General features: G+C 47.8%; 1 protein-coding gene across 1 annotated transcript; it reads left to right on the top strand.

Moving 5' to 3' along the window:
- The first annotated feature begins 14,983 nt into the window (after positions 1–14,983).
- Positions 14,984–51,937, top strand: MARCO (macrophage receptor with collagenous structure). Its single transcript, XM_026510128.4, has 16 exons — positions 14,984–15,185; positions 28,304–28,405; positions 29,274–29,495; positions 30,646–30,681; positions 35,451–35,495; positions 35,788–35,832; positions 36,082–36,189; positions 39,634–39,732; positions 39,829–39,864; positions 40,335–40,433; positions 40,526–40,588; positions 47,602–47,646; positions 48,654–48,752; positions 49,282–49,326; positions 49,896–50,078; positions 51,674–51,937. Exons 1-16 carry the CDS (start codon positions 15,077–15,079, stop codon positions 51,802–51,804), a joined length of 1,467 nt encoding a protein of 488 aa, XP_026365913.1. The 5' UTR covers positions 14,984–15,076; the 3' UTR covers positions 51,805–51,937.
- Positions 51,938–71,339: the final 19,402 nt, after the last annotated feature.

The raw sequence follows: 71,339 nt of genomic DNA, 5'->3' as shown, positions 1-71,339 counted from the left end.
GCCTCCCCAATGTCTCCTTGCTGACTGCCTCTTGCACTAGGCAGGTGGCACCCTGCAGTCCTTCCTTATATGTCATTTTATTGTCTTTTACTCTGGGGCCTATCCCCCCAACTTTGGTCTCGGAAATTGAAAAATCCAGTTCGGGGAGTTTAGAGAAGTCCCTTTTCTATTTCAGGAGATGGTAAACCTTTGAGATCCTGGCTTCGCTCTGATCCTTGTTAAGGTCCAGGAATCAAAGCCAAAAAATGACTTCTGTGCTCTAGGCTGCACCAACCTTCCCTACCTGGAGGCAGTGCGAGCGCCCCTCCCAAGCCTGGGCCTCCAGGTCTCACCTTCACCGCCCAGGCACAGACGAGGAAAACAGAAGAAGAAAAAAAAATTAGCAAGCAGGAAAATAAATACACTGGGTGATATTTCAAAATCATTAGTGTGCTACAGTAGGGTTCCACTGTATGAAGGGATCATAATTTATTTAACTGGCTCCCAATGAGGGACGTTCAGGTTGTTTTCAGTCTGTTGCTTACAAACACTGTTTCTGTGAATATCCTTGTGCAAGAGTATCTGTAAAACAAGCCTCTGTAAAACAAATACTTAGAAGTGGAATCACTGAGTCAAAACAGAGGTGACTTGACAAACTGGCAATTTGTTCCTCAGAGAAGGTGCAACGATTTACACTCCCATTTTGCATGAGAGTGACAATTATGACAATACTTTGACAATAATGTGTTGTCAGATTTATTGATATTTTCCAATCTGACATTAAAAAAATGGAACCATGACTCGCATTATCATTTATGACTCATTTTGCACCCTACGAAGTGCTTGTTCACGTGCTTTGTCCGTTCGCCTCCCGGTATTTTTTTTTTTTTAATATTTTATTTATTTAACAGAGAGAGACAGCCAGCGAGAGAGGGAACACAAGCAGGGGGAGTGGGAGAGGAAGAAGCAGGCTCACAGCGGAGGAGCCTGATGTGGGGCTTGATCCCATAACGCCGGGATCACGCCCTGAGCCGAAGGCAGACGCTTAATGACTGAGCCACCCAGGCGCCCCGCCTCCTGGTATTTTTTGTTTGTTGATTCTTTACCTATTCAGGAAATTAGCTCTTTGTGAAATGTGTCTTAAATATTTTTTCTTGACTTTTATCCTTTTAAAATGATTTTTTTTTTTTTACAGTATTTTCTCCCCCTATAGCTGGTTGTAACTTTGACGGGGTGAAATTTATAGTCCCCGTGGTTTGCCTTTGCTTGGGAAGTTCTTCTCTATCCTAAGAATGTTCAAAATAGACTGAAACAGATCAGGGTGCCTTCTGGGACTGCCAGTTTTCAGAATATTTTTTATACTTACATCTTTCATTTATCAGCATTTAATTTTTTGGTAAGGAGTTGCTAACTGGTTGCCTCAACATAACTTGTCAAATAGCCCACCTTTTTTTCTGATATGAAAGATACTCCTTTTTTATGCCCTGAATTTCAAGGTCTATTTTCAATATTTGTGGACTCTCTTTTTTCTTCCACAGCTATTGCTTAGTCATAGGGAGACAAGGACAAACTCAATTATTGCACCTTTATAATATTTTGTGACAAAGATGAGTCTTCCCTTGTAACTCTTAATTTTCATTTTTCTGGCTACTTTTGCCTATTTATTTTCCACATAAACTTTAGAAAGAACTTGTCTTAATTTCCCACGCTTAAAAAAATCCTGTTAGTAAAATTTTTATTGAGCTTGCATTAGATTTTTAGATTCATTTAGGGACAATTGGCATTGCTATAACATTGAATCTTCTTATCCAAGACATTTATTCAAGTCTCTTAAAAATGTACTTCAGTAGAATTTGAAAGTGTTTTTCACATACAGCCTTAACATTTTAAAAAAATATTTATTCCAAGGCATTTCATCCCCTTGTTTGCCATATGTATGAGGTATTTTCTTATATCATGTTTGTTATATTTTCTAATAATAGTAGTTTATATAAGGGAAGCTATGGTTGCATGTTAATTTTGCCATCAGCCATGTTACTGGATTTTCTTAATGTTTTCATTATTTTGTTTCATTGTTTTGAGTTTTCCAGGTATATAATCACAAATCTGCAAATAATAGTAATTTCTATGGAAATTTTTAATTTTTTCAGATATAGGGCATCACCCAAACTGTTTTGTCCCCTGCCCCCAAATCCATCTGTAATGGACACTGAGGCTGTTTCTTCAACATCCATTCCTTCTTCTAAATGTTACCTCAATTTCTCCTTCACCATGCCTGCACAGTCCATGTGCTTTTAGAGAAGTGGTTGTCCCTTGTCTCTGGTGGTGAGGCATGCCGCTCACACTTAGAATAATCATGATAATCCCATCCTTACTGCTGGCTACCTCTCTACACTCAGAGCTACACACGTAGTCTGATTTGGGACGAGATGGGGGCGTCCAGCCAGCAGTCCCCCTTTCTCGCTGAGCTCTGAGGAGGTGTAGGCAACCTTCCTGTGAGCCAAAAGGACTCAAATCAGGAAGCAGCTGACAGTGGAGAAACTGAACTTGGTGGCATCATCGAGCAGCTGAACTAAACCGAACCTGTAGCCCACCCTCACTTTAAACTCGCAGTTGATGAGCCAGTCATCACTCTTATTGTTTAAGCCAATTTAAGAAGTTATTCTGATACTTGCAACTACTGAACACATCGCAGTTTACACATGACTATCAACAATCACTCAAGCTCATTGAGCTTAAAGATTGTCTTGGCTGTGAGGTCAGGATCCCTTGAAAAGGCCTTGGGTTTCTCAGTTTCTCCAAATGGATTATAGACTTTTATTCAAGATCTTAAAGCTATAAAACTTTTAGAAGAAAACATAGGAGAAAATCTTTGTGACCTTAGGTTTGGCAAAAATGTCTTAGATATGATGCCACAAGGACTGTCTATAAAAGAAAAAAATGTATAAATTGGCCTTTGTCAAAACTAAACTTTGTGCTAATCAAAAGACATTCTCAAGAAAATGAAAAGATAAGTTGTAGACTAGGGAAAAAAATTCGGACATCAAGTATCTGATAAAGGGCTTGTATCCAGGGTATAAAAGAACTCTCAAAACTCAATAATAAAATAAGCAAAAGATTTGAAAAAAGCATTTCGTTAAATTGCAAACCCAGTGCTGTCTTGATTGCTGTAACTTTCAGATTAAGATGAGTCAAAGTCAGGGGTGCCTGGGTGGCACAGCGGTTAACCTTCGGCTCAGTGCGTGATCCCGGCGTTATGGGATCGAGCCCCACATCAGGCTTCTCTGCTGGGAGCCTGCTTCTCCCTCTCCCACTCCCCCTGCTTGTGTTCCCTCTCTCACTGGCTGTCTCTATCTCTGTCGAATAAATAAATAAAATCTTTAAAAGTAAAAAAAAAGATGAGTCAAAGTCAGATAGTATAAATCCTCCAACTCCATTTTTCTTCTCCAGTATTTTTGGCTAATTTAGGTCCTTCACATTTTCATATGCATTTCAGAATCAGCCTATCAATTTTGATTGAGATTGCACAGAATCTGTAGATCAAATTTAAGAAGTTAAGCAGAAATTTCTTCAAATTTAGGAAGATATAATATCTTAACTATGAGTTTTCTGACACATGGCCATCCTGTATCTTTCTACTTACTTAGGTCTTATTTAATTTCTCTCAACAATATTTAAAGGTTTTAATCTGTAGGTCTTCTACATCTGTCAGATAGGATGCTATTACCCATTGTATAATTTTAAAAATTTTAGTTACTGATTGTTTATTTCCAGCATACAGAAGTTTAATTGCATATTTATCTTGTAATCTGCACCCTTGCTAAATTCATTTTTTAGTTCTAATAATATTTATGTAGATACTATTGGGTTTTCTATATAAATGATCATGTTGCTTGTGAATAAAGACAGTATTACTTTTTCCTTTCCGATCGAGATTCCTTTTAACTTTTTTCTTGTCTTATTAATTGGCTAGACCCTCCAGTACAGTGTTAGATGGGAGCAGCGAGGATAGACACACATGCCTTGTTCCTGGTGTTAGGAGGAAAGCACTCAGTATAAAATCCTAAATGTAATATTCTTTCCATCAGGTTAAAAAAGTTCCCTTACATTCCAAATTGGTTGGGGGGGTTATCAGTAATTGATGTTGGATTGTTTGAAATGCTTTTTTTTTCCCATCTGAGAAAACCATGTGGCTTTTCTTTTATAGTTTTCCTTTTTTTTAACTCTTGAAAGAATGAAAAACAAGCCAAGTCTGGGAGAAAATCTTTGCAAACCAGTTATCTGATAAATAACTTGTGGTAGTAAAATATAAAGAACTCTCAAAACTCAACAGTAAGAAAACAACCGCTCAATTTAAACTGTACAAAAGTTCTAACAGACTTTTTTTTAAAGATTTTATTTATTTATTAGAGAGAGAGAGAGAGTGTGTGTGTGCATGAGTGGGGGAAGGGGCAGAGGGAGAAGCAGACTCCCTGCTGAGCCGGGGGGACTCCAGGATCAAGACCTGAGCTGAAGGCAGCCATGTAACTGACTGAGCCACCCAGGTGCCCCTGAACGGACTCTTTACAGAAGATCTCTGGATAGTGTATAAGCACTTAAAAAGATACTCAATATTATTAATCATTAGGGAATGGACATTTATTTTTATTAATTTATTTGTTTTTAAAGATTTTATTTATTCATTTGAGACAGAGAGACAGAGAGAGAAAGAGAGAGAGAGCACAAGCAGGGTGAGCGGCAGAAGGAGAGGGAGAAGCAGACTCCCCACTGAGCCAGGAGCCTGACTCGGAGCTTGATCCCAGGACCCAGAGATCATGACCTGAGCTGAAGGCAGTTGCCTAACCATCTGAGCCACTCAAGTGCCCCAGGAAATTCAAATTTATACTACAATGAAATATTATTATATACCTATGAGAATGGCTAAAATTAATGAATGACCATAACAAGTATGTTGGTGTATTAGTTAGGGTTCCCCAGAGAAACAGGACCAATGGGCTATATATATTACATATGTGAGGATATTTATTATAGGAATTGGCTCGTGCAGTTCTGGAAGCTGGAAAGTTCCACAATCTGCCATCTGCAAGCTGGAGAAGGAGGAAAGTCTGTGGTCTAATTCAGTCCAAGTCCAAAGGCCAGAGAACCAGGAATTCCGACATCCAAGGGCTCTGTTATGAAATACTACTCAGCCATTAGAAAGAATGATTACCCAACATTTGCAGCAACATGGATGGGACTGGAGAAGATTATGCTAACTGAAATAAGTCAAGCAGAGAAAGACAATTATCATATGGTTTCACTCATTTATGGAACATAAGAAATAGCAGGAAGATTGGTAGGAGAAGGAAGGAAAGAATGAAGGGGGGTAAACAGAAGGGGGAATGAACCATGAGAGACTATGGACTCTGGGAAACAAATTGAGGGCTTCCGAGGGGAGGTGTGTGGGGGACTGGGATAGGCCGGTGATGGGTATTAAGGAGGGTACATATTGCATGACACTGGGTGTTATACGCAAGTAATGAATCATGGAACATTACATCAAAAACTAAGGATATACTGTATGATGACTAGCATAACATAACGAAAAATTATTATTTAAAAAAAAAAGATGCATGTCCCAGCTCACGAAGAGAGAGGGAATTTGCCCTTCCTTCGCCTTTTGTCCATCCCCATCCTCAGTGGATTGGAAGATGCCTGTCCACTTCGGTGAGGTGAGGGCAGATCTTCTTTACTCGGTCTAGAATCAAATACTACTCTCTTCTGGAAACACCCTCACAGACACACCCAGAACTAATTTTTACCAGCTATCTGGGCAACTCTTAGCCCCGTCAGGTCGACACCAAATTAGCCATCACAGTTGGCAAGGACATGGAGGAACTGAAACTCTCGTACATTGCTGATGGGAACATAGAGTGGTATGATTATTTTCGAACACAGTTTGGCGTTTTTTAAACAAGTTAAACATGCACCTACCCTACGATCCAGCCTCTCCACTCCTAGGTATTTACCCAGAGAAAAGGAAAGTGTGTTCATACTGAGACTCGCATCCAATGTTTCTAACAGCTTTATTTGTAATAGCCCCAAACTGAAAACAACCCGAATGACTGTCAGAAGGTGAACAGATAAACAAATTGTGGTATATCTATACAACGGAAAACTATGAAGAAAAAAAAAGAATAAATTTCTGATACATGCAACAATGTGGATGAGTTTCAGAGTAGTTATGCTAAATGAAAGAAGTAAAACACATGGAGGACATGCTCTATGATTCCATTTATAGAAACTCTAGAAAATACAAACTAATCTATAGCGATAGAAAATAGATCAGTGGTTGTTTGGAGATGTGGTCTAAGAAGACAGGCCGATGTCTCAAAGGGGCCCAAGGAGACTTTCTGGGCTAACGGACATCTTGACTGTGGTCATTGTTTCACAGATGTATACATAATATGCCAAATGGCTCAGATTGCATACTTTATATATCACATGCCCATTACACCTCAATAAAATGGCTTTAAACCCTCACTGAGTATTTTTAATGCAGTAGAAGCACGTGATAAAAAAATTCAAACAGTGTAGAAAATTATTTGATTAGAAACTTCAGGGGAGAGTTCTCTCAGAAAAATGGAATTCATAGAATATCAAATATATTTGATTGCTTGAAAACTGATAATTATTGCTTTTAAACAGATCTCATAGGACATTTAGAAAAATTTAAGAATGGATTCATAGGCAATTTAGTTAAGGAAAAAAAAATAAGCCAACTATTAACTTGAAAAAGACCAAAAAAAAAAAAAAAAAGAGAAGGCAATTTCTAGCTGATGACTTGGCTAACTCGTATACCTTCACACGTGACCATGGAGACTCAAGCATTGACTATAGAGTCATTTAAATCTGGGGAAAGCAGGACTGCGGGAAGTAAGGAATAGCAGTAGAAGAGATCTAAGTCCTTATCTTCCATAACATGAAGTCAATAGATTATTCTAGAGTTGGTACCTCAAAAATAGCAGCATACACATATAAAAATAGGGAGATAATAATCAAAAGAGATAGCTAGAAAAAATTGAACGTTTTGCCCCTGAAGAGGTCATGTGGGTCAGTGGACTGCTTCTTCTCAGATATTAACCATTTATCAATATTTCCTTCGTAATTTATGTGTCTCTATTACACTATTCTGGAAGGCTGTGTAGTGCAGTGGTTATAAGCCTAAACTCTGGAAGCTGACTGCCTGAGCTCAAACCCCTACTCTGTCAGTTAACAGCTAGGAGGCTTTAGGCAGGTTACTTAACTTCTCTGGACTCGATTTCCCTAGGTACAGAATAGACCTCGTGATACCGATTTCATTGCGATATTATCATGTGGATCAAGTACATTAAAAGACACGAAAAGCTTAGGACCGTGCAAGGATGATATAATGCTAGCATAAATGTTAAGAATTTTTATTATGAAATGGTGACTAACAATAATTTTAAAAATCATAGCCCTCCCACTTCCAGTCCCTTATCACAAAGAGCCGCTGCTGAAAGCTCTCTGTGCACTATGCTACCTCTAAAAACTTTTGTGAATGACCCATCATGTCGTGTGCCCATGCATACGCTTTTTAATTTGTATCCCTGGAATCAAACTGTTCATTGGTTCCGCCCCCTTTTTTCCCTCCTTAATAACAGCTCTTGAAATTCTCTCCTCATCCAGGCAATCCGATCTATGTTGTTCTTGTCGATGGCTGCATAATATTCTCGTGTCCCCTGCTGAGGACCATTCAGACGACTTCTGGCTCTTTGCTGTGACAGACTGCAGTGAGCGTGTCCTTAGGGTGAGTTTCAGCTGAGAACACAGTCTCTTTTAGAGGGACCGCCAGGACCTCAAGCCCGGGAAATGGCCTCCTGCCCGATTTTCCTGTGGGCTCCCCCAGCTTTCGATTCCTTGTGTTGTTTGCAGTGAATGGCATCAACTCCACCGGCTCAGGCAAAAATCCTCTTATGAATGCCTCATTTAAATGACTCTGGCCCCCTTCAGTGCGCTGGGAGTCCTGGATTCAGGGGTTGAGTAGTGGCCGCTTTGGGCTCTGGAGTCTGACGGATCTGGTTGTGTGACCTTTAGTACACACTTTTCTCGGTCCTGGGCCTCAGTTTCTTCATCTGCAGAAAAAGAAAAATGACATTTATACTGAAAAAGGATGGTTGTGAAGAATGAGCCTATGTAAACGCCTAGCTGTGCCAGGCCCGGAGTGGGAACTCACATGTAAACTTTCTGGGTACACCCTGGGGAAGTGATTCTATGAAATCGACCATTCTGGAAGTGAGTTGACGGAAATGCAATCGATGCAGCTCCTGTCCACCCAGCCCTTAAAACCTCTGCATCAGGACTTTGCTTCCCTTCCTATTTGTACCCCGTTTGTACAATCACCCCTAGTTAACTTCTTTTGGTAATCAGAAATGACACGAGAGAAGTAATGCTAGCTTGGGAATTTTGTAACCGAATAGTGAACTCCTTGCCTTTGTGTTTTAGATGGTTTCACCATACCCAGTAGAGCGCTTAGACTCCAAGTACCCAGATGGCAGCTTCTTCTAAGGGAAAGGGCAGAGTCAGACCAAATGATGATGGAGTCAGCATTGTGTTGCTTATTGCCAATCTTCCCAGTAAAAAAATGGTTAAAAGGAGGTAGGGGCAGAATTTGGCTAAAAATGCCCTTGTGTGTACACTTTGTTTCCCGACCAGGGTGGGGCAGAGAGGAGGGACAGCCTCAGCAAAAGCCCTCAGCTCCACTCTCCCCTCTGCAGAAATTTAGCCCATTGATAGTGTAGGTCCCTCGTTAAGGCGTCCCATGCTGGGGAAGATGAACATCCAGGTCAGTCGTTAACATCTAGGGGCTGAGGTTAAGGACCCTGAAGAATAAATCTTAGATGGGATTGGCCATAAAGTTTCTTACAGTCTTTGCAAGATAAGCTTTGTGCCAGCTTAAAACAGCCATTGATCCCCACCAAGCCTTTCCCCATCACCATCCTTTGAGATCCGATGGAACAAAGTCCACGAGAAAAGAAGAGGGGCTCTGGTCTGCTCTTTTCTCCCCTTTTCCCACAAACGCTGTGTGGGGGTTGCTCCTCAACGTCTGGATACTTCTCAAGCATCCTTTCACTTCTTTATTCCTGCTTGAACTGAGGTTCAAGCAATGTAATGTGTGGTTCCTGCTCTTGGGGAACTCGGCGTGGGTGGAGGGGGGAGACCAATAAAAAGGACGAGCGGCAGGGTTATTGTCTATTGAGGAATCTCTGTGCAGAATATGCATTGAAAAGGTGGGTTGGGAGGGTGAGGGGTCCGTTCTACTTGGCAGTGGGATTCATAGAAAAGGTGCCCTTAGGGTGAGTGGTTGTCATTCACCAGAAGGGATCTGGGAGTGGGAACATCTCTTTAAACTGAAGGAACAGCCTTGATAACCTGTAGTAATTCAAGATGACCAGAGAAAGATGGGGGGTGGCAGAGAGGGCAGGAAGAGCTGGGGGGGGGTGGCATTGGCACAATCACAGAGGCTCTTATTTGCCAAGCAATAAGGCACTTGGACTTGATTACTTTCCAAAAATCTTCACACTTGGGCCTCCTGAAGGTCTGGATTGCCAATCCCATCTTTTGCTCTCTGTACCAGTCTGCAGTATCCATGGCAAGCAACCGAAGTGAAAATCTGACGGCTTTAAGCTGAGAAGGAAATCACTGGAAGGCTACTGGGAGCTCCCAGAATTCCTGATGAGACTGTAGAATCAGTCCCGGGCAAAGGTCAGGTACAGGGATACCAGGCCATAGCCCAAATCATGCCATAGAACCCATCCCGGGAGGACCCACCAGTTGCTGCCACCCTCCAGCTGCCTCTGCTGGTCTCTTGGCATTGCTGGAGCTGCTGCCCCTTCCCTGCTGGGCAGGGATCCCGGCTTCTCCTTTGAAGGGGTGTGGAAGGATGTCTGGTTGGCCACATGCCTACGCCTGGCTGCAAGCAAGCCTGGGAATGCGACTCTGCGTCCTCCCTAGTGGACATGGTTTCTCCCATTAAATCTCCAAAGGTGGGCAGGACCTCAGACATTGAAAGGGGCTCACACGCAGGTCAGTCATAACAAAATGCCTCAGAAAATGCTTCATCCAGACCTCGATGAAGCCTTAACTCGATACCAAGTCGTGAGCTACGAGAGGGAGAACTCACTGCCAGTTGATTGTTTCTGGGTTGTTGTTGTTCAAAAAAATCTGTTATTTTGCTTTTGAAAATGCTGTTTCTTCCAGAAATAGGTAATTGAGAACTGCCAAAAAAGGATCTATACTTATTGGATTTAAATCTGAACATAGTGGGGGCGGAGGCGGGGGGAAGAGAGGCAAACCAGAAAACAGACTCTTAACTTTAGAGAACACACTGCTGGTTACCAGAGGGGAGGGGTGAGGGGAGGGGGGAAATGGGTGTTGGGGATTCCTAAGGAGGGCACCTGTGATGAGCACGGGTGCTGTATGGAAGCGTTGAATCACTATGTTGTACACCTGAGACTAATATAACACTGTATGTTAACGAAGTGGAATTTAAATAAAAACTTGAAAAAAGAAAGAAAAAATCAGGGAGTGAATTAGGTTACTGGGGAATGAATCACCCGCCTCATTTCTGAAAGCTGCGAGGCTACCCTCCCCTTGGATTGAGTTCGAGCTAGTTGGGCCCCACAAAGCTCAGGCTGATAAAGGAGGTACCCTCCCCAAGGCAGTGGGAATCCAGAACCACAGGGCACACAGACCTGACAGGCAAGCAGAAAGAGGGTCAGAAGAAGGCCCTGGAAATCCTTTGTGCAGAGCTGGGGGAGTCTGGGTTCTTTAGCTCTCTGCAGTAGGAACCAAATCTAGCCCACTTGGCAAGAGGAAATTTAGCGGAAGAATGTAGAGGACTTCGAGATTGGACAGGAGGAACTGGGTTTAGAAAAGAGAGAAACCAACGTAGTTTGGGGGGCAGGGTAGGAAACAGGGCAGGGCTAAGATCGGGTAGCAGGAAATGAGCTGTTCAGGACAACACTGCTAGGAAGGAGCGAAGCCTCAACTATTTTTAGGCTATTTTCTCTCTGCCTAGGATTTAAATACCAGTAAGGGATCACGCATTGACTTAGCTCTGTTTGCTTGCCTCCCCCTGGCAGATTTGCTGCGGGTTCCTGATTTTAACTGCAGTGGACTGAATGACAATAGGGAAGAGGTAGTATTGAGAAAGGACGTTGGGGTGCTCTAGGAGATTTGCTTGTGTTTTTCTTATGACTGATTAATATCTCATTGAATGAATGTACCGCCATTTATTTATCTATTCACCTGCCTATGGTCATTGGTATTGATGGGGCTTTTTCATTTTTAAAATTAACCAGCAGTTGTTAAGTTTCACTGGCTTGCCTGCTCGCTGTGGGGTTCTGTTGATTTGTTTTGAACACTTGAGTTTGTGCTGGTGATTTTTACATCGTGCATTACTGCAGTTGCCCCAGTGTTCAGCTGGAACGGGGCTGCTCAGGAATTCTTGATCTACCAGGTGGCCCATTGACTAAACTAGATTGGGGTCCAGTGGTTCAGAGAAAGCCCAGCTCTACTGAGACCATCAGGCTTGGGGTCGCCTCTGCCTGGGACCCCAGCCCCATTCCCCCTGTCTAAAAGAGCACCGTGAGCCACTTGGTTGTCCCTCGGAGGACAATGGAACTTGATGTAACTACATCAGAGCCACTCTGAACACACATTTAAATTCTCCAACCCAGTGATAGGCACTTTGCTAGAAAAATAAAGCCAAACCCTGCATTTCTTGAACAGCATGATCCCAAAGGCAAGTTGACCACTTCATCTGGTGCTCGAGAGAAGAAACATCTAGATCCTTATTCCTGGAGATAAAAGTGTCTGAGTGGAAGACACTTAGGAAGAGACTGTACAATATTCCCCCAAATTGTGTGTTTTGTACTTAATGGGAGATTTAAGGGATTTTTAAGGGTGATATTGCCAATGCAGGAGTTTCATGTTATGCGTCACCTTGATGGAAGTTGTCATTCTACCGAGAGCCCTTTCATTTATAAACACGCTTATGCTTTTATTATTTTGTTTGACCCTCACACCCACCCTATGCGCAAACAGGTCAACTACTGGTATTCCATTTTGCAAGTGGGGTTGCTGAAACAGGGAGTAAAGAGCAGGGCCAGGATGGGGGAGAGCAAGAGACGGGTCACTCCAAGTGCACTGTGGGATCCTGTCTTTTTTTGAGATGTTGAGATTTTGTTCATCATGGGCTTTTGGCATTAACTTTGATTTTTAAAATATTGTGTTAAAATGTTACCTACCTTGATTACTGAATCTTTTGCACCCAAAGCTAGTGCCTTAATTGTCTTATTCTAGTCCCAGCCCTCTAGGCTAGACGTATTAGCCTGGATCCTATGAAGTATCCATTCACTGCATGTCAAGAAGGGATGAATATCAGTAATTGCGTATAGTTCAACCTGATGGATCCTTCCAGAAGGGAGTCCTGAGGGCTTGCACGGGTCTCTGCACTACATGTGACTGCCTCATTCTTCTGTGCAGAGGTCCTCAGCCGGGTTGCACATTTTAAAACCAGCCTTGGGGCTTTTATGAAAGCCAGAATTTCGGGCTGGGGGTGGAGAAATGGTATGTGTGTTTTCAAAAAACTCCTCCAGTGAGAACCTCTGGATTACAGCCTCTGGATCAAACGAGGTTTAAACCAGGCTGGAGAGGCAGAGTATCCCGGATTCAAATTCTGCCGGCATCACTTTTTAACCACAAGTTCTGAGGCTGGTTACACGTTGTTGCGAGTGGTGAGTAATGTATGTAAGTGACCAGCACAGTGCTTGAGACCTACTAAATCCTGGATACTGGGTAATGGTTCTACGAGCTATTACTTTGTCCTGACGCCCCGAGAGTAAGACACCCCAGGTCACCCAGCAAGTTCCTGCAAGAGTTGGGTTTGTGCCCCAGGTCTGTCTGGCCCGATATCTAGAGCCAAAACAACCACATTTGATGTCCACTAAACGCTCCCTCGAAGGCCGGCAGCCCTTGGTCATTAGCCCACAACGTTTCCAATGAGCCCTCTGTCCCCGCCGTCATGGATGAGGTTTGCCCTTGGCCAGAGCCAGCCGAGCTGCCCAGGCGGAGAGTGGAGGCACTGCGGGGAGATTCCCCGCCCACAGGGGAAGCCCCCGGCCGCCTCTATTACCTTGAATGTCCCACACTTCCGACTGGAGCTGCCAGCTGCTTTCATTTCCTCAGCTCCAGTTCCTTTAACCTTTTCTGTGCTGCCTTCTGCTCCTGGCACCTCAGCCCACCGCAGGGACTTCCCGAATGTTGAAACTGCGGGCATCACAGGGGACCTCTCCCTTGGGGACACAGCCAGTCATTCATTTTCCTGAGTTTCTCGCCCTTTTTGCTTTCTGCCCCGCCACAGGCCAACCAAAGTGAGTGAGTGGGGCTCAGCCTCTTCTCTGGCCACCTCTCCTCCTCCCCTCTCAGGTTCCAAACAGCCCCAAAGTCTCGTGGCTTCTGCACCCTGAAGGTGTCCTGCCTGGGAGGCTGCACTAGCCACCTTTCCTGCCTCAAAGGCCCCCCCATCACACTCTCCAGGCGAACCCCCTGGTCCTCCCTTGAACCCAGAGCTGATCAGCAGGCTTTCTGGGGGTGTTCCCACCTCTGGCACCGCTGCCTCCAGGTCACTTCCAGCCTCTTAGGTGACAGCAAGTTTCTAGAATTCAGTTGTATCCACTTCCAGCCCACATACCAGACTGTGAGCTCCTTTAAGGCAAAAGCCCTTGCCTTCCTCTCCCCGGAAACCCGGATGCTCACAACATCTCTAGTGATAGTAGCCACGTGACCTCAGTGCCCGCAGCCCACCAGGCGCCATCCTAACCACCATGGGAGGTGATCTAATTCATTCGGCCAATGCAACAAATAACCCCATCTCCCTTATTTGACAAACGAGGAAACTGAGGCACCCAGAGCTCGCGTGATGTTTCCACGGTCATACAGCTGCTATGTGGAGCAGGTGGAATTTGAACCCAAGCATCTGAGCTTGTAGGGTCTGCGTGACCCCAGCATGCTATGCGTCCTTTCTGGTAGGGAATGCCTGACAAGAAGGAGCTAGGGAGGGGCGCCTGGGTGGCACAGCGGTTATAAGCGTCCGCCTTCGGCTCAGGGCGTGATCCCGGCGTTACGGGATCAAGCCCCACATCAGGCTCCTCCACTATGAGCCTGCTTCTTCCTCTCCCACTCCCCCTGCTGTGTTCCCTCTCTCGCTGGCTATCTCTATCTCTGTCAAATAAATAAATAAAAATCTTAAAAAAAAAAAAAAAAGAAGGAGCTAGGGAGGGGGTTTGTCCTCTCATGGAGCTCAGGTCTTGCTGGGGCCAGAGCAAGCACGCATGTGCCCCCACACGCGGAGCATGGGAAGATACACACGCAAGGGTAATAGATGCTACCATGCGTGGTATAGGGCAGTGCTTCTCCATCGCATACATTCATCGCTTGGAAAGCTAGTTAAACTGTAGATATGGATTCACGTGGGATGGGACCCGAGACTCTGCATTTCTAACAAGATCTCCGGTGATGCAGGTGCTGCTGTCCAAGGTCCACACTTTCAGGAGAAAAGATGAACCCTAAGGCCAAAGTAGGTCAAAGGAGGGAGATTTCAGTGTGAACTGCAAAGGTCCTGGGATAGTGCCCTGGGACTGGGATGAGAGCGGCCCTGGGATGGGCAGAGGGCAGGGAGAGAAACACCCTCCCTGGGGTCACCCAACTCCCTGCTCTCAGGGGCCTGGGAGTGAGGGGTGGTTCCAAGGACCAGGGACTTTTGCTCCAAAGCCACCTCAAACCCCACTCCCCTTAACAAGCAGCGGTGCCGAATAGGAGCTCCACATGTGAATGGCCTGTATTTGCGACATGCCCATTTCTGATCATGTCAGGAAACATTTTGCAAATTCAGAAGTCAGAGCCAAAGGGAAGTGCTGTGTGGTCTACAGCTAGCTGCAGTAGTTAAATAAGAACAATCTTTCCCCAAGTGGTTCCTCTTGAGGACAGCATTTCTGCTGGCTCCAGGACTTTTGGCCATCTATAAAGCTTCACAATGGAAAATAAGGAAATTCTCAAGGAGGAAGAGTTCTTGGCTAGCACTGGAGAAGGAACAGCCATCAACCAAACCATGTTCCCTGCAATGGAGGTCTTTGAAATCAATGGTAAAGTACCGCTTCCCAGTAATGACTTTGCTTGGTGATGTACTTTTTCGGTTGGCAACATAAGAATAGACAAGGCGATAGGAAGCCTAGGTTTGTGCCATAGACGCTCACTAATACCTTTCTGGAATGCTTCAGTCTGGGATTCATGGGATGTTAGTAATAGATGTTGTATCTGTAGCATATAGTTGGGGTTTTTTTCAGCTTCACAATAGAGTGTATTAAAATATTTGCCCTTGCTAATACGTACTGTACATCCCTTCTTTTTTATTAGGGTCTTATTTTGACACATGGGGGTTGTGACAAAATGGCAAAGCAACACAAGAGGGATGAAAAAGTTCTGCAAAAATGAGAGCCAAGGGCTACATATTTATTTAATGTAATTCCTTCAAAATTCTTTAAGGTGACTTCCGTTATAACTGATGTGTTGATCGGGGAGTGCTTTCTCCATTTCGTGCCGGCTAGGATATGTTCATAGCTTCATAATTAGTTTGTCTTAGATTCAGTGCAGGTTTTAAAAATTCAGGGAACTCTGTCATCTTTATTTTTCTCCCTCATCCTTATACAGGTGATGCATTTTTTAAATCTTCTAGAATTTAAAGTCACCAGTGAGTGTTTGCCACAGGGGATCTCTGATTTCCCATGCTAGAATATCCTCTAGGAATTGCCTTCCAAGTTGATGAGTCATTCCCACTCCAGTCTTTCCTGGAAGTCGTATGTTCAGAGCAATTGCAGCTCTGTCCCCCAGCCTGACCTGTCCCTCTCACCCAGTATTTGGTCACTGGCTGGAATTGAAGGGGGGTACAAAGATGCACAGTTGAGTGTTCTGTCTTTAGGAATTCACAGTGCGGTAACAGAGAATGCATGGGTGCAAATGACTTTACTAGTTGTTGGTTATTCAGAACTTTGGGGAATGTAGCATTCTGGATATATAACTTTTTAAGATACTGAAAATGTGCAAGCAAAGTCAGGGAATCAAACATATTCAGCACCTACTAGGCACAGCCCTTGGCACCGAGAGGACACACAAGAATTAACGGGGAGTCTTCAGTCATGTCAGTGGTGGCAGGAGGTTAGTAGGGATCAGGCCACCTGTAAACAGATGATTTTTATACAATCCTAGGACAGATCTATGGACAGATCTAACCTGGTCTGACCTGGAGGTCAGAGGTGAGACCTCTTCTAAAGTGTAAAGGATAAAGGGAATTCATGAAATAAGATGCTGGCTGGGGCAGGAATAGAAGACCGTGGGTTTATGATATATTCATAGGGAGTATTTAGAAAAATACAAAAAGTTGCATGCGGTGGGGCCAACATTGAGTGGGGAAAGTTCAGTGGGGATTGAGACTAGGGCCAATTAATTTAGACTTTGTCCTGAAGACAATGGGGAGCTTTGAAAGTCTGATGTTGGGCTAAGAGACATTGGTTTGCATTTGAGATTACTCGCTATCATAGATGTGGAACAAGCTAGAAAGAGTAACTCTGGGGATAGACAGAAGCATGGCAGTAAGAGACAATAAGAGGCGGTGGTTATAAGGAAGGAAAAGAGAGAATGTTCTGGACAGATATTAGAATTCAAGTCAGTAGGACTATAACGGTGGGGACAAGGCAAGTGAGGGGGAGGCCAGCCTTAAGGGGGAAATTCCAGATTTCTGACTTCAGTTATGGATACTATTAATTAAAAATCTAACTAAAAAAACAAAACAGCTCGGTTAGAAGGAATATTTTTCTTTCTTTCTTTCTTTCTTTCTTTCTTTCTTTCTTCTTTCTTTCTTTCTTTCTTTTTTTTTTCTTCTTTCTTTCTTTCTTTCTTTCTTTCTTTCTTTCTTTCTTTTCTTTCTTTCAGATTTTATTTTATTTGAGAGAGACAGAGAGAGCACAAGCGGGGTGGGGGATGGAGGGAGGGAGAAGTAGACTCCCCGCTGAGCAGGGAGCCTGACGTGGGTCTTGGCTGGATCCCAGGACCCTGAGGTCACGACCTGAGCCAAAGGCAGATGCTCAACTGACTGAACCACCCAGGTGCCCTGGAAGGAACATTTCTCTAAACACATTCACAACCTCCTGTCTTCTCATACAAAGATCTTGGAACATATGGAAGTTTCTAGATGAATGCCATAGGGACAGTAATCACTGTGAGGCTCTGTAACATAGTGACCCCCTCACGGCTTACTGAAATGAAGCTACTTGCTTCAGCACTAAATGGCTTCAAGCATCTTCCTTTCCCCCTCCCTCCTTCCTCCCTTCTTTCTCTTAAGTCTGTTGAAGATTATTTTCTGAAGAGTCTCAACAGACCGGTGCTCTTGCTGCCCTGAATGTCCAACAAAACTCCATGTCTTTCCTCATGGACTAGTATCAGCTCCATCTTCCCCCTCAGGCGGAGCATTTGGGCTCAAACAAGAGACTCTCCATTTGTCCCCGATGACAATATCCTTCTGGCATGTACTCCTGTCCATCTTTTTGAAAATTATGAACATTTTTCTGTCTTGAGCCTTCCTGTCTCTCTCCCGATGTTTCTGGTTTCTCCAGAAGGAGATCTGTTAGCACATCAGGAAGCTCTTGCAGGTCTGTGGGATGTAATCTATCTGGACCTCTCAACTATTTCAGGCTTCACATCTCGCTTCTTGATATGTCTTCCCACCAATTTCGGTCCAAAGAACATTCTTCTTGGCAGAGAGAACCCCCAAAAGTACAGATAGAGAAGATGTTGTTTGTTTTGATTTAACATTAAGCCCTGGCTCCCAGCTGTGGGTCTAGCTGTCTCCTCTTCCTGCTCGAAAGATAATTTCAAGCATTCTCCTAATAGACCTTAACCCTGGAATCTATTCAAGGTCACCCTTGTTGACGTGCTCACTGTCACTTCAGGTCCTTGTTCTGACTTTGTTTTTTGTCATGTCACTATTTCTCAGCACCTTTTAGACGTCCGGCTTTACCCCGGATTTTTTTTTTCCAGCCTTTTATTATGAAATAATTACAGATTCACAGAAACTTGCAAAAAAATGTCTAGGGAAGTGTCTGTGAGCCCCACCTAGTTTCTCCCAGTGAGAACATCTTGCATAGCTATAGGACACTATCACAACCAGGAAACTGATATTGCTACAGCTTACAGAGCTTATTTCGATTTCATTAGTTTTATAGGCACTCATTTGTGTGCGTGAATACAGTACTCTACAATTTTACCATATGCATATATTTGTGTAACCATCACCAATATCAAAATATCAAACTGTTCCTTCACCACACAACTCTCTCGTGCTGCCTTTATAGCCACACAGGCCCCTCACTCCCCCACCAGCTATCACTGCCCCCCAACAACCCCCAATCAGTCCCCCATTTCTATAATTTTGTTACGGAAAGAATGTTATCTAAATGGAAAAAGTATGTAACTTTTTAAAGATTGGCTTTTTTTTCACATAGCATGGTTCCCTTGAGATCCATCCAAGTTGTTCTATCAACAGTTCTTTTTATTTATGAGTATTTTTCGTGAGTATTAGTCCATGATATGAATGTACCACACTTTGTTTAAGCACGCACCCATTGAAAGATGTATGGGTTGTTGCCAGTTTGGGGCTATTACAAATAAAGCCACTATGATCATTTATGTGCAAGTTTTTGTATAAGCCTAAGTTTTCATTTCTCTAGGAATGAATGCCCCAAAGTGCAATTGCTGGATTCTAAGTGTATGTTTGGTTTTATAAGAAACAGCTGATCTATTTTTCCAGTGTGGTTGTGTCATTTACATTCCCACCAGCGATATACAATAGATTCAGTTGCTCTGAATTCTTGCCCACAGTTGGTATTATTACTATTTTTATTTTAGCCATTCTGATGAGTGTACGATTGTGATATCTTATTGTAATTTTGATTTGCATTTTCCTAATGGCTAATAATGTTGGATATCTTGTCACGTGCTTTTTTCCCCATTTGTATATGAAATGCCTCTTCATGTCTTTTGCCAATGTTTTAATGGGATTGTTTGTCTTTCTGACTATTTAGTTTTGAGAGCACTTTATCTATTCAAAATACAAGTCCTTTGCTGGATAGGTGGTTTGCAAATATTCTCTCCCAGTCTGTAACAGGTCTTTTCATCCTTTTAACAGTCTTTTGCAAAGCAAAATCATGTAATCCTGTGGAGGCCCTACCTAGCAATTTTCCCTTTTATGGATTGTGCTTTTGATGTCAAGTCTAAGAACTCTTCACCTGGCCATAGGTCCCCCAATTTTTCTCTTGTGTTTAATTATAAATATTTTTCTCTTAAGTTTAATTCTAAAAATTTTATAATTTCACATTTTACAATTAAGTCCATGGTTCATGTAACATATGTATTATATACATATACTTGCATATATGTATATAATATATGTAATGTATATATATGTAATATACACATACATATACATATGTATATATACATATATAATGTATACATGTAATACATATGTATATATTTGTATATATAACATTGCATATGTATGTAATATGTATTATATATGTATATATATTATATATGTATTATATATGTAATGTATATATAATATACATGTGATGTGTATATGTAGTATATATGTAATATATATATAATGTGTATATATACTTATATATTAAATATATATATTTATATTTATATATATTTATTTATATATATAAATAAACAAATCTTGACCTAATGACCTAAATTTCACTTAGGTCAAGATTTGTTTTGTTTTTGTTTTGTTTTGTTTTTCGCCTATGGGTGTCCAGTTGCTCCAACACCATTTGCTGAAAAGGCTATGCTTCCTCCATTAAATTACTTTTGTAACTTGTCAAAAAAAAAAAAACCAGTTGTTTATATTTGTGTAAGGACAATTCTGTGTTCTTTATTCTGTTCTGTAAACCCATATGTCCATCCCTCCACCCATCCCACACTGTCCTGATCACTGCGGGTTTATTGTGAGCCTAAACGTCAAGTCATTATTCCTCACATTTTATTCGTCTTTTTCAAGATGATTTTAGCCATTTTGTGGCTTGTACCTTTCCAAGTAAATTTTAATTTGAGCTTATCAATACCCACAAAAAAACCTTGCTGGGATTTTGTCAAGGAGCTGTGTTATACCTCCAGATCAGTTTCGGAGAATCGACATCTTACTTTGCTTAGCCCTGTGAACTCAGGGTGCCTCCACATTGATTTAGGTCTCTGTGTTTTTTGGTTTTGTTTTTTAATTAGGGTTTTACAATTTTCAGCATACAGATCCTCTATACATTTTGTTACCTTTATATCTACATATTTCATTTCCTTCGGATTGACTGTAAATTCCATTACATTGTAATTGCAATTTCCACTTATTTGCCAGTAGTGTATCAACATGTGACTGAATAAGAGAGTGAGAACAGACATCCTTGCCTCGTTCCCAATCTTCAGAGGAAATGGTTCTGGGTCACCATGATCTATCACGTTAGCTTTAGATATTTCTTAGATGCTCCTTTTTTAAAAAAAATTTTATTCATTTATTTACTCAAGAGAAAGAGAGAGAGTGGGAGAAGGAGCAGAGGGAGAGGGACAAGCAGACTCCATGCTGAGCATGGAACCCCACACAGGGCATGATCCCATGACCCTAGCCGAAATAAAGAGTCAGGCGCTTAACCGACTGAGCCACCCAGGCACCCCAATGCTCCTTTTTTTAAAGTTAAGGACAATTCTCTTTTATTTCTAGTTTGCTGAGAGTTTTTATTTTGAATTTATTACTTATTATGAGAGTTAGAATTATGAATTTTAATTATGAGAGTTTTATTATGAATTTGATTTTGTCAAATGCTTTTTCTTCATCAGTTATATGGTTATTTGATTTTTCTTCTTTGCCTCGTTGATACGGTGGATCATATTGATTGATTTCTGGTATCGAACCAGCCTTGTATTATACCCATTTAGTCATGGTATATAAATTCTTTTTATACATTGCTTGATATGGTTTACTAATATTTGGTTAACGATTTTTGTGTCAAATTTCATGAGAGATACTGATCTTCAGTTTTCTTTTGCACTGTCTTTGATTTTCATTTCAAGGTAATCCTGACCTAAAATGAGTTAGGAAGTGTTCTTTACTCTTCATTATCTATAAGAGAGTGTGTAAAACTGGTGTTAATTCTCTTAGAGGTTTGATAAAAAACTCCATTAAAATTATCTGGGCCTGGATATTTCTTTTTCAGGAGATTTTTTAAGTACGAATTAAGTTTATTTAATAGATGTAGATATTCATGTTATCTATTTAATGTTGGTTAAGACATGGTAGTTCGTAATTTTGGAGAAATCGGTTCATTTCTTCTAAGGTGTGAGCATGAAGTCAGTGATAGGATCTTCTTATTTTCTTGGTAAGGGCTGCAGGATCTGTGGTAATGGCATGCGTTTCATTCCTGATATTGGTGATTTGTGTCTTTCTCTCTTTTTCTCTTCATCAGTATTTCCAGAACTTTATCAATTTAATTGATTTTATTCAAGGAATCAGCATTTTGTTCTACCAGTCTTCTCTTTTGTTTTCCTATTTTAAATCTCATCGATTTCTTCTCTGATCTCTATTATTTTTTATTTTTTTTTTCTGGTTGCTGAGGGTTTATTTTGCTCTTCTCTCCCAGTTCTTTGAGCTAGGAACCTAGTTTATTGGCTTCAGACCATTTCTCATGTGTAACGTGAGCCTTGAGTGCTGCTATAAATTTCCCTTCCAGTACTACTTTGGATGAATTCAGTAATTTGGTATGTTGTATTCTGACTTTCGATCAGTTTTATTTTTAAAATTTTTTATTTAAGACTTCATAGCCCATGCATTATTTAATTTTTGAAAAACTTTCCAAGTGTTGAGAGGTTTTCCTGTTGTCTATGTGTTATTGACTTCTATTTTGATTCCATTGTCAAAAAACATACTCTATGCAACTTCATTTCATTTCCATTTTGTTGGGGTTTGTTTTATGACCCATGCTATGCTCTGTCTTGGTGAATATCCCAATGTGAATGGAAAGAATGTGTATTCTGCTGTTGTTACATGGAGTGTTCTATAATTGTTCATTAGATCCTGTTGGTTTATGGCATTGTTCATTTCTTCTATATCTTTGCTGATTGTCTCTCAATTTCTGAGAGTGGGGTGTTAAAGTCCCCAATATGGGGGTGCCTGGGTGGCACAGCGGTTAAGCGTCTGCCTTTGGCTCAGGGCGTGATCCTGGCATTATGGGACCAAGCCCCACATCAGGCTCCTCCGCTAGGAGCCTGCTTCTTCCTCTCCCACTCCCCTTGCTTGTGTTCCTTCTCTCACTGGCTGTGTCTATTTCTGTCAAATAAATAAATAAAATCTTAAAAAAAAAAAGTCCCCAATATGATTGTGTCTATATTGATTCCTCCTTTCAGTTACATCAGTTTTTGCTTCATAAAATAGAAGCTCTGTTGTTGATTTCTTGGAGATAGCAACTCCAGCATACAGAGGAGTCATGCTTTTTAATCTACTTTTGCCACACTATCTGCCTTCTAATTGGTATATTTAAACCATTTACATTAAAGTAATTATTGATGTGTTTGGGCTTAAATCTGCCCCATTATTGTGCATTTTCTCTTTGTCCCTTTGTTTCCCATTATCAGCTTTTCTTTTATTACTTTCCTATGGGTTACTTGAACATGTTTTAGAATTCCATTTTGATTTATTTATAGTTTTTTGTTTGTTTGTTTTTTAGTTCATCATTGGAAATAGTTTTCTTACTTTTTTTCTGGGCATTACAATAAACATGTATAATTTATCACAGTCTACCAACGTCAACATTCTACCACTTGGAGTCAAGTTTTGAAAACTTATTTCCATTTATGTATTTTGAGTCTTTCCATTTTTGAAATGCAATTGTCTTAAGCATTTCCTCTACATGCAGTAATTATCACTTAATTATAATTTTTCATTTCAACCATCAAATGTGATTTTAGGGGTGCCTAGGTGGCTCAGTCGGTTAAGTGTCTGCCTTCGGCTCAGGTCATGATCTCAGGGTCCTAGGATTGAGCCCCATGTTGGGCTCCCTGCTTAGCAGGAAGTCTGCTTCTCCCTCTGCCCCTCCCCCTGTTTGTGCTCTCTCTCTCCCTCTCTCTCAAATAAATACATAAAATCTTTAAAAAAATGTGATTTTAAAAAGTCATGAAGGGGATGGTCTAAACATATCTCTAGGTTTACCCATTCTTTTTTCTTATTCTTCTTTCCTTTTGGAAGTGCCATGCCTTCTGCTATTATTTTTTCCTTTCTGTTTGAAGAAATTCCTTTAGCTATTTTTTTTCTTGAAGATTTTATTTTTAAGTAATCTCTACACCCAACCTGTGGCTTGAACCCTGAGATCAAGGCTTGCATGTCTATTGGCTGAGCCAGCCAGGTGCCCCCCTTTAGCCATTCTTCCAAGGTAGATCTACTAGCAATAACTTCCCTTAGTTTTCCTTCATCTGAGAATCTCTTTACTTCCCATTCATTCTTAAGGAATATTTTCACTAGATACTGTTGATAATTCGTTTCTTTGAGCACATGAAAAATGTCTTGTCACTCCCAATTTCAGATGAGAAATCTGCTGTCATTCAAATTGGTATCTGTATAGGTAATGGGTTATTTTTCTCTTGGCTGCTTTCAAGATATTTTTCTTTTTCTTTGGATTTTTAATTTTCTTGCTATGTAGGGTTTTTTTTCCCCCAGATTTTTAACTCATGATGTGTCTTGCTATTGATTGCTTGAATTTATCATGTTTGGGGCTTGCTCAAGTTCTTGAATTTGTGGGTTTGTGACTTTCACCAAGGTTGAGAAGTTTTCAGCCACCATTATTTCTTTAAATTTTTTTTTCAGCTTCACACTCTTTCTGGGACTTTAAGGATATGAATATTATGTGTTTTGTTATTGATAGAAATTACCCTTCTATTGTTTTATCCTTTAGTTCATTGTTTCTCTCCCTTATTACTTCTATTGCCCTATTGAGCCCATCTAGTGAGATTTTTTTTAATTGGAGCTTTTACATCCCACAATTTCCATTTGGTTTTTCTTTATATTCTCTATTTTTCAGTAGATGAAAAAAATTTTTTTGTTCAAAATATTTGTAATTGCTTATTAAAGCATTTTTGTTATGCATGCCTTAAAATCCTTACTAATTCCAATGTTTGTATCATCTCCATACTGACACCTGTTGATGATCTTTTTTTTTTAAGATTTATTTATTTATTTATTTGAGAGAGTGCAAGGAGGGGCAGAGGGAGAGGGAAAGAGAATTCTCAAGCAAACTCCCTGCTGAACATGGAGTCCAATGCGGGGTTCAATCCCAGAACACTGAGATCATGACCTGAGCCAAAATCAAGAACCAGCCACTTAACTTACTGAGCCACCCAGGTGTTCTGTTGATTGTCTTTTTTTCGTTCAAGTTGTAATTTTCTCTGTTCTTGGTATGATGAGTGATTTTCCATTGTATTGTGGACATTTTGTGTAGTATGTTAGGACACTCTAGATCCTGTTTAAAATTTTCTATTTTAAATCATACTGTTTAGGTTTATCACATAAATTCTGGCTCACTTTTGTGAGCTGTGGTTCCAATAACAACTTAGTTTTCAGAACCTTGACTGTTCTGTTCTGGTCTGTTTTGTTTACATGATGCTACTAGTACTCTTCTTTGCTCCCTGCTGATGTTGTCTGCAGGGACAGAAGATACTTTTCAGACTGCCCAGTGATCCTGGGTCAGGGGTGGGAGACATCAAGCCAACAGGGCAGCGACCACTTTGCTGGGCCTACTCGCCAGCAGCCCAGTACCGGGGGCAAGGAGAGGGGTCTTCTGCCCACACCAAGCCACCTTCTGTCACTGGGTGAGGGGCTGGGAGATGACAGGCCTGGGGACCCTAGAGTTTATACACAGACTGTTTATCTTCATTGAGATCTTTTATGGAATTAAAATTTTATTTCCCTCTGGAGCCACATTTTCACTGTGAGTCAGTCAATAGAGCTGTCATATTTCTGAAAACTGCTTTCCTAAAATCTTCACCTGGACTCACCATAGTTTACTCCAGGGATGCTCATTCTAGTTTACTGGAGGCTTCATTCATTCTCTCATCTCAGACAACCCTTCCTTGTTGGTGAAATCACTTTGGAATAGATGTTCCTTTGCAGTTTCTTCTACCCTCTTAGAAATCAGCATCGAGGGTAAAGCATTTATCAGATTTTCTGCTTTGTAAGTGAGTTAGATAAATGCCCACAGATTCAAAATTCCCAGTTTCTAAGATACCTTGCCTCTATGCTACATGAGAGCTCTGACTTAAAAGAGCATTCTGGGGGCGCCTGGGTGGCTCAGTTGTTAAGCGTCTGCCTTCGGCTCAGGGCGTGATCCCAGCGTTCTGGGATCGAGCCCCACGTCAGGCTCTTCTGCTGGGAGCCTGCTTCTTCCTCTCCCACTCCCCCTGCTTGTGTTGCCTCTCTCGCTGGCTGTCTCTCTCTCTGTCAAATAAATAAAATAAAATCTTAAAAAAAAAAAAGCATTCTGGGCCTGAGTGGACACCCTTGAACTATTCCCATCCATAGGACCATGTTTGTTTGTCCTCTCACTATCTTCACTCAAATGCCTTCCACCCTTCCTACCATCTGGTTTGAAAATATCTGTATTTTCCATGCTGGCCCTCACTGCCACCTCCAACCCCTATGACACCTGTGCCTCTGAAGCACACTATCCTTCTATTCCTATTGTTTCCTCAAGTTTAGTGCTGTCTACAAGGTCATATTCATTGTCCACCATCTACTCTTCAATATGAGGCTTCCCTTGTATGTTACCCATCCTCGCCCTGATTGTACGCTTGCTTGAGGTCTGAAGTTGCATTCCCGATGCTTTTCCAACACTTTTGAACTGGCACTGTTCCACTCTGCACATGTTCAGGACCCAGACCTCAGCAACCAATTATTCATCCATTCATTCGTCATCTTTCTGGTTCATCTTGCGTGGTAGATACCATGTTGGTGCTGGAAGGCAGCCCTAGAAGCTTCCAGAATATTGGGGAGTGGGGAGGGAAACTGAGACATAAACAGACATAGTTCAGGATGATGGATGCCATATCAGGTGGAAAGACGGAGTGATGTGGGGAAGCAGAGCAGGGTCCCACCTAAGCCAAGGGAGTCAGAGAACGTATCTTGGAGCAGGAGAAGCTCCACTGTGCTCCCAGAGGATGAAGAGGAATTATTCATGCAGGAGGGAGGAGGCAGGGTTTATACTCAGAGAAGATACACGGCCTGGAGTGAGAAGGGTGTAACGACGAGTGGTCCAGCCTGCCTGTGGGTCAGAGTCCACATGGGGTGTGGTGTGTGGGTACAGCCATAGGAGAACCAGGCAGCAGGTCTTCCTGATTGTCCCAAGGACAGTGAACAGCCATGGAAAGGCTGAAGGCAGGGAAGTGACTTGGCCAGGTTGTGTGTGAGAGAGTTCACTCGGGCTGCTGTGTGGGCCACCATCTGGGACGTGCAGATACTGTGCTAGAGGGATACTGTGCTAGACCAAGCATACCCAAGTGCCACTAACTAAAAAACCACCCAGCCAAGAAATCATTCCTCTTGCTGCTGCCAAAACCATCTGGAGACCACCAGGCATCAGAAGATGCTTAAGTAGGGGTCTCTGTTCTGCAGGTGCCTGGAAGCAATATCAGCAGAATAATGAAGGTTCCATAGGTCACAGAAAACAGACTCAAGGTTCATACTCATCTATGATAAGAGTCAACTGAAAACCCACCATCATCTACCACAAAGCAAAAAATGTGTTCATAAGTTTCTATTCCCTCCCCTGGGATGCCCACCTATGATCCCTTTGCCCTTCACACCTGCCCTTGGGGCTCATTTCAACTGCATTTTTCCAAGGGCAATTGTCTGTGTAGGTTAATGAGGCAAGCTCAGGCCCTAGGGTTAGATGGACCCAGGGGCACGTGCCTGTTGTGTTGCCCTAACTTCTCTGAACCCCATGTAAGAGGGTGATCACACCTACCTTGCAGGATTGCCAGAAGCATCAGAGACGATATCAGACAATGCCTTGCACAGAGTAGGTGCTCTGTCAGTATGAGTGGTGGGAAACACAGGGCCTTCTGTGGGCTGCCTCCCTGCCTTTGGATGCCCCCCCAAATGGGGAGACAGCTGGTGTGGGGGGAAGAATGGTATTGGAACCACGGTGACCCCTTTTGTAATGCCCCAACTGGAAACAGCTTGCCAACAGGGAAATATCCGCATGAATTGTGGCTCTTGTCTTTAAGGGATATTAGGCAGTTATTAAAAGAAGAGCTAAATCTTTCTCTACAAAACAAAAAAAAAAAACAACAAACAAAAAAAAAACCTAGAGGAATGTCCATGGGAAATCATTCATTGCAGAAAGCAATGCGCTGTATTATATGTAATATATCATTTCTGTAAAATCAAAAGAAAAAATCATGTCTGTCTAGCAGTGTATGGGCTTACCAGTTTCCATGAGCAAGCAGGCTAGGAGGAAGGCCACACCCCAGAATGCCAGCAAAGCTTATGTCAGCAGGTTAGGACGTCAGGGAATTGAGGTCCTCCGAAGTCCCCGATTATAAGATTATTAACCCTTGTAAATTTTCTATATGGTTTGATAAATTATATGAAGCATATTTTATTTGTATAATTAAATAATCTAAAGAAAAAAGAAAGCAGAAGCCCGAATCTGAATTCCAGATCTGTGTCTCATCACCTAATAGATATTTCAACTTCTTCAAACCTCACTCAGAGTTGATAAAGTGGCAACAATCCTGCTCCTCCCAAAGTTTTAAACCTTAAGTATGTTCATGCATTAATTCACTTGATAAACAACTCTCGAGAGCCCTCTATCACCAGGCGCTGTGCTGGGGCTTTGCCAGTGCACCTGGTCTAAGGACTGCACTCTGCCAGCTAATGATGGGGGCATGGGCGTTTGCCCAGCCACACTGACGAGTGACCCACAATGGCACTTGCTGGCTTGTGGGAAGAGGAGGATAAGGGGGAGGATTTGAGGGTAGTGGGACTTTGCGTCTTTACCCTCAATCTCCTGGGGAGCCGCCTGCTCACACAGAGAGGGGATTCTGACTCAGGGTGGGGCTCCCTGGTCTCTGCCTTCCACAGTAGCTGCCTTACACCGGGGTTGTGTTTCAGATCCGAACCCCAAGAAGAGAAGAGGGGTGAACTGCTTCATGGTCCTGGTGGCCATCTACCTGATTCTGCTCACCGCAGGTGCTGGGTTGCTGGTGGTGAAAGGTAAAGAGGTCTGGTCCCATCTGGTGCCTCCTCGGGTGACACAGGGCTCAGGTTGAGTGGAGAGCCCTGGGGTCACCGCTGCCCACCTGCCGAGAGTGAGTTCTTAGTCCCTGGGTAGCCGGGGATCCACATTGATGGGGGTTGGTGGGGGGAAGTGGACAGGGGAGTGTGTGGTGTGTGTGTGTGTGTGTGTGTGTGTGTGTGTGAGAGATAGAGAGAGAGAGAGAGAGAAAGACATAGAGACAGATTGAGAGAGAGACAGAGAAAACATCTGCGAGCCTCTGTGTGTCTGAGCAGTAACCAACGCAATAATTTCACATGGCTCTGCTGTGTGGGTCTTCCATCAAGACTCCCCAACGTCTGAGCAGGAAGGGGCTTTATTGATCAGACTGTTCATGTTAACATGATTTTACTTGCAAAGTGTTCCCAGTCCAAATGCTAAGGTCATGAAGCAATTCCATCTGCAGACACTGAAGTCACCCAAGAACATCGTGTGCCCAGCTGTCATAAACATAGGTCACACGTTTATTCAGGCCACGTGTGATTACATCACACCAGCATATTGGTCATCGTATGTTCATGCCCAGAGCATGCAGGAAGGCTGAAGGTTGATCATGATGTTGTGGGTACATTCCTAGGCCATGCAGGAATATTCTATGAACATGTAATGTCATGCCTAAGTGTGGAGTGCCCATGTGCAGGATATAGAAAGAGCTCTGTGCTCACACCAGGTCCTCACGGCACATGAAATGTGTGTTCAGTATCCAGGACCCACAGAAGTTATGTGCATATGACACAAGAACTCAAAGGCCTGGGGCTTTAATGAGGTCTCTAAAAGAAGGCTGTGGGGTGGGGGTGGGGTGTCCAGTTTTGAATCTGCAGGAGCGGCTCTGGGCGTTGGAGACTCACGTCATCAATGTAACGCTGGCTGCCGAGGATAGCCCGTCCTTCTCTTTGCTCCAGTCAATGCCCATCCCACACCTCCCTGGAGGCATGCTGGGGCTGCAGGTCCTGCACGCCCAGATCACCCAAGTCCGCACCAGGCAGGAGCACCTGCTACGGAAGGTGGACAACTTCACTCGGAGCCCAGGTTTGGCCCTCTCCTGTCTGTGCTGGGACTCCTCAGGGGATGGAAAGGAGGGGCTGCTGGTTCATGGGCAAGGGGATCCTTGGACCTGAATCCCCTTCCCTGGCAAGGAGAACATTCTAGAACCCTGGGGCCCAAGGAAAAGGGTGAGAACCATATGGAGTAGGCAGAAGATGGATCTAGAATGTTTGGGAGGATGGGTAAAACACAGAGCCTGGGGCAAGTCCCAGGACCACTGCCATGTAGCCGACGAATACTGGCCCATGTCTAGAGAGAGAGTAATGGCAGGCACCAAGAAGTCTGGGCCACGTGGGGACCTTGGAGGGACAGGGCGGTGGGACTGCTGGGAATGTGTGGCAGCTTAGAAGATAGGCAAAAGAAAATGGAGCCCAAGGTGGAGATGCCAGGGCTCCCCTCCCCTTGGTTTTTTTGGGCCTGAGGCTGGGCCATGTGAGGCTGTCCTACCATTACTCCCACCATTCTCTCAGGCTGTGCCAGAACAGGAAGGGCTGATTTGGGCAAAAGCAGCTGCTAGGTGTGATCTCACTGTTGCATGGAGCTCCGGCCTCTATGTCAGGGGTGAGCTAAGGCTAAAGGGGTTCTGTGCCCCTGGGAGCATGTGCTGAATGGGCAGAGGGTCCAGGTGGGTGAATCCCCCAGAGGCTGTGGTCTTCCCAGTGAGCACAGGTGAAGGCCAAGCCAGGATGCAGGGACAGGGGACAACCGTGGCAGATGGGGAGAGTCCAGGCTCAGATGACACAGGGACCATCACTCCCTTCCTTGAGATACGACAGAGCTGGTTGTGATCAGCACGAGGGGCCTGCCTTTGACCCGAGGCTCTTCCTGAAAGCGTGTGGCTCCCAAGTCTTCTGACAATATAGAGTAGACTCTGGGGGTCTCAACCTTCTTTCCACACTTCTGCAGCCCCAGGGATCTACATCTCCCTGATGCAGACCACTAGCTGCAACAAAACATCTGGCTTTTACCAAAAACTCAGTCCTGGAAATTGCTCAGAAGTTTGGCTCCTGTTGTTTGAATCCTCCATCTGCCTGAAGGCCTTGCTTCTCAGCCTGGAGGGTACAGGCTCCTGACTTACAGCTGGGTGCTCTGGGTGCATCAGCCCCGGCTACAACCCTCTCTCCTCCCCTTGCAGAGCTGTTCCGGGTCAAAGGGGAACGAGGCGCTCCAGGTACGTTCATTTCCCCTCTGACCCATGCTGCCCGCTCACCACAGACTTCCGCCATGGGCTCCTGGGCTTGTGGCTTTCTGGGCCTCGACCCCAGCTTACTGTCCATGGGCCCCCACAGCTCCCCACAAACTCACTGGTCTTCCGTTGGGTCAGCTCTCTGTTCCTGACCATGCTGGGACTCCCGGCCTCTGGGCCTTTATCCTCTCCTCTCCTGAAGTGGGAAATGGCTTCCCATCCACCCCACCCCACCAAGTCTAAGCCGCCTTCCAAGGTCAGCCCAAGTGCATCCCCCTCCGGTGCCCTCTCCCCCTGACACCCCAGCTGCAAGTGTGAGACTCCCCCTCTGTCTCCCATAAGCACTGTTTCCAGATGCTTCTTACCCAACACCTAGCTTGTCCCCCCATCTGGCTGTGATCATTTCCAGGGGTGCACGGCTCATGTCTCCTAGAGCACATAACGGGAAGGGCAGCCTCTGGGACCTGAGTTCTAATCCTAGCTCTGCTGCTTCCTGGCCGTGTGACTTTGGGCCAGTGACATCACTTTTCTGGAACCTCAGCCACTCCACTGTGTAAAAACCAATGGAGATAATTTTACTCACCTCCCGGGGTTGCTGTAAGATGCAAGTGAAGCAATGTGCAAAAGTTGCCCGACAATAGCAAGTGTTCTCTGAGGAAAACACCTGTGCCTTCGTTGCTGTTTCTTTCTACCTGAACACACACAGCTTTGGCTCCACATGTGTACACACATGCACACACACTTCACTCCACCCCTACTCTACCCTAACCCCGGAGTGGCTGGAATGTCATCTTGAAAATAATTCTGCACAGCATTCTTGGGACAGAACTCTTTGGCCTCATAATTTTTCATGAATGGCCCAGACTATGTCGCTGGGAGGGGGGGGGAGAGTTTACAGGTGGCCTTGCACAGTGGCACAAGTGTCCATTTGCACCACTGGCACTCCTGTGGACAGACCCTGGTTCTCTCCAGAGACAGGTGGCTTTGAACAAGTCACTTCACACTTCTGAGCTCTTTGTCTTCCCCTATGAGATGGGGATAATGCCAGGACCTCCTGGGATTGGTGTGAGGATAAACCGATGAACGTAAACATGTGTGGTCCAGTGCCCAGCTCAGAGTAAGTATTCAATCGTGTCGTTGTTGTTATTTGCTTGGTATTTTGTCGGGAAGAGTAGAGGAGCCAATGCTTGGGCAGCTCCAGCCTGATGAATGCTGGCTCCTCCCCTCCAAGGAGAGGCTGTTCTAACAGCTTCTACTGCTGTAGCCGACACAATCAGGGCTGACACCTCTTCTCAACCCAGTGGGTTTAGTCTGACGTTGTTTTTGTTTGTTTGTTAATTTTAGTTAACACACAGTGCAATATTGGTTTCTGGAGAGCACCCAGGGCTTCTCACAGCAAGTACCCTCTTTAGCATCCATCACCCACCTAGCTGACGTTTGAAGTCTGCTCCAGCACCTGCCCCAGGCCCAGTGCTCCAGGACCAGACGTAGTGCCCAGCTCACCCCCGGGTGGGGATCAGCCTCCCTTCGGTCCCTCTGTCTCTGTCTCTCTGTCTCTTTCTCTGTGTGAATGTACATGTGGTCCCCAACTTCCAACGGCTCCAGTTACAGTTTTTCAACTTCACAATGGTGTGAAAGTGATACTCATTCAGCAGAGAGTGTACTTCAAGTTTTGAATAGGTTTTTATTTTTTTAAAGATTTTATTTATTTGACAGAGAGAGAGCACAAGCAGGGGGAGCGGCAGAGGGAGAGGGAGAAGCAGACTCCCTGCTGAACAGGAAGCCCGACACCGGACTCAATCCCAGGACCCTGGGATCATGACCTGAGCCAAAGGCAGACGCTGAACCGACTGAGCCACCCAGGCGCCCTTAAATTTTGAATTTGGATCTTTTCCCAGGCTAGCGACATGGGGGGGACGATGCTCTCTCGTGATGCTGGGCGGGGCCGCTCCCACTCAGCCAGGCATTCACAAGAGCAAATAACGGATATGCTGACAACTACTGTCCACAGACAGCCATGCTGTTCTCACTTTTAGTACAGGAGTCAGTAAGTTACAGGACAGAGTCAGCACCGTATTATAAGATAGGCTTTGCGTTAGATCATTTTGCACAACTGCAGGCTAATGTCGGTGTTCCGAGCATCTTCAAGGTAGGCAAGGCTGAGCCACAATGTGTGGTAGGTTAGGTGTATTAAGTGCTTTTTGATTTAAAATATTTTCAATTTCTGTTCTGTCTATTGAGATATAGCTCCATTGTAAGTCAAAGATCTGTATGCGTGCGTGCGTGTGTGTGTGTGTGTGTGTATACTGTCCAGCTTCGTCTCCGTGTCTCTCTCAGTCTCTCTCTGTCTCTGACTGCCTCTTTGTCTCTGCCTCTTTTTCTCTCCCCTGGAGCCCAGAAACCAGAGTCAGGATACTGATTCTAACAGCTGGGACTCAGCAACACCCCCGACACCTCCCCAGCTTCCCCCACCACCCTGGACTACCCAGGGGAGGCCGCAGTCTCTCTCCCCTCCCCGATGGCCTGCCTTGCCTGGTCAGGGCCCCCCAAAGGCACATTTTCCTGCACCAGCACCTGAAGACCAATAGGTGGGTCCCAGAGGACGGTTGAGTGCACGGCCCAGAGGTAATGGGTTTGGTCCCAACACAGCCTGCCCTGAAACTGCACTCTGGCCCAGGCTTCCAGAACAGTGCAGGTGGGGGCAAGGGCCTGCACCTAAGTCAAGTTTTGGGGAAGGATAATGTGGAACACACCCATACCTCTCTTCCCCTCCCCTATGTGTCCCGGACTTCTCAACATTTACCGAAAGCCTCTTAAGGCTGACACCTCACCAGGCACTCGGAATGCAGACATAAAAAGACAGAACCCCTGCCCTCAGGGAAACATGATTTGGTTACAGCCCTGGCTTTTACTCGGAGAGGATGGGGCAGCTCCCTAGGTAAGGAGAGCATCAGGGGACCTAACCTTATGGGTCACAGAAGGTTCCCAGAGAGAACTTTTAGCCTTGTCCTGAGTGTGAGTGGAAGGTGGCAGGAAATATGGATCCTAGGCAGACACCCACACGTGCAAAGGACCTGAGGTAGGAAGGGGGGTTGGTGAGCCTAGGAAGGCAAAGAAAGAAGACCCATGTGCTGGAGTGCAAGAATGAGAGGAGCGGAGGTGGGAGGCAGGCTGGGAGCAGCAGGGACTAGGCAGGCCTGGGTTGGGGAAGTGAAGGCGGTGCCCTTAGCTACGTGCAAGGCACTTTGTTGACTCCTCACACTAACCCCAAGTGGCTGCTGTGATTATCCCCATTCTGCAGATGAGGAAACGGGCTCAGAGGGATGCTGACTTGCTCAAGCTAACTCTGGCGAGGCTGGAGGAGCAGAGTCAGACTCTGGAGGGGGCCTGAGTCCCCTCCTCAGTCAGTGGGGGCCAGCTGTCAGCCTCTGAACTGATTTTCAACAGTGCCCTTTCCTGAGGCTTGTCTGAGAGGGACTCTAGTCCCGCGTTCTGCTTCCATCCCTCGGGACCCCAGTCTTGTGTAGATGGGATGGGTATGGCATTGTGGGTTCCACAAATTGGACTGGGGTTCTACTCCAAAATAGAAAGCATGTCACGGGCTTTGTCATCGTGGTGCCCTGACATGGGTAAAGGCCTTGCCATTGGGAGACCTGGAATCTGCCGGCCTCTCTCCAAATGTGTGACCTCAGGCAAAGCCATGCCTCTCAGGAAGTCATTCTCCTCTTTGGTGTTGTGGGAACACGCTCTGGTCTGTTTGTGTCTCCCCCATATTCCCATCTTGAGAACCTAACCCCCAAGGTGACTGTATTAGGAGGTGGAGCTTTTGGGAGGTGATTTGGCCACGAGAACAGGGCCCTCTTGAATGGGATTAGTGCCCGTATAAAAGAGACCCCAATGAGCTCCCTCCCCTGCCCTCCATTGAGTGAGGACACGGCAAGAAGCCAGCGGTCTGCAACCCAGAAGAACTTGACCACCCGAATCTTGGACTTCCAGCCTCGAGAACTGTGAGAAATGCATCTCTATTGTTTACAAGCCGCCTGCTCTGCGGCGTTTTGGTATCGCAGCCCAAATGGACAGGGACAGGACAAGGAGTCCTGTCGTGCCGTCCGGGGCTGCTGTGAGTCTTGAGTCTGCAAAGCAGCTCTTGGAAAGGGAGAGAACTCTATGTGAGTGACAGCAGAAATGGGTGCCATGTGTCCAGAGCCGGCCGCTGGGACCGCCCCATGGAGCTGGTATACTGACCCCATCTTACTGATGACGAAACTGAGGCTCAAAACAAAGAAGTAACTTGCACCAGGTCACCCAGCTGAAGGGGTGCTGCTGCTCCTGGAACCCAGGTCCATCCGACGTGGCCGCCCTCAGAACATGGCACCTGCACCACTGCGGGTCACCTGTTAGGCCGTGAGCTCTTGAGGAAGGAGCTCTGTCTTCTCTTTCCTTCCTTCCACACAGTATGGCTCATTCTTGGGCTCAGTGACAGTTCGCTGAATAATGGTGTGAGAAGGGGCCCTGTCGCCCCCCCTTGTAGGTCGGCTCCTGGGTGTCTCTGCTCCTCTGCTTCAGGTCTTCCAGGTCAAAGGGGCCTGGGGCATGCCTGGCATCCCAGGTCCATCAAGGCCACGGGTTGAGAAGGGGGACAAAGGGGCAGAGGCATGCTACGGAGCCATGGATAGTGGCTTCTGTCTGCTGGCCCCGTAATCCTTTTTCTCCTCCTTGTCCAGGCTTCGTTCTGAATCCCCTTTCCTTTCCAGGCCCCCCAGGACTCCAAGGCCCGCCTGGAATCAAGGGAAAGGCAGGTGAGTAGGGGCCGGGTGTGGGCAGAGGGGCAGGAGGCAGGGGCCTCAGCTCTTTTATGCCCCTATGCCTAAGAAACTTGGCCTTTTATTTCCTTTCTCTTGCTGTCTTTTTCTTCTTGTTCTGAAGAGTGAAATGTTGTCACTGTTAGTGGGGGGAGGGGACGGGGATGAGACAGAGAGAGGCCCCTCCCCTCGTGCTGGGCATTTTGTCCTCCTGCTGGGCTCTGGAACCTGGAACATCTGCTGACTGAGGAGCTGAGAGCATTGTGACTAGTTCTTTCCTTCATCGCAGGCCTCCAAGGACCCAACGGTGCTCCAGGGAAACAAGGAGCCCCTGGTAACGTGTGCTTTCTCGGCTTGGGCTCAGCGATGCCTTGGCCGAGGTGCTGAGCCAGTCGCCCCGGTACCTGCTCCCCACAGCCCCTCCCCCAGCCCTCTGCTCTGGAGTCTTACTCATTGAGACACCCAAGAGATGACCTCACATCCCCCAGACTTCCTCTTTTCCCTGAATGCCCCCTGCCCATTGCCTAGAAGCCCATCCCAGGAGGATGGTGGGAGCCCACCTCGTTGGTCATTCTCTGCCCAGGCACCCCAGGACAACAGGGAGAGAAGGGCAGCAAAGGCGATGGGGGTCTCGTTGGCCCGAAAGGGGAACCTGGAGCTAAGGGAGACAAAGGAGACCTGGGTCTCCCAGGTAAGGGCCCTGTGGGGGTGTCGGTGCTTGTTGGGGGAGGGACCTAAGGGCTGGACCCTGACCCTGTCCCACTGAGGACAAAGCAGACAAAGCTGGCTCTGGCTACCAGCCTCCCAGGAGCACACAGGAGGTCCCTTTTCTCCAGGTGAGCAGAGGCCAGGAACGTGAAAACTGAGAGCAGTGTGTGTGTGTGGTGAGGGGGGCGGTAAAATCTCATGCCAGGCATGACCTGTGACGAATGGGGACACAGGCCATGCTAGGAGCTCAGAGGAGGGGAAGGCAAAAGACAGCAGTGGGACCTGAGGTGGGCACAGGGGAGGAGGGGAGACTGGCTGGCAGGGAGGGAAAAGGGGTTGATTCCAGAAGCAGGTGCTACCTCAGAACTATTTGGGGGCTCTGGCCATGACTGAGTCCCATTGTGCCCCTTGTCTCTTGTCCTCTTGAGGCCCCCTTGGGTGGTTCTGGGGTGTAGTAGGGAGAATGAGGGCTGTGCAGCTAGTGGGCTTATTTTGTTTTTGTTTTTTAAGATTTATTTATTTTAGAGAGAGAAAGAGAGAGAGAGAGCACACGCGGCGGGGGAGGGGGAAGGAAGAGAGAGAATCTCAAACAGACTCCCTTCTGAGCATGGAGCCAGATGTGGGGCTCAATCCCACGATCCTGAGATTCTGCCCTGAGCCGAAACCAAGAGTCGGACGCTCAACCAGCTGAGCCACCCAGGCACCCAGCTAGTGGGCTTATATGCCGTCCCTGCTCTGCACCTGTTCACTTGCATCTCTAGGCACATTGCTTAGCCAGCTGAGATTCAGTGTCTTCATTTCAGAAAAGAATGGCAATTAAAATAATAATAATTAAATGACGCATATCTTGTAGGACAGTCACAAAGGCTAGAGATCATGTTTGCAAACTATGTGCCACATGGCTAAACACTAAACAAATGATAACCATTAGTATCAGTAGTATTAGTGATCCTTTAAGTTAGAAAGGGAAGGACTTCGGTTCTAGGGTCCTAATAAGGCTCAGGGACCTGCGGCAAATGACTCCACCTTTCTGACCCTCAATTTACTCACCTGTAAAAGGGGGATAATACGAGCAACCTCCAATAAGGATTAGTTACAACAGGAATAGAAGACATAAGATGCGTGGCTCTGTGCCTGCAAACACGAATATTTACATGATAAGAGCCTGGGGTGCTTGTCTTCAGGAAGAGGGCCTCACGGGGATGTGTCAGCCATGCTCAAACACTAGAAAGGCACTTGTGGAAGAGAAAACAGACTCGCTCTGGGTGCCCAGCAATAGAATGAGGAGCGATGATCAAGGGTTTCGGCAGAGCCAATTGTGCCGAGGTAAGGAAGAAAGAAGGCATTAGGACGTAGGGCTGCACAGAGTTGAACTGGGCACGCATGCGCGGGTCTCAGGAGCGGCTGCCGCGGGGGCGGGGCGGAGGAGGGGCTGCCAAATTCTCCTTGGCGGGACTGAGGGAAACCTTTGCACCAAGCAGATGGTTAGACAGTTGACCTCTGAGGGTGCTGCCAAAGGCGGCCTTCTGCAGTTCTCTCTGCAACAGAAAAGGGGGGCCCAGACTTTCTCAAAGTGGCCCTGCCAGCCCCAGAGGAGGGGATGACAGCCGGGACTTTGCCCGTGGAGTCTGCGCCCTCCTGTTTCCCATCCCACGCTCGCCCACTGCCACAGACACAGGGCGACTCTGCACCAGGGCATGGCGCCCACACTCCGAGTCCCACTCGGGCCTGGAAACGCTGTGGCCAAGCCTGCAAGGGGAACTGCAGTGGTTTCCACTTCTCATTTCCCCAAATTTCCTCTTCCAAGATCACAAGATCTCTTTCACCCACTGTTCCCCGATCCCCGGCCGGCAGAAGGGACTGCGAACCAAGAGGGCCTTGCTCTGGTAGTACTGAGGTTTGGTGCTCTTTGTAGCGGACGGGTAATGCCGCTGGTGAAGACCCAGGGACACATCTGTTTGCCTCACTTCGCCTTTAGCTGTGATGGGAAGGTTCGGACATCAGCCACAGCTGGAGTTCCTCTCTGGGTGCCAGACTATAGTCGTTTCACTAAGAATGCCTGGCTTCCCAGGGCTGTCCACTCTGATGGAGACATGGCAGTCACAGCCACACACAGCCACACACAGACTCCGGCCCAGACCATGCTCCAGAATCCTCGTATAGCCGAGCAATTCCTATAAAGTGATGGTACTGGCCAGCCCGGAGCAATCCGGCTCTGACAAATTCCTCTAGGGAAGTAATTCCTAGTCCCTTCTAACAAATGCCATTTGTCCTTTCTGCCAAAGCAGACACCCTGAATGACCAAGAACAACCTTCATTGGTGCTTGCCCCTGAGGCTATAAGAGATTTCGACTGTAACCAAGTTCTCTTGGTCTTTTGTTTCCCATCAAGGAATAATCATCCTTCAAGTATCTAAACCAGAAAGAATCTACTTCCTAAACCTTGCCCCTAACATCAACCCCAGCTTAGACCCAGAAAGCTTTGCATGACTGGTGATTCTTTCCCTCTGCTTCAGACCATTCTGTCTCCTTTCCTGATTCACTGGAGAAAAGGCTGGTATCCCTTTGAGTCCTCCCCTTCTCAATCAAAAAAATAATGGAATGGAGCCTTTTAACCAAATTCCACCACGCTAAGCCTGTCCCAGGTCAGAAGGGGCTGCTTGGGGTGGGGCTTCGACTAGCTCCCAGAACAGCAGGCAAGCCATCAGGTTGCTCCTGAGCAGACCCAGCCTGGCATGGCTAGCAGGGGTGTGTAGCCGGGTCCAAAACCAAACCCATGGATTGGGAAGGGGTTGCCAGGCCCTACTCTGCCACAAGACTCCCTTGATTGATATGCGCCGAGCAGTGGCAGAAAGTAGGAGGGACCAGTGGAGGACCGAGGAGAGGACAGGCTGGGATGAGCCTGGAATGCTGATGACAAGTGGAAAATTTGAAACCTTGGGCACAGGAGAGGCTGTGGCTGCAGCACGGGCAGGAATCCGAGCTGCTGCAATGTTCTTCTCCCCAGCCGCACCTTCTCAGCATCTGGATCGACTTTCTGGAATATTCAGATTTCGGTTTGGAAGGCTTGAAAGATAATTCCCCAAATGCAGACACAAAAATGAGCCAGGCAGGTGCTGGCTAAGCCTGGGCTGTGGTCCCTCCCAAGGGGATCAGTGTGCTGACCAGGGTCCGGAAAGCCTGGCTGCCTGGGTCTGCCCATCAGCCAGGACAGGGGACCCTGGCTATTTTTCACAAGTTCACGTCTTGTCTCTGGGGCAAGGTGGTGTGCTCCTTGAGGGCAGCTATTGTATCTTCCACTTCTGGGCACCAGGTAGGAGGAGTTCAAGGAGTTCGAGTTTGGAATTTGGGTAGGACACGTGTCAGTGGGACCTGGCAGCTGGGTTTGCCCTCCTTCTGTGCCTGACCATGACTCTTTCGTTTTTCAGGAAGCAAGGGGGACATGGGCATGAAAGGAGACACAGGGGTCATGGGACCTCCCGGAGTCCAGGGGAGTAAAGGTGACTCAGGGAAGCCAGGGCCCCCAGGTAAGAGGCTGTCCGTTGGCCTGTAGGTATCCCCTTACCCCCTGGCAGACTGAGCTATAAGGGAACAAAATCCCTAAAAGTCCTTCTTCATTTCAGGTGTGGCTGGAATTCCTGGAATGAAAGGAGATCAAGGTAAGAATGCTGGGAATCCAGATATCATTGGAGCTGCCCTGTCCCTGGGCAAAGTCAAGTCCAGAGCATGTCTTTTATTTCATTGTAGTGTTAATGCAGAGCACTTGGGGTCTCCTAAAACCCAGACATGCCTGAGAGGAATGGGCTTGATTGGCATTCTGTTAAGTTTCGAGGCACTCTGCCAACCAGGGGTGTGGAGTACACGTTCATGACCCAGGGTGACTGGCGGGTCCCTAAGCCCCAGATACTACAGAGTGATGGCCAAGATGAACAAATTGCTCAGGCTGTAACTTTTCTCCTGCTGATTAAGCTTGTTCATGGCTTCTAAAGGGAGATGATTAAAGCTGCCCAGGGAAGATATACGGTGGTAGGAAGTACACGTGCCACTGCTGAGAAGAGAGGTGTGTTGATGGGGGGGGGCAGCCAGGCTCTCTGGCAACCATACCCAACCTTGCAGTTGTCACTTGCAGGACAACCTGGAGCGAAGGGTCTTCCCGGCTCTCCTGGCGCGGCAGGATCCCCAGGTGCCAAGGGTGAGCCTGGCAGCACTGGTTCCCCTGGACTAGCAGGTGAGGTCCCCGGTGCTGCGCTGGGCATGGGGAGTGATGTCTGAAGATCCACAGAGCCCAGCCCTCATGCCATCTGGGCATCTGTTGTACAGGACCACCAGGGATACCCGGGAGCCCCGGAGCCGACGGCGTGAAAGGAAGCAAGGGGGACCCAGGTAACAGAGGGTGTGGGTAGGGAGTGGGCGGGGTGCTGGGTGTCAGGGATATACAGGGAGAAGGACTGCCTCCCAGTGGGCCCGCCAGAAGGAGGCAGAGGGTCTCCTGTGCTCTGGTCCCCGAGGCACCCTGATTAAGGAGGACACTTTCCTCTGCCAGGCCTGCTGGCTCTTCAAGTTCAAAGCCCTACGGCTGTCCTCTCTCTGCCCAGGGTCCCTGAAAGGCCCCAATGCTACGACCAAAACTCCACCATTAAAGGGAAGAGAAGGGCAGTTGGCTCACATTTTCTCCTGGCCTGCCTCCCAGACGTGTACATAGTTTCTAGTCTCTCCAGCTAACCTGCAATGGGGCCCCAAGGGTCAGGGCTCTGGATTTGGGCAAGGGGGTCAAGAAACCCCCTCTTGCACATTCTCGCAAAGGGGCTCAGGCTGGGAGGACCCACAGTAACCAAACTCACTGTGCCTACTGTATAAACCTTCCTGTCAACTTGGTCTACATTATAAACCATTGTGCCAACTTAGTCTAGGTTATAAACCAGCAAACCAATGTGGTCTACTTTATAAACCTCTACGCCAATTTTGTCTAGTCACTAAGTAAGTCTGAGCAGTGGTCTAGAAAGTCTGGGTCACTGCGTTGGGTGCTGGGCACCATGATGCATAAGACCTGCTTCCTGCCCTCACGCATACAGATGAGTGCAGGAGACAGGTATACAGACGGTTGCCAGACTGTGCCAGGCACACTCTGTCATGGGCTGTTGCATGGAGAACGGCCGAATGTCCTTTAGAAATCCAAGTGCAGCCCAGAGGTGTTGTAACAGTGCAAGGTCGGGGGAGTGGGCTGTGCAGCTGCCTAGGATGGTGTGAACAGTCTGCCGCAGCCCCTCGTCTGCCAGAGCAGAAGGTCATGAGGTGTTAGACAGCCTGATGGCCTCATGCAGAGCTGTGTACAGACCCACACCAGGGGCAAGTCCTCTCAGGCCTCATTGATCAAGCAGTTGACTGATGGATGGATTGGTTCCTTAAACCAATGTGACTTAACTCAGCTAAATGCTTCAGTCTCACAGTGTGCCCTGTCTGGTAGGGGTGGCAAAAGGCAGAGCAGCACAGAAGTGACTCAGCTTGAGCTGTGTCTGGTGAAATGAGTGGAGCCTGGCCATGGGGAGGAGGGGGAGGGAAATCCAGAGAGAGGAAACAGAGCAGGCGAAGTCATGGAGGAATGAGGGATGTCTCTGTAGGCTGCTGTCCCTGGTGTCCAGGGTTGGGATGTGAGAGAGGGTCAGGAGCTCTGGCTGGAGGGATGGGTGGGGGCCACGTCCTGGCTGGCCCTGAACTCTGGGCCTTCAGCCGTTGGGGTTTTCCTGAAGATTATTGGGAACTATGGCACAGGAACTGTAGTACCCACTGTCCTTCCAGCCCATCCAGTCTCGGAGCGGATTTCTTTTTCATGGACTGTGTGTCAGTGCAGGCCGGGGATCTGCTACCTGATGCCATGTAGATGCCCCCTGAAGGCACCCAGCATGGTTTCACCTTCTGGGTGTGGTGGTCAGATGTCCCTCACTTGTTGGCTGCCTCCTGATCTTAAATATTTTCACCTTCCTTGGTCCCAGATCTTAGGGGGTCTGACTTTAAGGCCCAAGGCTGCCCTACCCCTAAGTTTTCTGCTTGACTTCATAGTGATGACAGCTTTCATCCCTCAGTTATAAACAATGAGTCTCTCTCCCCACCCTTCCCCACCCTCCCCCCATTGCCAGACTAATGGTTCTTAACTAAGCAAGGATATCAGGGTAAACATGATTTTATCCACAGGGAACACTGTGCCTACTCCCCAGGCCCCCAGCCTGTGTCTCCCACTGTCTGAGGGTAGGGGATTTTGCCCTGTACTCCATGCCTAGAGCCTCTCCTGATAATGAGCATTTCCATGACAACCCAGTGGGCTAAGCACTCTCGTTAGTGCTATTTCACAGTGACTTGCCCACACTTCAGGAGCCAGGAGGAGGCACAGCCAGGGCTGGAATACTAGCCTGGCAGGCCCAAAGCCTGGGGTCTTATCCATTACAATCTGTCATGCTGTCTCCCTCCCCAGGCAGCCTGAAAGTACCCCCTACCCCCATCAGGCATTCTGACGAACGACACCTTCTCTCTCCATCCCAAGTCAGGAAGGATTTGAGCTGAGGCTGCAGCAGGTCCTTCCATTCCAGGAAGGAAACATGATGTTCTCAGGCCCAGTTATGGCTCTTCATTATTTACCCCAAAACCCACCTCCCTTATAGCACAGGGACCTTTGGCCCACAGCCCAGGGATCGTTTTAACCCCATTATCAAGTTCCCATATATTTGTTGGGCACCTTTTGGGGGAATCTCCCTCAATCAGGCCTAGTAGTGAATACCAACCAGGTAAATTCTAATGGTTATGCCTTAATTCCGGCTACCCAAGTAAACATGGTGATTACATTTTGAATTTGGAGCATGTGATGATTACAACTTCTGTAAAATTGCATAGGTTTCCCACACAAATCCAAATGCTTGTCTCGATCTCGTAGCTAATGGTCCCCTCACAAGAGGGAATTCCCACAGGTCCATAATCTGGCTGCGCACAGGCAGGTCTAGATATCATCCCGAAGTCAGAGGTTTATGAACTCTTGGAGAGGCTAGATTTCTCAAGTGGGAAAAGGAAGGATGGGTGGTGATCATGGAAGATAATGCATACTTTTCCATGTCAGGACATTGGTATTCCCCAAACTAGAGGTAGCATGGTGTTTATCCAGATTTGATTGTATTAAGCCAGTTTTTCAAACCAATGTATTTCCTATTTTGTAAATAAAATCGTTAATCTCTCAAGAGATTATCTAGCCTCCCTGGATGAAAACAGAGAAATTATAGTGCCTTGGCTTGACCTAGGTTAACAGCCAGATCCCATTATCATGCATTAATTATTAAAAAAAAAAGAAGTCTGTTTATGATTAACAATGCCTCTGGGTCAGGCGCTGAGTTTGGGATTTACTTCTATGATCTTAGCTCATCTGTCTGCACCCCTGAGTTTCATCACCACTACCTCACAGCTGAGGCAGCAAACACTCCCCGAAGGTGAACCCTGTCCTCGGGGTCTCACAGTTAATATACTCTGAATCTTAATCCCAAAGTCAGATCCCAAAGTTTGCTTCTCCAGATTGTGTTGTATAGAATAACATAGAGAAGTTATTCTAGAGAAGTCAGAATCGCCTGCACTTCCCATTCCACAGCAGACAGGTTAATCCTGGCTTAGTCACCAAATCCTTCTGTTGTGGACGGTCACTTACCATACCCCAGCCCGTTCAGGTGGAACGTCTCCCTGTGCTGACACCTCCTGAGAGAAAGCAGCCGTCTCAGATTAAAGATGGTGACAAGGAAAATTTTTTCGTTCTGTTGGGAAGACAAACTGCGACGTATTACGTAGGGCACTATCACTCAGCAGAACTTTCTCCAGGGGTCATTTCCTTCACCCTTCACAAAACAGCATTTTATCAACCCCCCAAAACTTAGTTTTTTTCTTTTACTTTTTTTTTTTAAAGATTTTATTTTATTTATTTGACAGAGACAGCCAGCGAGAGAGGGAACACAAGCAGGGGGAGTGGGAGAGGAAGAAGCAGGCTCATAGCAGAGGAGCCTGATGTGGGGCTCGATCCCAGAACGCAGGGATCACGCCCTGAGCCCAAGGCAGACGCTTAACGACTGTGCCACCCAGGCGCCCCAAAACTTAGTTTTTTTCTAACCTTTGATTTTTCAAAGGATTACAAAAGTACTTGATTTGGGGGGGGGGGAGACTGCAAGAAACAAGAAACCCCACAAAAATTAATTTTAGCTCTAAATCCCTTAGCTATTTCAAAGCTTATTGGGCAATGAGGAAGGGCTCACTTCCTCCTGTGGTCTTGGCATTTCTCTTTCTACCATCCCACCTCAGGAAGTGACGTTAGAAGAAGCCAAAACATTTAAGCTCCGAAGCACCGATCTGATCAGAAGGTCTGCATCTCGGCAGCCTTCCTGTCTAAAATACGACAAGAATCTGCATTTTCTATGTCCTTTTATTTTCCTCTTGAGGCAAAGCCAAAATGCAAATAACCTGAAATCCATTTTCTCATCTGTATTTGAAGACATTTTACTTTGAAGGTAAGCAACAGTGAGTAATTCATAATAGCAATCAAGCCCTATATTGTGAATATAATTTCTCAGTTCATTCCAGTCCCCATATCAAAGTACTGAGTTCGTCCCAGAATTTATGAAGTTCTACCAACTTACATTTCGAAGTTGCCATTTATAAAACCTGTCCTGATTTTCCTCTAAATGTCTCAGAGATATCTGCAAAAGTTTACACCCGTCCCAGTTTTGGTCCCCAACCCGCCATCTTACTTCTTGCCACATAGCGGTCTGTCAGTTATTAAACGCATCCTTACTTTGTCAGGCTGCACTTAGCCTGTATGTCAAGATGCTACTTAAGGAGTTTCCTAACATACTGGAAATTTCTACGTTCAATCAGAGCCAGAAGACCTGCTCCCCAACTTGCCCCGGGCCTGAGTTTCCTCCTCTGTGGAATGTGAGGAATAGTCTAGAATAATATCCAGGTCCCTACTAGCTTGACAGCACTCTGGGTTTGAAACTGGCAATTTCCCCTCAGAGCAGGAACATTCTAAGATTTTAGGCAAAACACCAGCTGAACACTAAACAATAAGGAGACATGTGATTTCTAACGAAACAGTTTCCTCGGCAGAAAATAATTTCTCTAAATAAATACCTTGCAAATAAATATTTTGGGTCCCTTCAGCTTGATATGTGTGCGATACCCAAAAAAACCCAGTTAGCTGTGGTTTAGAGGAGAAACCAGCGTTTGTTTGCCTCAGAGACAGGAAGCTGCTGGAAGAAGGTGAGCTGGGAGCTGGTCCTTAAAGCGTCAGTGAGGTTTGCTTAGGGCAGGGCTACTCAAAACGTGGTCTGCGGACCAGCAGCATCAACATCACCTGGGAACCTGTCAGAAATGCAGCATCTCAGATCCACTGACTCGGAAACTGGGGTGGAGACTGACAAGCCGCTAGCCCGGTGCAGGAGATTCTGATGCACCCCTAGTTCCACTATTCATTTAGGGGAGAGGGTTGGCCCAAGGGGGGCTGGGAGTGTCTTTGGAACCAGGTGGAAACTGCCCGAATGGAAACTCCAGGAGGGTGTGAGCTGCCATGCTAATGGGACATAGGGAGCTACAGCACTCTGTGGGAGGCCAAACCTGGATTACAACCCAACTTCATCACTCCGCCCCTGTGTGACTTTGTATAAATCACATAGCATCTGTGACTGTGGACTTCCTTCTCTTCTGTATAAAGGGAAATGGCACTACCTTGCAGGGCAGCTGAAAGGTGGAATGAGGGTGTGTATAAAGCCCCTAGCAGCGTGCCTGGCTCAGCTGATTCCCCGGGAGGGAGGGGCTGGGAAGGAGGCTGTGAAAAAGAGTTGGGGGTGAAGATCAGACCATGGGGACCATGCACGTAGTGAATAGGGGAGTCCCTATGATTCCTGTCTGAACAGGCTGTGCCTGTCATTTGGTGCTTTGGGGACAGCTGGAGATGGGCACTGCTTTGGGAGGGGACAATAAAGGGAGGTCACAGGGTTTGGGGCCCCTGAACCTGGTTTCCAGGGACAGACTCTTAAGGTAGAGATTTCTGCAATATGGTGCTCTCTAGGCAGCAGACAGAGGGCCAAGGGTCAAGGAATGGACCGTTTCTCTATTTACTAACAGCCAAAGACAGATTTCTGAGTGTGGTTGCTGCTCTCCGGTCTTGATACATGCAATTCAGAGGACGATCAGCAGAGGAAACCTGTGCTGTCTCTGCTGGGCCACCTCAGGTCACCAGCAAACAATTAGGGGGCTTGTTGGGCATCGAGCCTGGAGCTCGTGTGGGCCAGGGTCCGAGGTGCTCCGCCTGGAGGGGAGACAGACACACGCACATGGGGGCCGTGGGGTCTCTGTGGCAGCATTTACTGAGCACGGGCCAGACACGAGGCTCGGTGCATGACGCAGAAGACATTTCAGTCCCACGACCACTCCCGAGGCGGCCAGGAGACTCAGAGCAGGAAAGTGAGGCCCCCGGAGGGCAGCACCTTGCTCAAGGTCACAGAGGCAGATGCCAGCCCAGGCCCGCTGACTCCGGCCACTTTGCTGGAGGACGCCACCCACAGGCGAGGCCAGAGAAGGCTTCGCAGTCAAGTGACCTGGGACATCTTAGCAGGTCTTCCAGGCTTGATCTGAGTTCTCCAGGGGACAGAAGGGGTGAGGCATTCTAAAAGAGGGACCGGAGCAGGTGCAAACGGCCCGCGGTGGGCTGGGGTTTGCCTGCCAGGGTCTGACCTCTGAGGTGCCTTCCGTTCTTGGAAGCAGCACACTGAGGCTCAGTTCTGTCCCATGCCTCACATGAGGGGCTGAACTAGTTGCCCTCTCAGATCCTTTCAGGGCGTCCTGCTTTTCTGGTGACCAGGTCTGCAGTAGCAGCTCTGAGCTCCTGGGGCTTCTGGCCTAGCCACACGAATCCTGAGCCAACAGATGCTATGGAGCCTCTGCTGTGGGTGAGGGCCGCCCGACACTCCTGGGGGCCAAGGGGTCCCCTCCACAGTCTTCTGGAAATAAAGATGACTTTATTTTCAATATCTCACTTCTTTTCCAATAAAATGCAGGCAGGAAGGAATGGGATTCGATTTATATACTGAGTCAGGCTATCATTGGACAAAGAAGGCCAGCCAGTAAATCCAGAGTCCGTCTGTCTGTCTAACTCCGACTTTCATCTGCTACCTTTCTACTTCGCCCCAACACATGTCCCCATTTATCTGCGGTCTGTCTCCTTTTATGCTCTGCTAAGGAGGCTTTAAACAATCGTGGAGAACCAATGTATCTTTCCGTCTGCATTAATCAGACAAAAGGTAGAGGTTGTCTAAGATGAAAAGTGTCTAATATCTAAGTTTTATTATCTTCCCCCCCCCCTTCTTGTATTTCGATCTTAGGACTTCAAGGACAGAAAGGAACAAAAGGAGAATCGGGAGTTCCAGGTAAAGGGCCGGCTTCATTTTAATTTCTCAGAATGATGTCTGGAAAGGCTCGTGCTCGGAGGGCAGATCTTGTTGACTTGGAACGTGCGGCAGTAACCTTCCCCCAACGCGGTCGGGGCCCACGCCTGTGTGAGGCTAAGACTCCAGGCCTCTGTCCCTCAAGCCTCAGAGTCATCCCTGAAAGCCTGGAGAGGGACAGAACTCAGAGACCTGAGGCAGTAGAGGGAGGGGCCGAACTGAGGGTGGAGAAGGGGGAAGAAGGGGCTGGAGAGCCAGCGGTCAGCTGGTGGCTTCAGGCCGTGCAGCTTCCGTGGAGCTGGGCAGCCTTCCCCTCCAGGTCCCAGGTCCCAGGCTGCAAGGCCTCGATCTGCCTCCCCATGCCTGCATTGGTCCATCTCCGTCCTCCATCCCCTGAAACTCCTCCCGTCCGCCTCCTGCTGCTTGCCGCTGGCCTGTTATGATCACTTCAGTTTTCCAAGCGCCTGCCTGTTGTCCATCTCCGAGGGCAGTGTTTCCCACAGAGCACTTCTAGTCTCCACAGCCCTGCCCTGATGTGTGCCAGCGTGAAACTTCTCAGACACATTTCTTGAACTGTCTTTCTTCCTCTTGAGTCGGATATTCGGTTCCTATTTGAACTTCCTAAAGGAGATCTCGAGGCCTAGAAACATTCTAGCAAGTTCTCCCACAAAAGGCCAGAACTTCCACACAATTACATGGTCTGATGAGGACCAACAATCTCCGGAATCCTGTGAGCTGTTTTTACCTGTGTGTTGTCAACCAGCATTCATGTGAGAGTCAGTGGGGAGATCAGAGCAGTACCCAGCACCCCCGACCTCACCACCTTGCACGGGTGGACCAAGGGCACAGGCTGAATGTCCAAGCAGCCCACTCATGGGGGTGGGGAACGTGCTGGTCAAGGACAAGCCAGTCATTAAAGACCAAGGCCCTTGGTCCCCCTTGGAAAGCAGAGCAGAACATCTGATGAAAGCGGTCTCTCTCCTCTCCAGGCCCTGCGGGCATGAAGGGAGAAAAGGGGACACAGGGCCTGGTAGGCCTCTCGGGTGCGCCTGGACTGAAAGGCCAAAAGGGAGAGCCAGGAGTGAAAGGTAAGGCCTCAGGCTGTGATTTGTTGGTTCTAAGAAGTGGCCCTGTGGTAAGGGGTTTGGGAGTTTGCGGAACCAGAGGGGTTGAGGTTTATTGGCTCCCCGGACAAGTTCTGTGCTGGGATTGCCCTCAGCCCCGAGCACACGGAAGTGAGCGAGGCACGGCCTGGGCATCCAGAGGGGCAGACATGCGAATGTGTGCTTGTGTGAAGCCCAGCCGTGCCCTGGCCACCAGAGCTTTCCACAAACGAGATGCTTCCCGCTCCCCGTCTCTCACCTGTTCACTGCTCCTCACTGATCTAGCTTAAAGCCTTCCTGCTCTAGGGCTGGCCTCATTCGTCCTGCTCAACCAGTAGTGCTCATGGTACATCCAGTCCCCATCCTGCCAGGTCACGGGCAAAGCTGGAGGGGAGAATCTGACCTCCCCACCCCCACCCACCTCCCCACTGCTGGCAAAGAAGGGTGAAGGCAGCCTGGCTTGGTTTCCTTTAAATTGTGTGGGTTCTTTTTTTGTTTTTTCCCCTTGTGACAGGATCTTCTGGAGCGAAGGGACTACAGGGAGAAAAAGGTCAAAAAGGTAATTATTATTTCTATTCTCTTTAATGTGTGCCTTCAAGGGAACTCTGTACTTGAAAATTGTAGGTGTGGTGGGGGAGAGACCCTGGTTGTCAGAGAAATCCCTCATTTTGGGAAAAGCTAACAGACTCATCCTTTGACTAAGCCTGCCCAGGACTGACCACAGAGAGCCACAGCACAACTGTTTAGCTCCCATCCCCTCTCCCCTCCCCCGTTCCTTCTCTTTCTCTCTTGTTCCCTCCCACCCTCCCTCCCTGCCCTCCTTCCCCTTCTCCCTCCCTCCTTTCTTTCCTTCCCTCCATTTTCCCTTCTGCTTTTCCTCTTCTCCCCACAAGACAAGGCAAGATGCGGCAGGCTGGCTATGCGGGACCAGCCGCAGCTGGATGGAGGCTACTCACTGGGTTGCATTGCTGCCACACGCAGAATGTTCCTGGCTCTGGTGACAGCCAAGCAGGGGGACTCCCCCTGCCCCGGAATAAGAGAACTTCCAACAGTGAAAAGGCAGAGCCTGCATGCACACAAAGCCCTAGACTGCTCTCTTCACCTGTCCCACGGATGTCTGTCACCCAGGTGAAAGGGCTTCGATGGAGAGCGTCCGGATTATCGGCACTAGGAACCGAGGCCGGGCTGAGGTTTACTATAACGGTGTCTGGGGGACAATCTGTGATGACAGCTGGGACGATTCAGATGCCACTGTCTTCTGCCGCATGCTGGGCTACTCCAGGGGAACCGCCCTTACTGGAATGATACCTGGTGAGTGGGTCCTCAGCCACTTTCCTGGAGGCTTTCCCTTTGGTTGCAAGGACTCAGTGAGTTTGGGTTAAAAACAAAGGATTGGTTTAAGAAACTGAAAAGTCCTGTTGCTCAGTGCCCCGGGCTGCCATCCTTCCAGGCTGGCCGTCCCAGGACAAAAAAGACCTGGACAGCAAAGGCTGGGCTGGGGCTCTGGCTGACCTGGCATGGGTCACTGTGCAGCTTGCGAAGCCATTCTGCTCCATTGGCCAAGGGTATCTGTGAGCCGTGGCTCTCTGAAAGACAGCGAGGTGCCAATCCTGGAAGAACAGAAAAGTTGCAGGGTAGGCAAACACAGGTGCTCATCTGAGCTATCTGGAAACTAGACACCAGGACGGCCTATATCTTTCAGCAAAAGGTTCAAACTTTCAAAAAAGTAGTTAAATCCCCGGGTTGAGACTGTTTCTTTGGCCACAAGAGCTGACCTGGCAGGGACACTAGGCCGCCTTCTCCTGCCCCCACCCCCAAGCACTCTGTGCCTTTACTCCACCTTACAGTGCCTACCTGTTTTTTTAACCTGAGTTCCAGTTGGATTGTAAAACTCCTTTAAAGTATATATTTTCCTCATATAGATTACACTTACATAGATTGCTACACTGTAAACTGTGTGTAAAAGTATAAATTACTGTAGCCAAATACAGGTCTTTCTGGATTTACTATGAGTTTACATCTCAATAACCGTGTAGTAATTTGAAAACATTGTGTTGAAAATGCATCTAATACCCCTCACCTACCAAACATCCCAGCTTAGCCTCCTCTACCTTAAGGGTGCTCAGAACATCGACACTAGCCCACAGTTAAGCAAAATCACCTAACACGAAACCTACTTATAATAAAGTGTCAACCAGCCCATGTCATTGACTCAATACTGTACTGAAAGTGACAAACAGCATGGCGGTCTGGGTACAGAATGGTTGTACGTGTACCGTGTACGGGTTGTTTGCTCTTGTGATCACCTGGCTGACTGGGAGCTTCTTCTGCCCAGCATCACAAGAGAGCATCGTCCCACATATCCCTAGCCTGGGAAAAGATCACAATTCAAAATTCCAAGTACGATTGCACCATCGTAAACTTGGAATATCATAAATCAAACCATCGTAAGTCGGGACGATCTGTCATCCTGCTGTTTTCCCCTGTGCTGTTGATCTGAAATCAATTATAACAGAAGGAAGGGATTTGGAGGAATGTGGGAATGCTTTCGAGCCAGAGGACGGCCTGGTTCAAAGGGCATTTGAGGAAGGTGGGTACAGCAGCAGGGAATAAGCAGGAAAGAGACAAACACTGGGAGGCCCCCAGGAGGAAATTTCAAACAGTGCACAGATTAAGTATTAATAATATAAAATAGATTATATATCTTAACCTACCTCATCTAATCTTTGGATGAGACTTTTGTTAAAGGGCAGAAAGAAGAAGGGAGGCAGAATCATGGCAGGAGAGTAGACTGGCCATCAGCACCTTGGGCCCGAGTGGAGGCGAGGGAAATTGGCAGTCTACCCCAAATGCAAGTTTGGCCCTAACCCTGGTCTCCTCTTTCTCCCTGCTTTCCCTATATCCAGGCCAAGGGGAGATCTGGCTGGACGATGTTGCCTGTCGAGGGACAGAGTTGAGCCTCTGGTACTGCCAAAAGAGCAGCTGGGGCTCTCACAACTGCAACCACAGTGAGGATGCGGGTGTGGAATGCAGATGAACCCCCCACAGCCCGTCCGTGGCGCTGTGCCCAAAGTGCAGACAAGGCGGCTCAACTCCCCTGGGGAGGGCCAGCACTCTCTGAGGGGTCCCTCTGGGGCAGGGTCACTAATAAAGCTCAAAGCACTACCTGGTAATGTCTTTGGCTGTGGCTGAAATCCGTTGTTCATACGTCCCGTCCCTTATTGATGAGCCCACTCGATGGGCACATTTCACTGAGTTCTCACAGGGGGACAGTTCCACTGTCCCCCTCTCAACTTAAGGGGGAGGGTGGGCTAGAGGGGGGCCCAAATGCGATGTGGAAAGTGAAGAGTGCCTGTAGTCAAAACGGGGCGGGTGTGACCATCCCTTCCCCTTGAGCCCGGCACTGGAGTTGTTGGCCAACAAATGGGGAGGTGGGCACGTAGTTGACACCATGTTGCATGGGAAATAGGAACTATGCCTTTAAGCATGAAAATTCGTTTTCTTAGGATGTGAGCTCCATAAATGAAAGGACTGTTGTCTGTTTTATTCACCCACGTAGAGGCTCAATAAACATGTATTTAATGAATGACCGAATTAAACCAAGAAGGTAGAGCAGCTCATGTTCTGAGCAACTTGGCTCCCCCCTCCCATTTCAGGCTTCCCCTGTGTTCTGTACTTTCTGAGTGCACACTCGTGTGCATGCTCTGTCTTTGTGTCTCGCTCTCCCTCTCTCTGAACATCTTCTAATTAGTCTCTTCCCTGCACTGTACAGCACCAACCACCTCTTCATTCTCCAGGCAGCTGCCTGAGAGATGTTGAGAAATGACAAGGAAACCACCATACTGATCCCTGCCTAAAGCCTTCAATGGCTCCTCGTTCCCCAAAGCAGTGGGCCACACTCATCACCTGGCTTGCAAGGAAGTCCCCACACACCCCTCCCATGATCTTGATGCTCCGTTTCCTCTCTATTTTACATCCAGTATCTCCCACACATCACACAACGGGCTCGTGCTATCTGTTTTCTGATTGATTCCCTGAATAAATGAAGGAAGGAAGGAAGGAATGCCAAGCAGAGCCCTCCACTTTTCTGCACTGGGACGGTCATAATCTTCCCGCAGCTGGAGGGCACGTTCTGGTGCATCACTCTAATTATTGTAACTCAGTATCAGTTTCCCAGATACGAAGGGATGGTTTCCTCCAACGGTGAATCTCCTCTGTTTTTTATATTTTATAAGGTTAACTTTCAAAACAAATTCATGGAGCCCATGGTGTACTAGGTGTATCATAAATTTTAAAAGTTCGTCTCTTCCTGCTGCCTCAACACCCCCCACAAACACGGTGTGGGCACCCAGTCCAAGGAACCAGGTGTATCAGGGTGGTAAGGTGGGCCCCTGCCACCAGCTCCCCCTCTTTCCTCCCATGACTGTGACCTAGTGCTGGTCAAACACCGAAGGGCACCAAGGAAGTCCCTTCATGCCCGGTGCCTGTGTATCCGCCCTGCCCCACAGTAAAGGCCCTCACCCACAGGTTCCTCGCTGTCTCTCGGCTCCCCACGTGCATGGCTGAGGCTGGTCCCTTGGTGCTCTTCCCACGTGGTCCCCCCCTCTCGGCCTACAGTGACTCTGTCTCTCTAGGACCTGTGAGTTTAATGAACTTTGTTTTCCTGCACCTCTCCTGTGCCTGCTCTTGTGGCAGCCCCTGAGTGGCCATCCCCTAAAAGGACAGGGAACACTGGAGCATCACATGATACGTGGTAGTATTCCCATCCTATAAATGGGCCACCAGAGTTGCAGTGAGGTTCAGTGATGAGGTATGTGGCTCCAGTTCATCATCCTTATATCCGTGGCCTTTGCAATGTGACTTCGCAGCCTATCATCGGAGGCTGGGCGTGCTGCTCGTTCACTCTCTGGGCATTCCTGGCACATTATGAACACTAGTCCATGCTAGCCCACTGGGGGATGAGTAAGCCTGTGCAGCAGGGTCTAGTTACCCCAGCTGAGGCCATCCTTCATCAGCCAGCTTCCAGCTGGCCACAGTCCCAGTAGGGAGTTCGGCGAAGGCTGGTCAAGCCTGGCCCACAGAGGAGGAACTAACTGTCCAACCAACCCATGAACTCATGAGCAATCACAGTGGGTTGTGGCTTAAAGCCACTAAGTTTGGGGTGTGGTTTGTTATATAGCAATAACCACCTAAAAAATTAACTTGACTAAGGACACACAGCTGGTAAGAGGCAGAGAGGGGTTTGAACCCAGGTCTGTCTGACACCAGTAAGATTAAGAGACAGAGGAGAGTTGCTGACCCCGCACCTCTGCCAGGCAGCTCCTCTCATAAGTTCTCAGGCCAAGCTAAGCTGAGAAAACTCCCCTTCCAGAACCACAGGCAGAAGGGGGATGGGCACAGCATGTGGCCACAGTGTGGGCACACTGGTTCTGGGGCTGATTATGGGGCTGAAGAGGAACTGGGTAAAAATTAGCATGACAGCATATTCAACTGCTGGAGAGCAGACTGGGGTGGGGCTGGCGCCGAGGAATGTTCCACATGACCTCTTAACCTCTGTGAGACCCTGGTGTTCACTTGAAGTAGTTCTCCTTCCTCCTGCTTCCCCTTCCCCTGGCTGTGGCCTGCAGGACAGACACCAGCAGGGGCCAAGCCTGGCTGAGTAGGACAGAGATGGCAGGCCCTCCAAGAACCTGCTGGGCACAAACCCCCTATCACTTCCTGCCCAGCAGGGCAAGCCCAGAGAGCCTCTGGCATCCAGCCAGAGAGATGCGGCTGAGAGCACAGGGTTTGGAGCCAGATTACCCCATAACAGGCTTTTACCTGGACAATCGAGGTGTTGAAACTCTCTGGGTTCCTTGTCTATAAAATACAGTAACAATTGCTCCCTCTCAGAGTTCTTATGAGGGTTAATTGAAATCTTAAGTCAAAAGAAATCACTTAACATGGTGCCTGGCACTTGGTGGAAGCTCAGTGTTCATTACTACGATCCTTCAAGACCCTCCACGGTCTTCTCCTTGCCCCCACAGGTAGGTTTTCTCAGGGATGTCCCATCCGCACCAGGCTGCGGGGGAGGACACACTAGGATGGGCATTCAGGGCCACACACAGATGGAGCTGGCAGTGGAGAGGTTTACTGGGGCTCAGGCCTGTGAAAGACAAAAGGTGGCAGGAGCAGGATGGGACACGAGAGCCTCAGACAGGCATGCCCGCACGACTCTACAGGGAGATGTGGAGTGAAGACTGCCCCCCAGAGCCGCCGGGTGCTGGAAGGCAATGGCCAGGCCCTAGATCCTCCCCTGGCCCCATTCAGTCCCTGGTTGGGCTGCCCTGGAAGTGTGTGGCCTTGACCCAGAAGCAGAGGTGCCTTTGTGCTTCCGCAGCTCAAGGGCAGGCTCTTTCTTGAAGTTGGAGACTAGGAGCCCCTCTGTGCCTGCTGGAGATGTTTTGGGGAAAAGAGTATGGGATTTGGGATAAGATTCAAATTCCAGCACCAATGACCAATTGTGTGGCTTTGGGGAAGTCACATAACCTCTCTGAGTTTCTGCTTCCCCATCAGGAAAGGTGGGGGGGGGGAGGACAATGATGATAAAAATAGAAATAATACACTGCTTCGTACGGATTAACTGCTGTGCTCTTGGCACATACTGGGAACTGAATTACAGCAGCATTTAGTAGGACAGCTTGAGTCCAAGCTTCCATTTTAACCATGTCTCCACACCCAGAATATCTTCCCTTCTTCCATCCACCACGCCAGAATTCTTTCCACCCTTTATGGCCCAGTTCACATTGTACTTCCTGTAGGAAACCTCTTCTGAGGGTTCTCACTCCAGAGAACGCTTTACTTTCTCTTCCTCCTGATAGCCCATCCATGTCAGGAAAGAAAAATCAGCACAGAATCCAAGGTCTTCTGAGGGCTGGCTGTGTGGTATGAGCCATGCCAGATGCATTCTGTTTTTGTGCTGGTTACCCATGACTTTATTTATTCTTTGCAACAGTACTGAGTGGAATGTTTCCTTATTATCTCCTTTTTATAGATGGAAAAACTGAGGCTGGGAGAAGTAAAATAACTTTTCTTTGTTCGTTAAAACTCACCTCCAGGTCTTCTAGCTCCGAATACTTTTTCCTTGGCACCATGCTGGACTCAAAAAGCTTTCAGAAAATGTGTATTGTTGCAACATAGGAATCTGTATCAAAATCATATGCAAACACTCCCCTGATAGAGATGCTCTAAGTCTTTGGGGCTGAGGAGAGGATCAGAACTCATTTGTTCATTTAAACATTCTTCAGTTCCCCTTGTGGCAGAGTAATCAGAGGTGAATAAGATCAAGTTCAGGAATATAAACCATCAATTCACGAAAGAGAGACCATAAGCCCATAAACATTTGTTTTTTGAGTTCATCTTTACCTTCAATAAAAGAAATGCAAAAAAAGTGAGATCATTTATTTGCATGTCAAATTGGCAATTAAAAAAAATCCTTGGTGTTGGTCAGAAGAGCTATGGCCATTCATCCCTCCTTCCCCTGCGCCTTTCCTCTCACCTCCTTTCCTCTGAGTCCCACACGCCTGGATCCGGCCAGCAAGATGGGGCTCAACATAGTTTCGAACTGTTCATTGCCTTTCTCTGCTCTGTGGGCAGGAACTGTGTTTGTCTTGGTGGACTGCCATTATTCTGCACAGTGCATGAGACACACATATATATATCATGTATGTTCATGTATGTAAGATATATATACATGTAATATATAATTTTTAAATGTATATGTTTCGAGGAAAAAAAATGGAAAGAAACACACCAAAATGCCTCTATTTGGCAGGATTATGCTTGATTTCATTTTATTTTTTATTGATTTTATCATTGTCCTTTATTTCATTTTTTTATATTTTTCCATGAGTTGGGGGGTGTTTACCATGAGTATATATTTATAAGCAGAAAAGAGGTTGTTATTTAAAGTAAAAATAAAAGTACAATATGTATCATCAAAGAATCCAGAATCTTCCCCATCCTGGGCTCAGACTTTCAGTCCTGGTTCCTCTGTGTGCCGCCGTGTGTTGTGTGTCCTGGAGCACAGGCCCCTTGGAGGACGAGAGGCATGGGGTCCAGAAAACGTGTATGCTGCACGGGCTGTGAAGAGAAATGGGGCTGCAGCTGGAGGGAGATGGGGGGTGCAAGGGAGGACTTCATATTTCATAACAGGAGATAGTCAGTCCTGTTTGTATGTTCATGGGAATGGCCGAGGAGGGAGGGGGAAATTCATAAGTCAGGAGAGAGGGCATAATTTCAGCAGCGAAGTCCTTACAAGGGCTAGAGGTCAGAGGGGTTCTGAGCAATTGGTGGGAGCAGAATAGCTCCTCCATGGTAACAGGAAGAAAGGTGAAACTATGAATATGCAGACGCCGGTGCATTTGGTGGTAGGAAGATGAAGGATAGGTGGAGTTCTCATTTGATTATTTTTGTGTTCTCAAAAGGCAGGAACCAAGGTCACCACCTGAGCGGCGGGGGAAGGAACGGGGAAGGATTCGACTCTGGGGTGGGGAGGGAAGGGCTGCAGTAGTGCCTCTATTGGAAATGTTTGGGGTAGTCAAGCAGCCACCCACTGAGGGCTTACCCTGCGCCACGCACCCATTGTCTCATTCTCACTGCAAGAGACAGACCCTAAATACACAAAACAAGTTAATGGTTGTAGTGGGGGGAGGAGAAGGGCAAAATGGGTGAAGGGGGATAGGAGGTACAGGCTTCCGCTTACCGAAAGACAAAGTCACGGAGATGAATGGTACAGCATTAGGAACACAGTCCGTAGCACTGGGATAGAGTTGTATGGTGACAGATGGTAGCCACACTTGTGATCATAGCATAGTGTTATAGACTAGTCCAATCGTTATGTTGTACCCATGAAACTAACAAGACATTTTGTGTCAACCATACTTGAATTTAAAAAAAAAAAAAAAAGCCTGCAAGAGAAAGACTCCTGAAACCATCGTCCAATTGAGAATCTGTGGGTTCAAGGTCACTGCCAGTAGAGGCAGAGGGTGGATGGGACCCCAGGCGTGTCTGATGACAGAGCTAAGTCATCACATCTTCTGTGGAAGACACCTTTGCGGAGCCTCATGCCCCCGCCCTCCCTTCTGTCCTGCCGGGCACCCCATGCCGCGCTCAGCCTCCCAGTCAAGTGCTGTTTCCTGAGAAACCAGCAAATCCAGGGCCCTCGTGTATCGATGGCTACAGAGCTTTAGTGTCCTACCAGGAGAGCTCAGAGGTGTTTTCGACGAGGGCCCCTCTGGGCTTACTACTGAGCCGCACCTCTGCTTGCCTTTCCCCGTGCTGCCACCCTGGTCCCAACCTCACCAGATCTCATTTGCATTTTCCCCTGTGATTTGCCAGACATTCACCTGTGCCTTCTAGGAGGGAGTCACCGACACAAAGATTAATGATCCGGTTCCTGTCCCCTGCGGTCAGGGTCCATGGGGAAAGCCACCAGTGAATATATCCTCGGTACAGAGTGATGGGCTGGGCTGGCCCAGGAGTGTGGGGCGTCTTTGCTCTGAACCCCAGTCAGGCCTGGGGTCCAATTGGGATTCCATCCTTCGGTCCCACTCCCCAAATCTCTACAGTAAAACCTTAACACATGTGAAACAGCTGTCTAGTGTCTCCCCACTAACAGCACTCAAAATCATACAAAAGGTAACACAAGCAATTTGCAAGTTTATTAAGATACACATTAAAATGGCATTTTTGCTCTGGATGTTCACACTGCGGTGCTGTGATAAGCCGGTGAAAGCTCTTGTCTGGCTCTCTGGCCCTGTTGGTCAGGCCTGGGAAAAACAGAGCAGGAGCCAAGCAGGGGCTTGGTGCGCGCTGGTATCCGGGCGAGAATTTGGTAGACGCTGGGCGGCGACTGACCATTGCAGGTGGTGGCAGGACTGCTGTTGAGGAACAGTCTGGAAAGGGCTGGGTCTCAGGCCTCTCCCTTGCCTCATACAGAACCTGGCTGCCTCTGGCTCAGGGCCTGCTGGCTGGACCCGGCTTTCCCTTCAGGGCACGAAGCCTGGCGGCACACATCTGCAGACCATCGGTGGTGGTTTGGGAGGTTGCCTTCTCGCTGTGGGCACGCGGGGGCGCTGCAGGCCGTACTCAGCCTGCCAGGCTGTCTCACTCCGCCAGTGTCCGAAAATCCAGAAGCTGCGGGTCCCACCAAGGTTCCCCGGCCAGCGGTGCTGCCCGGTCTCAGCCCTCCTGCCTCGAGAGAAATACACGCCTTTCATCTGTGCCCAGCCCGGGTCTCCGCTAAACTCCTTCCTCCTTCCTTCTTCCTTCCTCCTTCCTCATCCCCAGGAATAAACAATCTACAGCTGGCCCTGGACGGAACGCTTTCAAAAGGGCATGAACTAGGGGTCAGGACCCTTAGGGTGTAGGGAAACTCCATTTATTAAGCACTGACTTTGAGCCGGTACCAAATGACGTTCTTCATATGCACTGATTCCTCAGAACAATCCCATGAGAGTCTATACCTCCCATTTTACTGAGAAGACAACTGAAGCTCAGAGAGGTTAGGTTATGTGCCCAGGGCTGCACAGCAATCTGGTATGCAGGGGAGCTGATGGTCTATGCACAAGCTGTTCTTCTCCTATACCTGCCATCCCCTTCCCATGCCTACACCCCAGGGTAAAGAATGTGGGCAGGCAGAGGTGGGTACTCCAGAGGGTGGGATGGAGGGACTTCTGAAGAGTTGGGGGGGAGGGAATGACAGCGCTATAGCAGAAAAAGCACCAAAGTAGTCAGGCGACCTGAGGTCTAGTCTCTACTCAGTCAGCTTCTGGATTGTGACCTCCAGCCATGTCCTTTTCCAGGGCTCGTTCCTTGTCTAGACAAGGAAGGGTGAGACTGGGTCATTGCCAAGCCCCCCAGCATCTCCGACAGTGTGTGTCTGCAGGACTCCCCAGCTAGGGGCTTCATCCGAGGACTGGCCAGTGAGGACAGAGAAGACCCAAGAGGGGCTCGTGCAACCTATGTTATGGTTATGCCATCTGGGAAGTGGGGTCTGGGTCCCAGAGAGCCAGAGCCCCTGAAAAGTGCCCCCATCCAAGGCCTGCTTGATGTGGCCAGTCGGTGTGAGAAAGCAGGGGAGCAGAGGAGCAAATGTCTTCACAAGCAGGTGCTCACCCATGGTCTGAGTGGGGCTGTAGCCTCTGGTTATGTCTCATGCTCTCCGGCATCGGGAGATGCCCCCAGCATTTGACAGCCCCCCTTTCTTTGTAGAAAGCTGTCTCTCTCCTTAGGCTCTTTCTCCATGAGTGTGCTGGGTTTAATTCCATTCCAACAAACCCTGACCAGGCTTATTCTAAGGGTTAGGCCCTGTAGCAGGTGCTGGGCAGGGGGAGGGAGATGGCCCACAGCAGCTAGGACTTCAAAGACCTCTCAGTCCAAGCTAGAGAGAGAGAACCAGCAGCACACAACAAGATGATCCAATATGGGGGTCCAAGGACACAGAGTGGGACGGTGAACCCAAGGGGGATGATGGAGTGCATGGAAGGCTTCCTGCGGAAGTCCCGCCTAAGCTGGAAGGATGATTGAAGTTGGCCAGAGGAGCGAGGCCAGGGGCAAAGGAGCTCTAGGAAGAGGGAGCTGGAGAAGTGGGCTGTAGGGGCTGCACATTTAGCAGATAAGGCCACAGCAGCCCAGCTAAGAGAGGACAGGGCTGGCGCAGGGGCCTGGGGCACAGGATGGGCCCTTGATACCCAGGGTGGAGGGTAGACTCCAGGCTCATTCCTGGCTGGGGTGTCCAGGAATGTAGCTGTACTATTCACCAAAACAGAAAATTCAGGAGCAGGGCAGGCTGTGGGAAAGAGAAGCTTCAATTTGACTGATGGGAGCCCCAGAGGAGCTCATTGGCGAGGACGGGAGGGAGTCATCAGGGCTGCTGGGGCCTGCTGAGGGGGCCCTCCTAGAACATGTGAAGTGCGGAGAGTTCTCAGAGGCAATTAGAGTAATTCTGTGATGCTGACTGTGGCCCCTGCTGTCACTGATAAAAGAGGCTGCAATGAATTAAAAACGAGCCTTCTTCCTGGTGCTTCTATCGGTTTGCCCAGAGAGCCCTCCTTGCCCCCATCTGTACAAGACAGGTTAGCTCAATCAGAGCTAGGACAGGTGGGCCAGACAAAAGCTTGGGCCGGAGACCAAACTACCCTCCAAAGCTTGCAGTCCTCACGGACTTACACGTGGGTACACTCACTTGACAAAGATATGGAGAGCAGTTCTCAGGGCCAGGTACCGTGCCAAGTCCTGGGGATTAGGGGGTGCAAGTCATAATCCAGGACCCCAAGGAGTTCACAGATTAGTGAGGGAGCTAGGGATACCAATGGGCAACTTCAACAGAGCATGACTCATACAGTCAAAGGTGTGGCAACACAGGTGCCTGGAGGAAGGGCATTTGAGGAACCTTGAAGGAGGTGAGGGAATAGCCTCTGTGCTCTCCTACCATTACTTTCTGGTGCAATGATAAGAATTTCCCTTTTTATTGGGCACCTATTACGTGCCAGGCCCCTGAGATGAAATATCCCTCATCTGTATCACCACCTTGAAGGGACTCTATACAGGGAGAAACCAAGGCTCAGAAAAGATAATTCGCTCATTCCAGGCCACACAGTGGGTGAGAAGCAGCAATGGTGTTCAAACCCAAGGATATGGGACTGACTCTGAGCCCAAACTCTCCACCCCAGGGTGCCATCCACTCCAGCCCTCTGTTTGCTCAGCCCTACAGAGGCTCTGCGGTAAAGTAGAGAAATGAAAGAATATGTGACCAAGGCTAGCACTGGGGTCTAGAAAGAAATAGGTCTAGTAGAAAAACCAGAATGTCTAACCTGCGAGGATCTTTGAAGGGCATGATTTGAATTGGATTCCTTCATGTTAGAGGCAAGTGAGGGAGATCCAGAGAGGCCATGAGATCGGCGTGGAGACACAGCTGGGGTGACTGCTGTGCTGGGTTAGAGCCCAAGTGTCCTTGTCCCCAGTTCAGGGCTCCTTCCGATCATCAAGCTGTGCCACTCACCTTGGGACACACACACACACACACACACACACACACACACACACAGTTGCCCAAATTAGTGATTCATTTTGTTTTTAGCCAAGACAATACTTGGATGTTTGAGGATCGCCTGAAATGGAAGTTGCTCAGAACATACTCTTGCCATGGCTGTACATTCGGGCAAGATTGCAGAGGCTGCTAGTGGTGCTGGGGGAACATCGTGGGCACCTTGCAGAGGATTTTCCTAAGGGCATTCATGAACAATATGCAGTGACATAAGGAGTTCACAAAACAGAGAAACAATGCGACCAGGGACACCTCCTAGCCTAGCCCTTGTTGGCCGAGCAATTCAATGTTTCTCACGTGTGGCCCTGGGCCAGCTTCTCAATTATTGCCTTAATGTAATTTTATTTAAAATCTATTATAACACAAAAGTAGTACATGCACATAATAAAAAGTTCAAATAGTACTTGAGAACATAAAATCGATAATAGCAGCGCCTTTCTGTCTACATGGAGCCCCTCTCTGTCTTCTTCCTAAATGTGCTTTAAACTCAACAGTCAAAAGCCAGACTCATGATTTCCATCCAAAGACCTCCTCCTGCATTTCTTTTCTTTTCTTTTTTTTTTTTTTTTGACATTCTGTTTTTTCTTCTTTTTTTTTTTTCAGATTTTATTTATTTGTCAGAGAGCCGAGAGAGAAACAGAGAGACAGAGAAAGCGCGCGCACAAGCCGGGGGAATGGCAGGCAGAGGGAGAAGCAGGCTCCCCACTGACCAGGGAGCCTGATGTGGGACTCGATCCCAGGACCCAGGATCATGACCTGGGCCTAAGACAGACACTCAACCAACTGAGACACCCAGGCGTCCCTCCTCCTGCATTTCTTTTCTCCCTTGATGGAGTAACCATTCATATCCTGTTTTAAGGCAGACATGGTTAATAGTTTCATATGTGTCTTTCCAAAAAAAAATTTGTTAGAGTCATCCATATACAGTACACTGCATATGCTTTTTATCAACATAATGGCATAATTCTAGACACACTGTTTTCTACTGAGCTGCTTTCACTTATACCTCATCCTTCCTAATGGCTACATGATATTCCACAGTACAGATAACACATAACTTATCTACTCCATCCCCAGCCGATGGATAGTAAGTAGTTTGTAATCTTAAGACAGTGTTTCTCTGAGCATTTCTATGAGTACACCTTGCATACTTAGTGGTGGAATTGCTGAGTTAAATGTGGTATGTGTTTTAAAATGCTGACAGGGTCCTAAATAAACTTCCAGAAAGGTTTACCAGTTGACCACCATCGGGAGTAAGAGGGTGCTGATTTCCCCAAACCCTGGATGGCACTTGACGGTAATGAGCATTTTAATATTTGCCAATCTGAGATGTGATTATTGAAATCTCCTTGCTGTTTTAAATTACATTCTTTTAATTATACGTTGAGAATACTTTCATATCGGCTTTCATTTTTAAGAACTTCCTGTTGACATCTGCTCATCTAGGGTCTTTCAATGGTTCTTTCAATGGAAATTAGGGAAATGAGTTGTCTGTCATACGCACTGCAAATACTTATACAGTTTGTACTGAAGAATTTTTTTTCGTACTAAAGCTTTTAATATTTGTGTGTTGTGCTTCAGGGTTAAGCTGTTATTTAAATATTTTATGGCTAGTTTCAGTTTTCACCCAACTAGAGTATAGGTACTTTAACAGTGTTGCCTGAAGATTCTACCACAATTCCTTGTGCTTTGTAGGAATGTCTTAAGTATCCATGGATTAGATAGGTGGATGGATAGATAGATGAGAGAAAGAGAGAGAGAGATAGGAGAGGTATCTGACAGTGTTAACCATTGCTTCCTTTTAAAAAAAATGTTTTTTAAATTCAAAATGCATTATGTGCTTTTTGAAACATTGTCTCCCCTTCATTTTCTTAACCTTTTTTGGAGCCTCATCCCACTGTCTCCCTGACCCCCTTCAGCCTTCCTCCCCAACTCCTTTCTCTTCTGTTTGCCCCTTCAAAAATTAACCCTCTTTCTGCTTCACTGTCCATATATTCCCTGGTAGGAGCATTGCCAATGGGTGGCTGGGGGTGGTTACTTCAACTCCATCTGCTTGCTCCCAAAGCCACCTCGAAAGCAGATGAAAAAGAGGAGAGGAAAAAAAGCAAGTGACGTATGTGTTTTCTCATTCTTCAGGAAAGCTTGAATGAAAACATCTTAGAAGACTTCGCTATTCCCACAGATGTAAGGTGAGCAGGAATAGGGCTCTGTACATGACCAGCAGCCCGAGCCAGTGTGCTCCCCTCTCCTCCCTGCACTGCTGCTGCTCTGTCCCTCTGGTGTCAACCCTGCTGCTGGCCACTCGCCCACCCCAGCAGTGTCAGCATCTTCTGGGTGCCCCACAAGTGCCTTCGCCCACACAGCCTCACAGTAGGACCATTGGCCCCTTCAGGCTCCTTCTCCCAGTGAATATGCTGCTCTCTGTGCAGTCTCTCAGAAAGGAGACAAAGGGGCTCCCTCCAGCTCCCCCAGTCTTTTCAGTCTGTCACCAAGTCGGACCCTTCCCTCAGACCCTTTCCCTCTTCACAGCAGCCACTGTCTTAATCCTGATCTTTGTCTTCCTTTCCCTGAACCAGCCTCCAGCTTGTCCCCTGTCTCAGGTCTTGCCCCTTATGGTTTCTGTGTCTCCCTGCAGCCCAAAGCATTTTCTAAAATTCACATCTGGGGATGCCTGGGTGGCTCAGTCGGTTAAGCGGCTGCCTTCGGCTCCGGTCATGATCCCAGGATCCTGGGATCGAGTCCCACGTCGGGCTCCCTGCTCAGCAAGGAGCCTGTTTCTCCCTCTGCCTGCTGCTCTGCCTGCTTGTGCGCTCTCTCTTTCTTGCTCACTGACAAATAAGTAAATAAAATCCAATAAAATAAAATCCAATAAAATAAAATCCAATAAAATAGAATAAAATAAAATAAAATAAAATAAAATAAAATAAAATTTGCATCTGACTTCATCATTGCCTGGGGCAAAACTCCAGTACCCAGGAGTACCCAGAGTACCCAGGTACCCAAACTTCCCAGTACCAGGGCACTGGACAAAATTCATGGGTCTGAAGTGAGATGGGCACTTTAAAAGCTGAGGTTCCGGTGAGTGCCCCTCATCCCCCAGGGATGAGTCCAAGCTCTACCTCCCAGCCCTGCACACAGTGGCTTCCTGCCCATATTTGTTGAATGAATGAATGAATGAATGAACGAATGAATGAATGAACACCTGGTTGTTTGCCGGCCCTCCCTTCACTTCCCTTCTGGTCCCACCTCTGTGCTGTACCAGCTGCCTGGGCCCTGTAGCCAGTCCTCCCGGGACAGGTGCGTCTGCTGCTTCAAGTTTGGGCAGACCAATCCCTGGCTGCTCTAGGATGCCCTGGAGGGCAAGGCATGTTGGAAGAGAATTGGGGGCAGATCTTTTGGGAAGTGATGGGGGTTGCCACTAAGATACTGATGGTCTCATTTCTATCCTTTCCTTAGCTAGATTCCTTTTTTAATTGAAAAGTTATTTTTACAAATGGTGAAAAAGGAAAGCAATACCACAAGACATATTTAGAGTCTCACCCCGACTCAAACCCCCGATCACGATCTGGTCTGCTTTAACAGTTTCTTGCGTATCTTTCCAAATACACTCTATGCATATCAAAGCATATGTACTTTTCTTTTCACACAATTGTCAGCTAACTCTTCATCGTGCCCTGCAGTCACTTTTTCACTCAGCAAAGTGTCTGCGAGACGGATCCCTGCAACTACAAACGGCTCTAGCTCGTTCAGATCTTTGGCAGCCTGGGATTCCACTAAATGGAGGCATCATAACCAATTTAACGAGTCTGCTATTAATGATCAGTTAGGCTTTTCAAGTTCTCTGCTGTTACAAATAATGCTGCCATGAATATCTTTGTGTTTCAGCACTAGAATATTAACTCCATGAGGCCGTGTGGTTGGCAGATCAAGGACCCCTAAAGACATCCACATCCTAAGCCCCAGGACCTGTGAATATGCTACCTTAGGTGGCCGAAGGGACTCTGCAGATGCAGTTATGTTAATGATCTGGAGATGGGGAGATCATTTTGCATTCTCCAGGTGGGCCCTAAATGTAATCACAGTGTCCTTGTAAGGAGAAGGCAGGAAGGTCAGAGTCAGGGAAAGGATGAGGGGCCATGAGCGAAGGAGCGCGGGTGGCATCTAGAAACTGGACAAGAGAGGAAATGCGTTCTCCCCTAGAGCCTCCAGGAGGAGCGCAGTCCTGCCCACACCTGGACTGGGAGGCATCTGACCAGCAGAACTAACTGTAAGGTGCCCAATCCGCTCTGCTTGAAGTTACAGCAGCAGGAAGAAATGAATGGAGGCGTCGCTGTTTTGCTCTCCTCCCAATGCATCCCAATGCTGAGCAGCATGCCTGCAGACAGGCGGACTTTACTACAGAGTTGTTGAATGAACAGAGCGGCATGAGCAATTACAACCATAAAACAGCTCTGGGCAGCGGCATCGCGCTCTCAGTGAGGATAAGCCTTGAAGATCTTGATAAAGTCATCAAACTGCCAGGCAAACAGGCCACACCAACTTCCATTTCCGCTACAAGTCCCCCGCTGTGTCTTCCTCCCCATCCCCTTGCCTGACTGGATTGTCATCATTATTTTGCTGAGATAATTGTGAAAAATGGCTTCTCATTGTTTTGATGTGCATTTTTTAATAAGGAGGGAGTGCGAGCTTCTTTTCATGTGTTTATTGACCATTTGCACTTCCTTCTTTGTACGCTGCCTATGGGTCCAGTCCCTCTTTTTTTTTCTAATTGAGTTATTATTCTTTTTCACTAATTTCTAAGAGCTCTTCCTATTGCCTGGCTATGAATATGTAAATATATTCCCTTGGTTTGTCCTTTTCCTTCGTTCCTTTTTTTTTTTTTTTTTTTTTTTTTTTTTTGCCATGGAGAACATTTTAATTTGACAAAGGCGTGAATGAGGTGCTCATCTTAGTTTGGCAGAGAGGAGAGGGGAGATCATTCCGTTGCACCTGACAGGAGCAAAGGCTCAGAGATAAGAAGGAACAAGGAAGATTAATATGACTGGAGCAGTTAGGGGAGAGAGGATTGATGAGGTGTGTGGTGTCAGGGTGGGGGCTGGGGGCGGGGGAGGCGGACAGGAAAGCGACGGGGAGGTGAAGACAGCCAGAAGCTGGATGGGGGATTGGGAGAATCCACTTTCTATAGGCAGTTTCCATAGGCAAGAGAATAATCTTTTTTTTTTTAATTCTTTATAGGGTGCCAGGTACTATGTTAGGTATTTAAAATACTTGATCCTATTCTATCTCCACAGCCCTGGGTGGTGGTGGTGGGGAACATTATTATGCCCGTTTAAAAACGAGAAATGAAGGTTTAAGAGAGGTTAGATAATCACCCACGTTCACATAGCCGGTAAAGTACGGAACATATCTGCCTGAAGTCCATGATCTCGGTCACTGAACTCAGGACAGTCCTGTGAGGCTTAAGTATCCCATTTACACAAGAGGGAACGGAATCTCGGAGAGGTTAATTAACTTGCTCAAAGTCACACAGCATATAGGTAGAGGAATTAGGATTTGAACTCAAGCCTGCTGTGCCCAAACACCTTGCTGTTCTCATTCCCTCCCTTTATCCAACCCCTGAGTGCAGAAGCCCCCAGAGATTTGGATTTAACTAGTCTGGCACGGGTCTGGGAACATCACTGAGATACCCCAGTGTGCAAATAGGTTGGGCACCCCCACCCTAGGACAGGAAGGCAAGGCTGCGGGAGAAGCACCAGCCTGTTGAATGCTGATCTGCAAACAGCAGCCTCCCTGGGGGACCTGAGCCATCGCCCACCACCCCAGTCAAGTCCATCCGTCCCACTGCAGCCCAACCAGGCCCACAGCAGTCAGGGTGAACACTGGACAGAGCACAGAATCTTTTATGTGGTTCAGTTTTTCATGACCCTTAGACTTAAAATCTCATTCATTGGTTATTATTAATTTGGGGCTGTGGGGAAGTAGCTTCCTTAGGCCTAGGCAAGCAGACCCCTGCCCTGGCCTTGTGCCTCGGGGGGCCCATTTGGCGTGCCTTGAAATGCTCTGAATCTCTTTTGGGTACCTGGGACCAGCTGGGGCTGGGAGTTCTGCTCAGGCAGGCACTCCAGGCCCAAGCCAGGGCCTGCATAGGTTCCAGCTTCCACAAACCCCCTCCTTGAAATGTTCTTAAGTCCCCTTTAGTACCTGAGACCCTCAGGGCTGGCAGAGCCCCTGTGTGGGGCACCCGTATTCTAGACCTAGACTGGCAGGAGCCTCCGGCTCTGTTTCTCCCCCTCCCCCACAGATGCTCTCAGACCCTCTACTCTTTTCATGGGGTCTGCAAAGCAGCTGAAGGAGCTTCAGGACCCATGCCCAAGGGATCATCCCAGGCCCTGCTGCCAGGCCATAGTTCTGGGAGAGTGGTCTGAGGAGCAGATGGCCACCACTGGCCGGTATGTTATTCCTTTCACTGGATGCATGAGCTGGGGCCCCTAGAATGTACTGGCATGCTGATGTGGGGTGACTCTCATTCATGCCAGACAGGATAAATCTGGGGGCCCTGAGCTACCCACAGTCCACCACAGAGCCTTGGTTTTGAGCCACCATTGTGGGCCCATGAGCTGGTTCTCTTCCACCATGGCGTGGCCTCAGCTCTGTGACACCCAAGGGCGGAGTGGGGGGGGGGGGCAGTGGTGGACCATCTTTACCCTGCTTGCCTCCCACCACTGGCACCACACCTCCTCCCCGGCTCCAAATCAGGCCGTTCCCAGGGGGTGGCCATGCCTGTCTCCTCAGAGGGCTTTGCAGAATGCTGTGACACAGTCTCTTGTGGCTAATGGCAGTGGGGACAGCATGCTCCCCCTGGCCCTCTAAAGACAGGTTAGAGAGGGGACATTCTTTGTGCAGATGCACCTGTCTGCCGGCTCCCAACCCCCCCCCGCCCCCTTGCCTATGGTGGTGTGAGAGCCATCGCATTCTAGGGGTACAGTCCTTACAGCCTGATGAGTTCAAGAGAAGAGGTGGGTGGAAGTCGTGTTGTAGGTTTGTGCAACAACATTCCAAGGGGCAAATTAAACATGACCGGAAAATGAATCACTGGTCCCATTTCCCCGCAGTCCCGGGGCACGTCTTGTACACGCGTGGTCCTCGGTAACAAAACACAACAGTGACCGGAGGTCCGTGAAATCGGTTCTCACGGACAGCACCTGGCTGATGCGGCTTCGTGAGCCCTGCTGGCCACCAGCGGTAAAGAGACGACGCTGGGGAATGGCACAGCCAGAGAGGCAAACACAGCTTCAGTGACTCACAGGCTCTGGAAAGCCACTGCATTGTGAGTTAAAATGGTGTTGCCACCTGTTTCTTGCAGTGGGAAATATGAAATTAGCCAGGAATGTGCTCTCGTCAATAAAGAATACAAAGCGATGCTTCCTGGACCTGAACGGGGAGAGGCAGTGCCGGGGCTCTCTGAAGAATCTTCGCAAGCGCTGATAGGCCAACAAACAATTAAGTTCCTCGTCTCTGCCCATTATTCTAAGACGTCATCAATAAATCATTAGACTCCACATGGATTTGATAACACATTTTTAATCAAATATTTTCCTGGGGTCCCATACACCCTAAGGATCGTTCTGTTCTTTGGGCTCGGCCCAGCTGTGAAAATGCACATATTTACTAATTTCTATAATTCATTTCATGCTTCCCATGTTCCCTGCACCATGCTAAACACATTGTTAGCATTCATTTCATTTCATCTTCACATCACCCTCTTTGAGGACGCTTCTCACATCAGTTTTCATTTTCTACCTGGGGAGTCTGAGGCTCAGAGACGTAGACTAACTTGCCGGAAGTCACACAGCTGAGGAGGTAGCCTAAGCAAGACCCAGGACCTGTGCGGCCACTGTCACACTCCCCCATCCTCAGCGGGACAGGTCTGTCATGTATCCACGGGGTTGGAGTGTCTGCAGCTGGGCAGACCCTCTTCCTCCAGCCACAACAAACACGGGGCGATTGCCTCCTACTCACCAAATATGCCAAAGCACTCTGTTAAGAAAGCTTCTCCAGTCTGGGCCAGCCCCGCCAGGCCCCAGATGGCTCACCTGGGCCCCAGAGAGGTGTGAGTGATGCACAGATAGACTGGACGGAGTTGGGTGGGGCTGTAGGAGCAGGACAGGGGCCAGGGAGGGGATCCAGGCACTGGCGGAGAAACAGGTGTTTGTTGAGGGCCTGGGAGGTACCCGGTGTCATATCAACTCTGCAGGGATCTCACTCTGACCAACGGACATGGAGGAACCCAAGGCCCAAATGCTGCAGTGTCACTGGCTGTATGTAGCAGAGCCAGGCCCAGTACTGAAGGTCGCTGTGCCCCAGGCAGGGTCCCAGGAGGGCAAGGGAGGAGCACAGAGGCAGGGCGGCGAGGGGAGAGGAACAGCAAGGGGACATCTGCAGCCGGGAGGGACTGTGGGCGGGATGGGGCCAGCAGCTCCGTTTATCTAGCAGGCCTTTGTTGGCCCCTCCTGTGCGCCAGCCTCGTGCTGGGCACTGGGGGTCACACATGAATAAGTAAGATGTGGCCTGGGTTCAGAGAAGGCCCAGTGGAGGGATGGAGAAGCTGGGTGAAGTCTGGGCAGCAATGGCAGAGACATGAGGAGTGCGGGGGGCGGGGTGCGATCCCAGGAAGGCGTGATAGGCGCTCCTGGCCCTCTGGCTTTGCAGAGAAGGCCCCCCTGCAGGCTCCTGAAGGAATTCCAGGAGGAAAGGCACAGCTGGGGGGAAGACAAATGTGCAAAGGCTTGGCAGTGGGCTACGGCACCTGCAGCACCAGGGGCGGTAGGCGTGGTCTGAGTGTAAGATGTGGGCGGTGGAGTATATGACCTGCCACCAGCCTCCAGAGCCTGCAAACACCCCTTCCCCCAGCTCCAACACCACCATCCCGTCTTCGGCTGGCACCCACTCTCACCCAGGCTCCCACAGGGCCCTTGCGGGCCTGTTGCTCTAGCCCTCAGCCACCTGCTGTCCTAATTGCTCTGCACGGTCGTCCGGTGGTGTGGCTGTGCCTCAACTTGGTCTCCCAAAGACATTCCCATCTCCCCGAGGAAGCTCATCTCCATCATCTTGTTCTCCAGAAACTCGGCAGCCCCTGGCCCAGGCCGGGGCCCAGGCGGGTGGGAGACTTCTGGCCAGTGGTGGATGGGCAGGCTGTGCTCATCAGGCCGCAGAGAAAGCACAAGGTCCCAGATGCAACCTGAACCTGGGCAGCACCTTCCAAGATGCCAGAGTGGCTGCACCCTTATGCTTGAGGGGACTGGTGGGGGGCGGGGGGTGGCTAAGACACCAGGTCCCGGATAATCAGTGAGGACCATCTCCCACCGGGGGGAGGGAGAATGGCAGAGACCGGGATGCAAAGCAAAAGGCCCCAAAGCAAGCAGGAAGCCTGGGTGCTCCAGAGGGGCCACCCAAGGGAGAGCCCATGGCTGTGGGGTCTTTAACCT

Source organism: Ursus arctos, unplaced genomic scaffold (assembly GCF_023065955.2).
Source record: "Ursus arctos isolate Adak ecotype North America unplaced genomic scaffold, UrsArc2.0 scaffold_1, whole genome shotgun sequence".
NCBI lineage: Eukaryota > Metazoa > Chordata > Mammalia > Carnivora > Ursidae > Ursus > Ursus arctos.
Note: the sequence above shows the minus strand (reverse complement) of the source record. Positions and strands in the feature narration are given on the sequence as shown.

Excerpts from the sequence above, each read along its gene's own strand:
- MARCO (XM_026510128.4), top strand. The coding sequence starts at position 15,077 with ATGGAAAATAAGGAAATTCTCAAGGAGGAAGAGTTCTTGGCTAGCACT. Across the intron at positions 40,589-47,601 it reads AGGAAGCAAGGGGGACCCAG|GACTTCAAGGACAGAAAGGA; the intron begins GTAACAGAGGGT and ends TTTCGATCTTAG. Across the intron at positions 48,753-49,281 it reads GGGAGAGCCAGGAGTGAAAG|GATCTTCTGGAGCGAAGGGA; the intron begins GTAAGGCCTCAG and ends CCCTTGTGACAG.